The sequence below is a fragment of the Callithrix jacchus genome, chromosome 10, assembly GCF_049354715.1.
Source record: "Callithrix jacchus isolate 240 chromosome 10, calJac240_pri, whole genome shotgun sequence".
NCBI classification, from domain to species: Eukaryota; Metazoa; Chordata; class Mammalia; order Primates; family Cebidae; genus Callithrix; species Callithrix jacchus.
Window position 1 is genome coordinate 79,102,721 of NC_133511.1, and position 72,089 is coordinate 79,174,809.

At 40.7% G+C, this 72,089-nt stretch overlaps 1 pseudogene; it reads left to right on the top strand.

The window, feature by feature from the left end:
- The first annotated feature begins 27,572 nt into the window (after positions 1–27,572).
- LOC118145855 (5S ribosomal RNA) lies at positions 27,573–27,693 on the top strand (annotated as a pseudogene).
- Positions 27,694–72,089: the final 44,396 nt, after the last annotated feature.

The window sequence follows — 72,089 nt, forward strand, 5'->3', positions numbered from 1 at the left end:
CTGCTGTGGCCTGAATCAGCAAAATAAAATGCTTTGTGAAGCAAATGAAATTTTACCTCTCTCCCAGTGAAATTCAGTTCCCAACCAGTATCATGAGCATCAGATTGAGGGTATCTAAATCATACCCAGAACTCTAGCTAGAAGGAGTCTGGGAAGTGCAGTGTTTAGTGATCAACCTGTGCAGTGCAGAACGGCACTGAGGAGAGAGAAAACTCACATTTATGACACCGTGCAGGCACGCGTGGTATAGCAGGAGAGCACAGGTTCGGAGGTACACGCTTCACCTCTTTAAGCATCAATTCCTTACTCCTTAAAAATGGAGATAAAACTTACCTTGTAGAATTAAATGAAGTACATATTCAAAGTTTTCATAGTAAGTTCCATAAATGTTAGTTTCCTTTTAAACTTGAATTAGAAATCCAGGTCATGACTAATGGGAATCAGTCAAATCAATTTCTTTTACGGGAGCTTGTTTAATATTTGTTTTTGTTTTGCTTTGTTTTGAGACAGAGCCTCATTCTATTGCCCAGGCTAACGTGCTGTGGCACAATTATGACTCATAGCAGCCTTGACCTCCTGGGCTCAGGTGATCCTCCTACCTCAGCCTCCTAAGTAGCTGGGACTACAGGCACACACCCCTATGCCCAGCTAATTTTTGTATATTTTGTAGAGATGGGGTTTTGCCATGTTGCCCAGGATGGTCTCAAAGTCCTGGGCTCAAGAAATTTGCCTGCCTTGACCTCCCAAAGTGCTGGGATTACAGGCATGAGCCACAGCACCCAGCTGTAATAGTTATTTGAAGCACAGATATTCAATTCAGCCAACACTGGCTGAATTCTTATGGAGTGCAAGGTGCTGCACAAAAGTTCATTGGGTTACACAGATGAGTGAGCCGTGTCTCATCTCTGTCTCTCAGGGACTCTGACTTATAGAAGAAGGTTAGGGGATCAGAAAAGCTATCCAAAATGGAATGGTTGAGATGGGCCTTAACTAAGGTAACTATCTGGTTTATCATTCAAATCAGGTCCTCTAAGACTGATGGGGAACTGTTAATAATTACGCTAGAGCCACAGGTGTAAACCAGGGCTAAACTGAACAAGCAAGGATATGGAGTCACTGTAGCCTTCAAGGATGCAGCTATCAAGTCTATCAGTTTTACAGTAATCCCATAAGCCTAACTTTTCTTTTCTTTTTTTTTTTTTTTTTGGAGACAAGGTCATGCTCTGTCACCCAAGCTGGCACAATCTTGGCTTACTGCAACCTCTGTCTCCTGGGTTCAAGCAATTCTTGTGCCTCAGCCTCCCCAGTAGCTGAAATTACAGGCTTGCACCACCAAGCCTGGCTAACTTTTTTGTATTTTAGTAGAGATGGAGCTTCTTCTTGTTGCCCAGACTGGTCTCAAACTCCTCCTGAGCTCAGGCAATCTGCCTCCCAAAGTGCCAGGATTATAGGTGTGAGCCACTGCAGCCAGCCCCATAGGCCTAACTTAAAGACTGCTTATTTCAGGGTCATGTACTATCTTGGCCTTAGGCTGAAAATAATCAATAGAAAGAAAATGACATGTACTACACTAGACTTGGTTACAAGTGACAGAAACACAACCCAAACTAGCTTGAGCAACAAGGGGATCTTGTTGGATCACAAGGTCAAAAAAAAAAGCAACCTTTTTGGATCACATATTCATGAGGTGACCTGAGCCCTGGAATGACAGAACCAGGCCCATGAACTCCCTCAGTGCTCTATCACTCATATGCTGTTCTCTGTCTTGTCTCTGCTTCTATCAACATGCGAACCTTATCCTCTCAAACAGACGGTATTAGGCTGTTCTTGGATTGCTATCAAGGAATACTTGAGATTGGGTAATTTATAAAGAAAAGAGGTTTAATTGCCTCACAGCTTTGTAGGCTGTATCAGCATGGTGCCACTATGTTCTCAGCTTCTGGGGAGGCCTCAAGGAGCTTTTACTCATGGAATAAGGTGAAGCAGGAGCAGACACATCACATGGCCCATAGCAGGAGCAAGAGAGAGAAGGAGGAAGGTGCCACATAGTTTTAAATAATCGTATTTCACAAGGACAGCACCAAGGGATGGTGCTAAACCATTCATGAGAAATTCACCACCCCATGATCCAATTACCTTCCATTACTGAGGATTTTTTTTTTTTTTTTTTTTTAGACAGAGCCTTGCTCTGTCGCCAGATGCCAGGCTGGAGTGCAGTGGCAGGATCTCAGCTCACTGCAACCTCTTGCTCCCGGGTTCAAGCAATTCTCCTGCCTCAGCCTCCTGAGTAGCTGGGACTACAGGTGCACACCACCACACCCAGCTAATTTTTATATTTTTACTAGAGACAGGGGTTTCACCATGTTGGCCAGGATGGTCTTGATCTCTTGACTTTGTGATCCACCTGCCTCAGCCTCCCAAAGTGCTGGGATTACAGGCATGAGCCACCATGCCTGGCCAAGGATTATATTTTAACATGAGATTTAGAGGGGATATCCAAACTATATTACTAACCTTCTTTCCAAAGATGGGCCAATACTCCCAAAAACGGCAAGCTCTTATCTTCCCTGTAACACAATCTGAGAAAAACTCTTCTCAGCTCCAGTTCAAAAACTCCCAGAAATTATTCTGACTAGTCTACTTTGGGTCAGGTGCCTGGTCCCTGCACCAGCCACTATGGCCAAGGGAGAGGACATTAATTCCCCCTAAAACTACACTGGAGTGAGGAGGTCAAAATTGGAACCATTGCCCCATTTTCCTAAAAATCATCATTACCTTTTCTCTTTTGCCTCTATGTGTTCATCCCTTACCTAACTTCTTGAGAATGGAAGTGTAACCTTTACCCTCCTTTCTCTCTGTTCGCCAGACCAACTGTTTGCTTATAAGTTAAAGGGATGAATTCCTCAAAAACCAGGCACCTTCTGGAATTCTCTTCTGCCAGTAGATTGCCTCAAGACTGCAGTTAATCCATAATTTGCCCATTATGGTGCTGGCCAGACCACCGGATGCCCCATTACTACAGATAAATTGTGGAGCAAGTAAGGTAGACCCCACACCTCCACACCCTTCTACATACCCCGCATACCAAAATTTCTCTTCTTAAAACCCTGCTTTCTGCCTAGAAAGCTAAAAGTGGCCTCTTTAGTTAGGCATCTGGCTCTTTCCTATTGCTAAGCTCTGGAATAAAGTCACTTTCTTTATACCACCTTGTGCTTGTTATTTGATTTCGCAACTGGCAAGCAGCTGCAACTGGTAACAACGGGGCTATTCCTGGAAAAGGAAGGGAGGCTGGATGAACTGGAGAACACACTTATAATAGGGGCTTTGGAAAGATCTGCATTTCCTAAGCATAAACCATTTATCTGGGTATCCTCATTTCTAAAGCATACTCTTCCATTTAAGTTTCCTTGTCTGATTGTCTACACTGACCAAGGACTCCGATGATTACCAAAGATCCACTGTGCTATGACCTGCATAGCAAACTTACAGCAAAGATCAGCCATTCATAAAGTCCAGAATAAGAAATAAATCCCTCAACAAGCAGATAGGCATTAAAGAGGCCAAATAAATCAATTCAACTATGACAGATAAATTTCATAATAATGTCAAAAGCATCACAGAGAGGGAGGCATTGGTAGAGAATGGTGGACATACTTAGCATCAGCAAAAAACAGAATGAATTAATTAATTAATTTTGAGACAGGGTCTTGCTCTGTTGCCCAGGCTGGAGTACAATGGCATGATCATAGCTCACTGCAGCCTCCTTCTGTCAGGCTCAAGTGATCCTCATGTCTTGGCCTCCTGAGCGGATGAGACTACAGATGCACGACCACACTTGGCTTATCTTGTTTTTTACTTTTGGTAGGACGAGATCTCGCTTTTGTCCAGACTGTTGTCAAACTCCTCAGCTCAAGCAATCTTTTTGCCTCAGCTTTCCTAGCTGCTGGGATTATAGGCATGAGCCACCAGCCAGAGCTATTTGTAGGTTGTAAGATTTTGGAAAAGTTCAAATTCTCTGGCCCTCAGTATTCCCATCTCTTAGACAGAAAGATTAATACTTTCCTCATAGGTACTGAGAAGGTAAAATAAGGTAACATTGATACAAGGATTAAAAAGTGTGCTTTCTTCTCTTCTGCTGCATGCCAGTCAGGGAGTTTGTTTGTTTGTTTATTCAGAGACGGAGTTGCCCAGGCTGGAGTGCAATCGTGTGATCACGGCTCACTGCAACCTCCACCACCTGAGTCCAAGTGATTCTCCTGCCTCAGCCTCCTGAGTAGCTGGAATGCCTGTCATCATGCCTGGCTAATTTTTGTATTTTTAGTAGAAAAAGGGTTTCACCATGTTGGCCAGGATGGTCTTGAACTCCTGACCTCAGGTGATCCACCCGTCTTGGCCTCCCAAAGTGCTGGGATTATAGGTGTGAGCCACTGCACCTGGCCCAGTCAGGGAGTTCATATTAGCACTTGAGGAAAGTTTCTGGAATATATATATGTCCAGAAAAGTGCTTTGAGAGAAGTAATGCTCTATTTTCTAACAAACTGGCATTAGGGACAACTCATGAAGATAACTGATTTTTTTCATTTATTACAGAGGTAGTTTGGAACCCCTACCTTGTCTGTTTACACCCCTGTAGCAATTACCATTTGCACCACTCCCCTGGCACAGACCACAGATGGCATTGTTCAATTAACTATTGTTTGTTGTGTGTGAATTCCACCCTAACCAGTGACCTAAGGCGCTTAATTTAACCTCTCAGCCTCATTCTCCAAGTTGAAAAACTGAGTTGAATAATACTTCAAAGAGCTGCTGTGAAGAATAAAGATCATGCGTGAAAAGCACCTGGTAGTGTGCCTGGCACATAGGAGTCCTAATGAGTGTTTCTCTGCCTGTCCTCTTGTCCTGTATCCAACCCTATCCAGAGAATAGAGTCTATGAGATATCTATGCTCCACTCACATGAAAAGTTGTGAGTTTGTTTTACTAACAAGTCCAGTATGGAGTACCTCTGTTGAGAACGAGGGAACCCCGTGTCCCTCAAGTCACAAAATTCCCTACGCCACATGTTTATATCTAGCCAGCATGAATAGGCTTTTGCCTTGGATCATGGTAACCAGCCACTAGCTGGATCCTGATCTAAACTCAGTGAACCTTGATGTGATTTCCAATGGCCTTTGACTATTTCTCTTTGAGATAAATGCAGGAGCCTGTGTTTGTCACCTGTTTGGATCCTGTTATGTAGACTGTTGATTTTCTCCTCTTGGAAGTTGGTTCCTGCATCACCATTTTCTTAGCCCATTTTGTTCCAGCTTTGTTTTTTATTTTTTCGGCCACAGACTGACCAGCCTCTGAAGCCCCAGCAGTGTCTAGTGACTCAATTCCTCCAAGTTTTAACAATGAACCCTGAGTTTAGACAGGATTGTGCATCATTTAGGTTTTTGAAAGAGATCTATTGTGTATTTTCATACTATTTGGACTGAAATTATCATCTGTCAGAATTGATCAAATCAGATCCTTCTTTATCAGTTGCCTTGGGTCAGCTTCTTTAATTTTTTTTCTCTCTTTTTTTTAAATGAGATTAGGTCTCACTCTGTCCCCAAGTCTGGAGTACAATGGCATGATCACAGCTCACTGCAGCCTCAACCTCCCAGGATCAAGTGATCCTCCCACCTCAGCATCCTGAGTAGCTGATAACATAGGACATGCCACCATACCAGGCTAAGTTTTACACTTTTTTGTAGAGATGGGGTCTCCCTATCTTGTGCAGGCTTGTCTTGAATACCTGGGATCAAGTGATTTTCCCATCTCAGCCTTCCAAACTGCTGGGATAGGTGTGAGCCACCATTCCCAGCAGATCAGCAGCTTTAGAAATAGACCACGAGTCAAGGACTTGTGTGCAAGGTATATAATAAAGAAGCACTCCCAGGATAAACCAGTAAGAGAACCAGAGAAGCAGAAAAGGGAAAGGAAAGAGGCCCGACCACGGTGAGACTTGAGACCAAGTCACAGAGTCAGTCTGATGCCATAGGGGAGCCTCAGGGGAGATAAATTACATCTTAGAGTTCATTCAAACTCAAGGCAAGGGAGCTGGGGTCCCCACAACTGCATCATTAGCCATTAGAAGCCCAAGAACACAGAAGCTGGAAGCAACAATCGAGATGGTAAAGAGGATACAGAGAGATCTGGGCAAAGCCTTGGCACTGCCCTCTACTCCAGGATTCCCTGATAGAGGATCATATATTAAATATTTCCTGCTTTCACACCTTTGCAAAAAGTGGAACTTGCTATTCTATGATTCATCACTTGTCAATGTTTAACAAGGCTAATATTAGCCCTTACTGGGGCTAAAATACATGTCTCTGTAACTTCCACTCATGGTTCTAAGCAATTAGTCAGTTATCAACTCATCAGGCATTTATTGAGCATCTATTATGTGCTGAGAATACACTAAGTGCTGGTTTATTCCATCACACACCATAGTCTCTATTCCTTCCTGCTTTAAATCATCTCTAAATTTGATAAGCACATCATCAACTTTTGCCAAAGGCATTAATAAAACCACCATATAGGACAGGATTAAGGAAGCTTATAGCATGCCACTTGATCAATACTTGGAAGGGTATCATTTTCAACCAGCTGTTTGAACCTTCCTATGTCCAGACTGATTTTCTCCATCTGGCTGAAAATATTTTGTGAAAATCAGTGTTTGACTTCACCTTTGGCCCAGATTCGATAAAGCAGCTAGATACCACAAACAAAAATTGGCACTATATCATGCCCATGCTTAGGATGGGTGGAATGATGGACCTAAGAAATTCAGAGCAGTTCTATACTCCTTTAGTTGTACAGAGAGCACAACTTCCTGGCTTCTCTTCCAGCTCTCCAGCTATGACGCCCTGTCCCCAAAGAAAGAAGGACGTAATAGGCCCGGTGCAAAGGCTCACACCTCTAATCCTAGCACTTCAAAAGGCTGAAGCAGGTGGATCACTTGAGGTCAAGAGTTTGAGACCAGCCTCACCAACATGGTGAAACCTCATCTCTACTTAAAAAAAAAAAAAAATAGCTGGTATACGCCTGTAATTTCAGCTCCTTGAGAGGCTGAGGCACAAGAATCTCTTGAACCCAAGGGGTGGAGGTTGCAGTGAGCTAAAATCACACCATTGCACTCTAGCCTGAGTAACAGAGTTTCAAAAAAAAAGAAAAAACAAGACTTAATAAAGCTGTTGGGGCATCAAAAATAAATTAATTAATTAAAAGTAAAATATGTTCTTTAAAATGTTATTAATTTTTTTAAATGTTATTTATAATGCCATTTTGCCATTTCTTAATCTACATATCTGATAATCCTGCCCCCAAGCAATTTGGTTCTTAGTTAACCCATGCTGCCTCCTAGTGACCATTGCATTTTCTGGATGTTCTAGTAAAATGTCAAATGGTCGTCATCAGGGAATTCTGCTCCCAATATCATCCGTAATACAGGAAAAAGTCAGCAACGGCAGACTTAATAGAAATCTGACTCTCTACCAGAGAACATCTTTCCACCATGCTCCCTGCTGAGAAGAAAGGATTTGTAAGCCTCTCTCCTATGGCTGCTTTCCAAATATCTGATTCCAACAGGCCCAGCCAATATGGTGGTAAGGTGATCCTGATAATCACCAATAGATGCATCAGGGCAGTAATTGAAAGTTTTAATTCACTGAACATTTTCTGAGCCATGTCCTGTGCTGAGTAATTTTACTATACTGAGGAAGCTTAGAGTCAAATCCTATTTTAGAAGAATGACCTTACATTTTTCTCATCTCCTACATCTAACAAGGAGATACTCATTTTACCCTTACAGAGTTGTTATGAAAAGTGTGTAAGTCAAACACTTAGGTGAGAGCTTTGTATCGAGTAAGAGATTGCTTTTTTCCTCTTTTTAGTTTTTTAAAATTCTTACTCTAGAACTGATTCTACCTGAAATATACCTATTATATAAGAAAAGTCAGATAATCATCTCAATGAATGCCTAAGTGGCTTTCAATAAAGTCCAACATTCTGTTTGTAAAAATAGGAGATAAAAACAAAAGAATAGAAATAGGCAGACACTGGATTGAAAAAATGCAACAATAGCAATAGCATCTTCTATGAGCAAGGCACTTAGCAGTTTGCAAGGAACTTTGCATATATTGTTTCACCGGATTCTTAAAATAACTCGATGAAGTGAGCAAGGAAGAGGTTATTATTCTTCCTATTTTACAAATGATGAACCTAAGTCATGGGGCTTTTAAGAGGCTTGAACTTGAACAGGGTGAGATTACATCTTGTGAGCAATTGGCATAATTGTCAGAGTCCTCTGAGGATCCCTGCTGGAGCTGATGTTTCTTAGATATGTTCTACAAGACTTAGAAAGCACCATGAATATTGAATCTCTAAGTCTTCAAAGGAAACTAAGGTCAATTTTTAGCCTATGTGCTGTAAATTTAATGGGTACAATTTACATGGTGATTCTCTAGTTTTGTGTGATGGGGCTATAATACAGCGAATGCATTTTTAAGGAAAACAATCTAAATATAAAATAGAATAATACGTTTGGGGCTATGGGGTGGTACAAAACACTTTGACTTGGGAGTCAGAAGATCTGGGTTCTAGTCTTGTCCCTGTCAGTAACTATATATGAGCTTGGGAAAGTTACTTAATTTTACTTTTCTTTAACTTTGATTTCAAGTTCAGGGGTACCCGAGCAGGTTTGTTATACACGTAAACTTGTGTCATGGGGACTTGTAGTACAGATTATTTCATCATCCACCTATTAAGCCTGGTACCTACTAGTTATTTTTCCTGATCCTCTCCCTCCTTCCAACCTCCAACATCCAATAGGTTCCAGTGTGTGGTGTTCCCCTCTATGTATCCATATGTTCTCATCATTTAGCTCCCACTTGTAAGTGACAACATGCAGTATTTGGTTTTCTGTTCCTGCAGTAGTTCACTATAAAGAGGAGCCCCCAGTTCTATCCATGTTCCTGCAAAGGATATGATCTTGTTTTTTACGACTGCATAGTATTCCATGGTGTATATGCACCACATTTTCTTTATACAGTCTACCATTGATGGGCATTTAGGTTGATTACATGTCTTTGCTACTGTGAACAGTGCTATAATGAAAATATGCATGCGTGTATCTTTGTGGTAGAATTATTTATATTCCTTTGGGTATATACCCAGTAATGGGATTGCTGGCTTGGATGGTATTTCTGTTTTTAGGTCCCTAAGGAATTGCCACACTGTTTTCCATATTGGTTGAACTAATTTGCACTCCACCAATAGTATGTAAGTGTTCCTTTTTCTTCACAACTTCGCCAACATCTGTTATTTTCAGACTTTTTAATAACAGTCATTCTGGGCCGGGCGCGGTGGCTCACGCCTGTAATCCCAGCACTTTGGGAGGCCGAGACGGGTGGATCACAAGGTCAAGAGATTGAGACCATCCAGGTCAACATGGTGAAACCCTGTCTCTACTAAAAATACAAAAAAATTAGCTGGGCATGGTGGTGCGTGCCTGTAATCCCAGCTACTCGGGAGGCTGAGGCAGGAGAATTGCCTGAGCCCAGGAGGCAGAGGTTGCGGTGAGCCGAGATTGTGCCATTGCACTCCAGCTTGGGTAACAAGAGCGAAACTCCGTCTCAAAAAAAAAAAAAAAATAGTCATTCTAATTGATGTGAGATGATATCTGTGATTTTTTTTTCTTTTTTTCTGAGACATAGGGTCTCACTCTGTCACCAGCTGGAGGGCAGTGGTGTGATCTTAGTTCACTGCAACCTCCACCTCCCAGGCTCAAGTGAAACTCCTGCCTCAGCCTCTTGACGAGCTGGAAGTACAGGAACACGCCACCATACCTAGCTAATCTTTGTATTTTTTTGTAGAGATCATTTCTTTTTGTAGGGATGTTGCATAAGCTGGTCTGGAACTCCTGAGCTCAAGCAATCCACCCAACTCAGCCTCTCAAAGTACTGGGAGTTACAGGCATGAGCCACTGCACTGAGCGAGCCTTCATTGTTGTTTTAATTTTCATTTCTCTAATGATGAGTGATGTTGAGCTTTTTTCATCTGATTCTTAGCCACATGTATGTCTTCTTTTGAAAAGTGTTCATGCCCTTTGGCCATTTTCTAATGGGGTAGTTTGGGTATTTTTGGAAATTTGTTTAAGTTCCTTTTAGATGCTGGATATCAGGCCCTTGTCAGATGCATAGTTTGCAAAAGCTTTCTCCCATTCTGTAGGTTGCCTGTTCACTCTGTTGATAGTTTATTTTGCTGTGTAGAAACTCTTTAGTTTAATTGGACTGCATTTGTCAATTTTTGCTTTTGTTGCCATTGTCATGAAATCTTTGCCCATTCTTATGTCCAGAATGGATTACCTAGGTTGTCTTCCAGTGTTTTTATGGTTTTGGGTTTTTAAGTCTTTAATCCATCTTGAGTTGATTTTTGCATGTGGTGTAAGGAAGGAGTCTAGTTTCAAACTTTTGCATATGGCTAGCCAGTTATCCCAGCATGACTTGTTGAATAGAATCCTTTCTCCATCGCCTGTTTTTGTAGCTTTGTCAAAGATCAGACAGTTGTAGGTGTGTGGCCTTATCTCTGGGCTCTCTATTCTTTTCCATTTGTCTATGTGTCTGTTTTTGTACTGGTACCATGCTGTTTTGGTTATGGTAGCCTTGTAACACAGTTTGAAGTCAGATAAATGTGATACCTTTGACTTTATTCTTTTTGCTTAGGATTGCCTTGGCTATTTGGACACTTTTTTGGTTCCATATGAATTTTAAAATAGTTTTTTTCTAGTTCTGTGAAGAATGTCATTGGTAGTTTAATAGGAATAGCATTGAATCTATAAATTGCTTTGGGCTGTATGGCCATTTTAATGATATTGATTCTTCCTATTCATAAGCATGAAATGATTTTCCATTTGTTTGTGTCATCTGATTATTTTGAGCAGCATTTTGTAATTGTCATTGTAGAGATTTTTCACCTCCCTGGTTGGCTGTATTCCTAGGTATTTTATTCTTTTTGTGGCAATTGAGAAAGGATTACATCCCTGATTTGGCTATCAGCTTGGCTGTCATTAGTTTATAGGAATATTGGTGATTTTTGTCCATTGATTTTGTATCCTGAAACTTTGCTAAAGTTTTTTATCAGTTGAAGGAAGGAGGTTTCAGGTTGAGACTTTGGGGTTTTCCAGATAGAGAATTGTGTCATCTGCAAACAGTAATAGTTTGACTTCCTTTCTTCCTGTTTGAATGTCCTTTATTTTTCTTGCCTGATTGCTCTGGATAGGACTTCCAATACTATGTTAAATAGGAATAATGGGAGAGGGCATCGTTGTCCCTTGCTGGTTTTCAAGAGGAATGCTTCTAGCTTTTGCCCCTTCAGTATGTTGGCTGTGGGTTTGTCACAAATGGCTCTTATTATTTAATGGTATGTTCCTTAAAAGCCTAGTTTATTGAGAGTTTTTAATATGAAGGGGTGTTTTATCAAAAGCCTTTCCTACATCTACTGAGATAATCATGTGGTTTTTGTCTTCCTTTCTGTTTATGTGATGAATCACATGAATTGATTTGTGTATGTTGAACCAACTTTGCATCCCAGGGTTGAAGCCTACTTGATCTACTTAATCCTTCATTTTAGTTTCCTCATTCATGAAGTGGTGAGTAACACACAGTGTTTGTTGTGTTAAAGAAGAAAATATATGTAAAGGCTCCTGCCTAGTGCCTGATACCTAGTAGGTATTCAATAATTATTGGTATACTTCCTGCTCACCATTTTTCTCCATCTTTGAGAGACTCGATTTCATCTATAAAATCAGAATATGGGGTGGATCAGTGGTTCTCAAAGTGTGTGTACTAGATGAGTAATATCAGCATCACCTGGAAACTCATTAAAAAGTCTCAGGCCCCACCTCAAATCAGAAACTCTGCAAACAGGGCCCAGAAATTTGTGTTTCAACAAGCTGTGATAGCCAGACTCTAAGACAATCCCTAATGATGTCCACCTCCTGGAATGTACACACGTGTGTAATCCTGTTCTACCTTGTACCTAAATTGATCTGTCTGGTGACTAAAATGCATCAGAAGTTATGGCTATCTCTTCTAAGATTAGATTACATAATATGCTGTGACTTGGTCATTCTCTTGATCTGTTTCCTGGATTGCTGGTTTTGGAAAAACCAGCTGCCAGGTCTTCAGGTCATTCTAGCAACCTTACAGAAAGGCCCACGTGGTGAGGAACAGAGGTCTCACCTCGAGCCATGTGTGTGAGCCAATTTGAAAATGGCTTATTCAGCCCCAGTCAAGCCTTCAGATGGATACAGGGCCAACAAACACCCTGACTGCAGTTTCAGAGAGACCCTGAGCCAGAATCATTCTGCTAAGCCGTTTCTGGATTCCTGACCCACAGAAATTATGTGAGACAATGAATGTGTGTTATCTTAAGCTGCTAATTTTTGGAGTAATTTTTTATACAGCAATAGATAGCTAATAGATAACAAGCCCTCCAAATGAATCTGTTGTATACTTAAGTTTGAGTACCATTGGGATAGATACCAAGCTTTTTTCCAGCTCAAAAATTTTGGAATGTTGTGGCCAATGTTGGGAATTAAAATACAAGCAAGAAGCTGGGTGTGGTGGTTCATACCTATAATCTCAGCACTTTGGGAGACCCTTGGCAGGTGGATTGCCTGAGGTCAGGAGTTTGAGACCAGTCTGAGCAACATGGTAAAACCCCATCTCTACTAAAAATACAAAAATTGGCTGGGAGCGGTGGCTCACACCTGTAATCCCAGCAATTTGGGAGGCCAAGGCAGGCGGATCATAAGGTCAAGAGATCAAGACCATTCTGCCAACATGGTGAAACCTTGTCTCTATGAAAAATACAAAAATTAGCTGTGTGGTGGCATGTGCCTGTAGACCCAGCTACTTGGGAAGCTGAGGCAGGAGAATTGCTTGAACCCAGGAGGCAGAGGTTGCAGTGAGCCAAGATCATGCCACTGCACTCTAGCCTGGCGCCTGGTGACACAGCAAGACTGTCTCAAAACAAACAAACAAACAAACAAAACAAAAATGTATCCAGTGTGGTGTGGGCACCTGTAATCTCATTTATTTAGGAGGCTGAAACAGGAGAATCACTTGAACATGGGAGGCAGAGGTTGCAGTGAGCTGAGACCAGGCCATTGCACTCCAGCCTGGGCAATGAGAGCAAAACTTTATCTCAAAAAAAAAGAAAAGAAAAAAATACAAGCAAAATATGGCTCCTATCCTTGCACCAAAAGGTGGGTGGGCATTAGCCCCTGGAGAACTTTTTGCAGACCTGGCCATCAAAATTCAAGAAAAAGTTGACAGAGCTGGAGAAATTCCAGAGAAGGGCAATCAAGAGAAGTTGCAGCTGAGCCCCTACCTGCCCAACGATTCTAAGACAAACAGGACTCTATTGTTGGAAATGCTTAGAGAGGTTGTTGCCAAAGTCTACGAAATCACAAGGCACATGGTAAGAACTGCAGACTTATTACTGAAGTTCAGGGAAAGAAGAGTTAATGGCACCAAATGTAGTGGATGTAGTGGAAAGGACCCAGGCTTCAGAGTCCGATGAACTGCCCTCTGCTTCATAGAAGCCACTCACTTGGGGAAACATTCTGTCATCTTTCTGATTTAATCATCATCTTCACCTGAAGAAATGGAGATAAGAATATTTTCGTAGTAGCCCTGAAATGAGAATTCACTTTGCTCTGCTTGAGGAGCATGCCCCAAACACATATTCAAGTAGTGATTACTGTCATGAGAAGCGAACGCACTAAAGCGTGGCCTTTTTGCGAGTGTCCCTTCGTATATGTCATCTGTGCTTTCATGTCTTCAGAGATAACCTGAGCTGAACCTTCAACTAGAGTCTTATGGGTTTAAATGAAGTTGGGAGTTAGTTTATAATGAGCTACAAGATAAATGACAGGTGTTTGAGTAGTGCCATATGTTTTTGATATTGATTTTGCAGAAATTAAACATCCCATCCTCAGCACACTGTCCTTGGTACCTTGGTACAAGGATTCATGGGACAGAATCCTGAACCAATGGATCACCAGAATCCCCAAGGCAGCATCAGGATTTTCAATGATCCTTCAGGCAGCTGACAGTGCAGTGGGGAGGATGGGGTGATAGCACATCAAAGCCAAGGGATGAATTTGCCACTTCAGGCCAGTGTTTGCCCTCCAGACAGAGTTTCTGGGCAGCAACTTTTCCTTCCATTCAAAATTTGGGTTGCAACTGGAGGGTAGCTCCTCTAATAATCTACACCCACTGGCAGTTATTTGTCCTTGAATATAAACTCCTTGCATGTTACAAATATTCCAAAAAATCTGCCCATAGTTGCAAACAACTCCCTTTCCTTAGAAACTATTACAGATGTAAATAAGTAATCACTCCAGAAAGTAGATAATTCATCCCACTTTCCATTTGTGACCCGCCTTGCAGCTGTCCCCTTGACATGCCTTAGCTGTTTTCTGCCACAACGCTATTGTTTGGGAAAATATTCTCATCTGGTTACGTGACTGTTGAAACTTGCCTGTAATATGATGAGCCATTTGTGGCAATGCCACTGCCTAGGGAATTAGTCGCTATTAAAATCGTGTTCAAACCAGGGCGTTGCCAAGGTGCCGATGTCTTGGGAAGCTGCCTGGAGGGCTTTGGCTCTCTAACAAAGACTTGAAGATGGCAGAATCTCAGTGGGGTTTCTAAATCATGGACAGACAGACAATGTGAGGCCACAGTCACCTGGAGACCACTCTAAAAGCTTTAGTGAGTGAAACGTCCTGGGTTTTAAAAGCTTTTAATTCACAAGAGCCAGATGTGGCCCAATGTGGGCAGGTAAAATAGGAAAGTTTTGAGTTGAGAACCAAAGACAGAGAAAGAAAGGTGAAGAAAAGCATGTCATTGACCCATTTTTCACTTTCTCCATCATATGCAGCTATTCATAAACCCGTAACACTAATCCGAATAGCAATTAATACACAGACTAGCCTGTTCCTGCTTGTACCTGAAAGTTGTAAATGGCTGCAAAGTCAGCCGTGTGTAAATGGTGGAGTGACGTGTGTGAGGCAAACCAGCGCAAAACATGCCCACACTTTTCATTTTTTGTCAAGTCTGGATTAGCCTGAGAGAGGGGACTGTAGGCATGAATAATACAAACAGCAAGGACCTGGAGTCTCTCTTTTTCTGTTAGTGTGGGATGTATCAGAATAATGGTCCTTGCTGCTGGCTGGTGCTGCCAGTGGCATTTTTCTCAGGCTAATGTTAAAGTTAATTTGCATTCTCTGATCCCTCCCAGACTCTTCTCTCCAGGAGCAGCAGGGCGGAAGAAGGAGGGGGTTGAAGTTGTCAAGAAGCTCCTTAGACTTGTCCTTGTATAAATGGTCTTCACATTTTTCTTTTATTGTCATACTTTCTAAAAGAATTTTGAAAAACTATATACATTTGCACATTTTTAAGTTGACATCTAAAATATTTCATCCTTAAGTAGCTGCAAATCATGTCATTTATGGTACTTTGTCAATATTAATTTTAAAAATTAAACGGACATATGATCATTGTAAACATATCTGTGGAATGTAAATATTCTACACCTCAATTCCCACTATAGGCCGCTTAATGAAGTACTGTATGTACGCAAATCTAAGTTAGCTGACCAGCATTTAACGCTGTTGCTTGCTTGTCTTAAATTTTGACTTTCATTTCATTCCACATACTGTATTTTAACCTAATATATCAGTTCAATCTACTTTTTAAAAAACTTATTACTTAATGCTTTTTCTACAGCAAAACTAAGACTATACATTGAAGGTTTTATTTTTATTTCCAGTGGAATACGTGTTAAATTTATCTGATAATCTTTTGGTAAAAGCAAAGAAAAAGGAGTCTAGATAAGTGTTCACAATAATGTAAAACACCTCTCACCTCTTACGTGTTATTTTTACTTTTAAAAAGGAGAACAGTGTCTTGTTTTTTAAGTGAAACATGAAACTAATCACCTCCTTTTCCTTGAAATACAGAACATGCAAATGAGACATAGACCAAGACCAAATGAATGGGAGTTATCTCCAAGCTCTTTTCCTTTGCTGAAAATGAAGAAAATGCAGAAAAGAGCACACTTCCTAGGAGATGAGTATTTCCCAGCATGGTGTTTATGAATGTTGAGTATTCAAAATCTACAGGAGGGAGACAGAGAGAGAGAGATGTTGGAGCTCTGCCCTGTGTGTACTGGTAAGAGAGGAGACAGGCCCAGCTGTTTCTGTCACTTCTCACCTGCAGTCTCTGTTGTATTCTCACAGGCTCTGCTGTCAGAAATAAGGCATTCCTTGAAAATGTTTGCTCCAGAGAGGGGGTTAAGTGAAGAGTATCACTCCTCCCTCCTATAACACTCCATAATACATCTGAGTTTATAATATCCCTGTGTGTAAAGCCACACCTCCCTAAAAGCCACACTTCTCTCTTAATGAAAATATCTACGCAGGAGAAAATATAAAGCCCAGTAACAAATCAATGGTACCTCGATTAAAGGAGGCTTCTTAAATACTAATATTTGAAATTGCCCCCTTCTTTGGAACCTGGGAGGATTTTTCACTCTAGAGCAAAACCCTATAATAAAATTGGGGTGGATGACAGGTGCCCTCTTTACTTTGTGAAGAGAAGGACAGTGTAACCTCTGTTCAAATGCAAAAAAAAGAAAAAAGAAACAAACAAGCGAAGTCAAACCCCATAGGCCTGTATGAGCATGCTTGCCACCTGAAACAGACAAAGTACGGCTTCCATCTCACCATGTTTCACTTCTGCCTTTTGCATCTCATGTGGATATGTCTGATTGGCAGAGCCTAAATCTCATGCAGAGCTCTAGCTGTATTGGGTCTGGCAAATACAGAAGTTCCCTTCCAGCCTCTGCATTATCAGAAAGCATTGAGAAGATTGGCATGGATATTGAACAATCTGATCCTTGCTCTCCATGCAGCTGGAAAAGCCTATAAAGTGATGGTGAGAACCTGAAAGATGGAAAGGCTTAAATGGCCATCTCTAACTCAGCAAGAGATGGATTGAACTTATTATCTCCACACCTGCTTTCCAAACAGCTAATCATGTACCAACCCTGTTCTTCACCTATGCTTCACATTTCAGTGATGACACCAGCATTTACTCAAGAAATCTGAATATCTGCTTTTGTTCTTTCTCTTTCTTCCCACTCCACTGTATCAATTCTATTTGCTCAGGTCTCTTATATCTTGTTCCTCCCCTCTCTCCTCATTGCCAATGTCTTATTTAAAGCCTTCATCCTCTCTCATCTGAACATTTGTATGTAATCTCTCACTTGCCTCTATGCCACCAGTCTCTGACCTCCATATTATTGCCAAAGTAATATTATAAAAACAAATTGATTACATTATTCAATGATTTTTTTTCATCTCCTTTAGCAATGGTTCTCAGCCCTGACTACACATTAGAGTCACCTGGAGAGCTTTTAAGGTCCCAATATCTAAGCCACTTGCCAGATCAATTCAGTCAGAATCTCTGGGTGGGACCCAAATATAAATATTTTTAAAACTCCCTCACCAATGCTCAGCCAAGGTTAAGAACTGCCGTTGCATGCAGGCCATTCTCAATCCAGTTTCAAAATCACAGGCTGTCATTTTCTACATGGAAGCTCCAACCACACCAAACATCTTTCGGTTCCCAGACATGATCTGCCCCTCACCTCTCTGGCTTTGCATGGCATGCTTCCTGCCACTGCCTGGAACTTCCTTTCTCCTCCCTTGACCTGGAAAACTCCTCTGTATTCATGAATACCCTTACCCATGGAGGGTGTGCACTCTATACTTTGAAAGCTTACAATCGCAGCACTTCCCACACTATCAGAGTTAGCTTATTTGCATGGTTGTTCCTCCATTAGATCCTTGACTCATTGAAAACAATGGATTCATCTCTATGTCTCCAATGCTAGCACATTTCAGTGGATTCTCAGCACACATGGGCCAAATGAGTGAATGAATTCGTGAATTGACGAGGCATAGATGAAGCAGTTGATTCTATGCGCTTCACCTGTTCCTCCAACCTACTATGCTGTACTAAGAATGTTAATTACAGGAATGGCCCACACCCAGTTTTTTTCTCCATCAAACATTCTCATTTATCTTTCTTGGGCTTCAGTGGAACAAGAAAACAAATGCTAAAAACAATCTATGTGGATGCTCATCTAATTTGGTACTATAATCCTGATTACCAATATTATTATTAGGTAATCCTAATCTGGGTTCATTACATCAGAACACACACCTTTAGATATCAGGGCTTTTGTACTCCTATGGGGAACTCTCAGTCTCATCACCTGCCATTATTCAAGCATCTTTTACCTGTAATTCAATAACACTGAATATCTTGTTGCAAATTCCCTATGGACACCTCTGCAAGCCTAGAAGTACACTACTTTTCTCCTCCATGATCTGCTGCCTGTATGCTCTTTCTTGTGCTTTTCTCCTCTTGCTCTTTTTCTTCACCTACCTCAACCCACCCCATGACAACTTTCACCTGAGCACTCTCTTCTCTCCCCGCACCCTCCTTTTCACAGAGGAGGTCAGAGGTTAGGTGAAAGTGAGCACTACTTGCAAAAGTCTCTCCAATTTGCAGAAATCATACTTGGATTATTCCCTTTATGACATGCTCAGACGCTTGACCAGCAATGACGACCTGGAAGCTTTCTGATTAAGCATTTAGTGATCAGAGAAGGGCTACATTTAGAGACTGGGTAGAAATCATCTCTTGAATATATTGCAGGAAGTGCTCTGAGAACCCCATGATAGCCTCAACCTGGGCATAACACTTCAAAATAAAGCGCTTTTTTGTGATCTTTTTTTAACTATAAAAAAATGGAACATTTTTCAAAACTGGAAAATACAGGAATGTATAAAGAAGAAAATAAAAATCCTACATAATCCTATAAGTTAGGAAAAAAACAGTTAATTGTTAAATTGGGTGTATTTCTTCTATTTTTCCTATAAATAGGAATTTCTTACAGACTAAGTAGGGCTTTATACAGTTCTGTTTCCTGATATCTCACTGACATTATAATCTAAATGCTTCTTCATGCCATTAGAATGTCTTTATAAACACAAACATAAAGGACACATAATATTGTATTTTGTGCAGGTACCATAATTTCCTGCTACTCTGATATTGATAAAAATGTATTTTCTTTCAATGACTGTCATAAATGTCCATGTACATTATTCTTTACACACATTTCTCACACATTTCTCATTGTTTCCTTAAGCTAGATTTCTAGAAGTAGAATGACTAGCACAATGAGTATGAATATTTTAAGACAATTGATAAATATTGCCATATTCCTTTCCAAAACCTTCCAGCGTTTTATAATGTAAGCAATAGTGAAAGTCTTCATCTCTTCCAAGCATGATCATGGCCTAGCTTAACTGCATTATTGACAAAATGAGAACTGTGTGAACAAATAAGTGCTGGAGAGTTTTTAATGGGCAGTATACAAATAAATCATTCAACCTCGGGGTTCTGAAAATATTAGCCCTTTCTGGCCATTGTAGAACAGGCTGTAATAGCCTGTGAGACTGTGACCTCAAAGACTCAGCAGTACTGCACCTGAAGTTAGTTTCTCATCAGAGTTTTATACGGGTTGGGCGACTCTGCCAAGCAGCTCTCCTCAAAGAGGCTGGCTCAGGAACCCAGAAGGCTTCTGCCTTGTAACTTGGCCTTCCAAAGCCCTTTACTTCCAGCCCTATGACTGGGGAAAAAAAGAGCATGGGGAAGGCACACCCACTTTTAGCTGCCCTTCAAACTATAATTATATACCACTCTTCTCTTTCCTATTCCAAAAAGCAGTAATTCAAGCATTCTTCTGGTGTGATACAAAGTTTATTCTATGTGGTTTCCCTTTCCCAACTTCTTCTGAAAATCTGCCAAGAAACATTCACATATTCATAAGTCCACCTTAGCTGCCATTCGTTTACTCAGCTCACCACCTTACCCTGTGTGGCTCTGCTCTCTTAATGCGACTGCTCCTGAGTGAAGTTTCAAGCCTCTCCAGGACACACAGATAACACCATTTGTGAGCATATATCCATGCCTCTCCCATGATGAGAGCTTCTGGCGTTTCTGGCTCCAGGCCTGGATGGTCACTCCTGCTCAGCCTCTGCATCTCTTAATTCTATCTTCCTCTCTGTTCATTGCCTGGCACGTTCTCTCCAAGTGGATGCCCTCATCAGCTAACACACTGCTGGCTTAGCAGTCTCCATGTTGAAAGAATGCCTCTTTCCAATAGTTCCCAGGCAAGCAGCAACTACAGAGACCTACCACTGTGTCCAGACTCATGGGAGCAGTTTAAAGATAAGAAGATGGTCTGAGGAGAGCCAGGATCAAGCGAGGGTGGAATATAGGAGGTGGGAGTCACTGGATCAGAGATGGCAAATGTGTGACAAACATGCTGCCAGCACTCCCCTCACCCACAGCAAACCTGGCTATCAATCCTGGCCCTCTTAATCCTATCAACACAGACTCTACCCATGAGTAGTTGAAATCTATGTACTGTTTCTACATTAAACTCTATATTCAGCCAGTAGAGTTTTTACTTAGCACATGATAGGTACTTAATAAATACTGAATTAACCAAAACTGAACCAGAGCTTCATTTAATCCAGGAAGTAAGCTTAGTAACAGGGTGGGTCCTAGTTTAGGAACCTGAAGGTCAAAGCTTTTCATAGAGTTAGGAGCAGGTACAGTGCCAAAAGCCAGGAAATCAAAATCAAAGCCCCCCGAATGTCAAGTCACTTGGACCACTGCAATAACCCCTAATGGGTCCCCCACCTCTCAGCTTAGCCCTTCCCACCCTCAACAATGCCTTCTCCACATCAAAGTCACCCCTCACTAGCTTCTTTAAAACCTTTGCTGATTTCTCTTTGCTTTGGGGATAAAAACAAGATACTTTCTACAGTTTCCAAGGCAGCTAGCTCCAGCCCATGTCTCTTCCTCCAGCCTCACCTCCACACATCCCCCACTGAGCTAAGGGACTTTACACAGCTACCTCATCTAATCTTACCACCCAACCATGAACCAGGCTTGATAGTCTAATTTTATAGGTGACAAATTCTCACCTGGTCTTCAGGGAGATTATATGAATTAGCCAAAGTCATGAAGCTGCCAAGCATAATTTGAATCTATTTCTGTGTGGTTCTGAAGACTGCATTCAGGAATAGATAGACATTTCCTATTAATTCAGCTTTGTTTATCAGGGACTTTCTTTTCTTTTTACTAAAATATAATCAAAACAAAAGAGAACTGCCTATTCCATTAGAACCCATATACACATATGCAAAGGGAGGGGGATGGAGACACAGAGAGATAGAGAGAGAGATGCAGAGAAACAGAGAGAGTGTGTGAGAGATAGAGAAACAGAGAGAGATGCAGAGAAACAGAGAGAGTGTGTAAGAGACAGAGAGACACACACAGAGATCTAGTTGCTTGATTCACTTTCAGCCCATTGTGTCTGAACAATGTAAACAGAGATTTCTAGTTAGTATGTGTGACTAGATCCAACTTCCCAAAGAGGACAATGGCTAAAAGTACTGTTTTCCTTTATGTTACATTTTTTCTTTTCCTTCCTTTTTTTCCCATAGTCTTCAAACCTTCAAGTCTGAAAAGAAGGAATTCCAGGAAAGTGTCCCCCTCAATGAGTGAGCCATTTCTGAACGGGGTCAGAATACACACAACTGGGATTTTCCTTTCTCTCACCCGTTTCCACTCCCTGCCTCCCAGTAGATTTGATTGAGTGAGACTTTGCTCCTACTGCACGGGGAGGTCCTCTCCTATCCAGCTGGGCCCTCACTCAGAATGCCAATGCCCCAGGGCTGAAAGCCCTTTCACCAGAAATGTCCTAGCTGGAGTCTTTTTAACCTTGACTGACAAGAGCATCCACACAATATAGGGCAGTGCCTTCTCCCTGGCACTGCCATTTGGCTCAGCTCCAAAGACTAAAGAAATGAAGCCTCAAAGGATGTACAGTGTTGCCCTACTGGACAGAAGCCCAAGCTGACCACATGAAAAGTACGATTTCTCCTGTCCAGCAGCCCACTGTGGCTCTGCAGGCTGGAACCTGACAGCAAGAGGCTGCATGTTAGACGAAAGCAATGCAAAAAGGGTGTGGAGCTTGCAGCCTTAGCATTCACCACCATGCTGGCGGGCTCCAAAGATAAACAGCGCACCCTTTCCCAGAAAGGGTTCAGGGTTGTTGCAACATCTCCCACTATTTATCTCAGGTAAAAGGTGTAGCAGGTCTTCCAGTTTCCTTCTTCCAGAGTAGGTATGCTTGCTTTTATAGGCTCGGTATGACTAACATGTAAACTTTACACATCTGATCAGGGCTATCACTTTAGGTGACTTTTCCTGGTATTCCTTGGAGGAGCTGAGTTTTCGTCTGTGCTAGGAAGGGTCTGATTGAAAGGCAAGAGCTTCAGTTGCCACTGCAGAAGGAAGTCCTCCTTAGAGAGTCTTTTTTAAAGATCAATCAAAGGGAGAAGTAGGCAGATCAGAGAAAGAGTGCAGGGCCCCAGACCTCAGCGCTAAGGAATTACAGGAGGTTTTGGGATCAACCACAGCTCACCATGCCCTGTGGTTGACCAAACACCAGCTGTAGGCATCTTAGGGTTACCAGAGCAAGAGAGCCACAAAGGAGGCCAGTGATCACCATGGGCTTGAGTCTTAAGAAGCTTCCAGGAGATATTTATGCAAATATGTCAGTTATGCGGGATGAGTAAGTTCTGGAGATCTATTGTGTGGTGTTGCGACTACAGTTAATAAGAGGCTACTGTATACTTGAAAATTGCTAACAAAGTAGATTTTAAATGTTCTCACAAAAAAAATGATAAGCATGTGAGGCAAGGGCATGCTAATTCACTTGATCTAATCATCTCACAACATACATATACCAGAACATCGAGTTGTACGCCATAAATATATGTAATTTTAATTTGTTGATTATGCCTTAATAAAGCTGGGCAGCGGAGAAGAAAAAGAAGCTTCTGTAAGGAATGAATGATCTGAGCAACCACTATGTTATATTCTGAAATGGGCACATCTTGGCCTTCCAATTCTTGTCATAAGCATAAGGAATCCAAATTCCACCTGGGTCCATCTTGGGTCTGTCTATAATAATACTCTAATTTTAAATGGGCTATAACGAAGATTAGTTAATAATGAACAAACTCACCTCATTTAGAAAGAACATAGGGACTACCATTTACATGTATACATCAAGTTTCAGTCCTCAGGGGGGAAAAAATCTGTAAAGCAGGTTTTGCACAAAGCTAAGATCAGTCAAGTCATGTATTTTAGGAGGTACCATCTATACACAATGTGATCTGTAAAAGCAGTAAAATATTCTTGATTTACATAATTAGAAACCAAGGCTCAGAGAATAATTTGAACAAGAACACAAGGATAAAGTAAGGGCTAGAACCTTGCTCAGTCTGCCCACTGATATTTCTACCTGACCTCATATTCTCTTGGTGCCTGACAGAAGCATTCCATAAATATAAAATGAAACTGAGGCCTTTTCAAGTATCTAGGACTGTCCGAAGGCCATGACTCAGCCATTGGGACAAAGAAAGTGCAAGCAGATCTTCAGAAGAACTGAAGTTTTTGAAATAAAGCCCAAACCAGCAAGTAAGAGTCTCCAAGCTACCCGGTTGCCTGGCTTTTCTCATGCTAGGTAGAAGTGCAGCCTCTCTTTGAGTGCTGACTTCTCTGAGTTCCTGAATCACCAACAAACTCTTCAAAACATTTTCTGCTGTCTTGGTAGAAGACACTTGAGTCCAGGACTTCAAGATCTGCCTAGCCCAACTAGGCTTTCTTTGGTTAGTTCTCCAAAGCCAAAATCTCGTGGATGGCTGTCTCTTCTCTCAATCTTTTCCTGGGATTTGTGGCTATAATTTCTATGGTCACCATAAGAAAACTTTTTATTTTTTAACGTTACACATTTTTGCTGCATCCTTCCTATGTGCTAGGACTAGGTTGTTTGTGCCTAAAATATATGTCGCTCTTCCCGTGTTCATTTCCCAGAAGATGGTTGGGGACAGGAAAGGGAAGTGCTACAAATTTAAGCTATTATGAGTATTTCTACAATTTTCTTCTCTTTTTGACAATGAATGTGAAACTTAAGAAAAATAAAATAGTTAATTACAATAACATTGGCTGGGAGTGGTGGCTCATGCCTGTAATTCCAGCATTTTGGGAGGCTGAGGCAGGCAGACCACTTGAGACCAAGAGTTCGAGACCAGCCTAGCCCAAACATGGAGAAAACCCATCTCTGTTCAAAATACAAAAATTAGCTGGGCATGGTGGCAGGCACCTGTAGTCCCAGCTATTCAGGAGGCTAAGGCACGAGAATCGTTTGAACCCAGGAGGCCAAAGTTGAAATGAGCTGAGATCACACCACTGCATTCCAGCCTGGGAGACAGAGTAAGACTCCATCTCAAAAACAAAAACAAACAAACTTAAAAAAAAAGGAACAGAAAAACAAGAGGAGGCCAACATGGCCAAAGAGCAGTGGGAAATGCAATACCAGCTAAGGCTGAAGAGGTGGGCAGTGGCCACCTGTGCAAGGACTACTTTAAGTTACCATAAAATGAGTGGGTTTCATTAGATTTCAATTCTACACCTAAAAGTAAGATCTCAAAAACTGAAATTAAAAACAGAGCTAAATCCTTATCTTCCATAGTGGAAAGTGAACATATAACATCTAAACTGAAAAAATGTGAAGTAGCATTATAAACATTATTTAGAGATATGTAAATTTCTAAAGAATTAAACAAGTTGAAAGCGGTTCCTCTAGGGAACGGAAATTGGGTTGTTCCTTCTACCCCAGACATTCTCTTACCTTACCCTCTTTTTTTCCTCTCAGAGCACCTAACTCTATCTGAAATCACCTTGTCAACCTCACTCCTTTGTGCCTGAAGTGAGAACAAGCTTAGGAAGAAGAAACGTTTATTTTCTCCCCTTTCAATTTCCTTCCAGCCTAGCTCCTCCTACACTTGGAGTTTCTATCTGTCTCCCTCACAGGAGCTATGTGCTGTGTTACAGTCATTTCTGTATCCATTGTGCCTGGCTCAATGTCCCCCAAATAGCAAACCTCAGTTTCTTGAATCTGGTTAAATTGCATTGAATTGAATTCCTTTCTGAGTCCCAGGATACAAGAATCAGTAGCTCTGCTAATATGTAGCCTTTTAGCCTCACTGCAATGTGCTTTATTTCAACTGCTAACTCCTACTTAGCAGGCAATTGTATAAACACACCTCAACAAGAGAAAGGTCAATTGTTTCCCTTTTAACTATGTGGCACATGTAACGTTTGGAAAACCACAGAGGTATCATTTAGTAGAACAAAGGCCTACACAAATAATCTGATTTTTAACTACTCATTATATAAATAACAATCTCCTTTTCTCCCTGGTTATAACTGGGCATTGGGTTTTTAGTGCCTATGTAAGTTCTTGCTGTAGAGGCTGAGAACTTTGTAGGAATAGAACCCAGGAATGAATGAATGAGAGTTCTTACATCCTAATAACGTTGACAATAACCAACAGTTACAAAGTGCTCTCTGATTTGCAAAGCACTTTTCATACACATCTTCTTTAATTTCTACACTTATCCTGTGAGGGTGGAGCATCATTCCCATTTTATATACAAGGACACTATAGGTCCAGAGGTGAAATTAAATGGGCAGAGGCAGGGGTTAGGCCACATCATCTAACTCCAGAAGAAATTCTGCTTCCCCCACCTCACTGCTCTCTGGGGAGGAGGGAAACAGAGATGCCCAAAGATTCATGGATGCTCATGGTCAAAACAAACCTGGTAAACTTATTTAGGATGCTGTTGAAGTGACCTACCTAAGTAATGAGCAAATGCATCAACCATGGCCCCTGTTAGCCTTTGAGCATATCCTCCAAATAACCTACACCAAGCCTCAGGCATCTCATGTGTATGGCACAGAGGGCTAGACAGGGAACAGTTAAGGACTAACCTCGTGTAGAGCTTAATATCTGCCAGGACTTGTTCTGAGCATGTTACAAATATTGCCTAATATAATTATTATAACAACCATACATTACATAGTAAAACATAAAGAGGAAAGAAAAATAATAGCTAGAGGCCAGGTGCAGTGGCTCATGCCTGTAATCCCAGCACTTTGGGAGACCAAGGCAGGCAAATCATGAGGTCAGGAGTTCGAGACCAGCCTGGCCAACATGGCAAAACCCTGTCTTTACTAAAAATACGAAAAATTAGCTAGGCATAGTGGCAGGCACCTGTAATCCCAGCTTCTCGGGAGGCTGAGGCAGGAGAATCACTTGAACCCAAGAGGTGAACCCAAGAGGTGGAGGTTGCAGTGAGTCAAGATTGTGCCATTCCACTACAGCCCAGGCGACAGAGTGAGACTCCATCTCAAAAACAAAGAATTAAAAATAGGCCAGGCAGAGTGGCTGGCACACGCTTATAATTCCAGCACTTTGAGAGGCCAAGACAGGTGGATCACAAGGTCAAGAGATCAAACCTTGTGATCCTGGCCGACATGGTGAAACCCCATCTCTATAAAAAAATATATATACAAAAATTAGCCAGGCGTGGTGGCACAAACCTGTAGTCCCAGCTACTCAGGAGGCCAAGGCAGGAGAATCGCTTGAACCCGGGAGGCAGAGGTTGTAGTGAGCCTAGATTGCATCACTGCACTCCAGCCTGGTGACAAAGCAAAGCCCCGTCTTCAAAATTTAAATAAATAAATAAATAAAAATAATAGCTAGAACAGGGTCAACAAACTGCAGCCAGTGGACCAAATGGGCCCACTGCCTGTTTTTGAAAATAAAGTTTTTCTGGAACACAGCCACAAACATTTACTTACGTATTGTCTATGGCTGTTTTCACAATACAGTGGCAGAGTTATCCAACTCTGGATAACTTATAACAGAGATCATTTGGCCCACAAAGCCTAAACTATTGACTATGTGACACATTATAGAAAAAGGTTTGCCAACCCCTGGTTTAGATGAATACTCCTATTTTGGCATATACATTATAAGAACACTGTTTAAATGTATCCAACCCTCCTGTGAAACTATAAGCTCTTTATATGTAGTGAATATGCCTTATTCGTCTTCACAACTCAGCAGCTAGTACAGGGGCTGCCATAGAGTGGACCTAGAAAAAAATGTGTAATGTTTCAGGAAAAATTGTGAGTAGTAACATTACACTGTTATAAATTTTGTGGATATAATGTAATACCTAGACCAAACACTAAAGAGCTATCAAAGAAGCACATTAAAGAACAATACGGTAAATCAAAATGGGGTGCTAAGAAATGACCAACTAACTCACAGGAAGGCAAGAATAAAAGCCCAGAAAAACAGAAAAGAGTGAACTAACAGAAAACAAAATACAAAATGGTAGACGTAAGTCTGAACATATCAATGACACTAAATGTAATAGTCTAAATACACCAACTGAAAAACAGAATCTATGGCCATACCACCCTGAATAAGGCACCTGATCTTGTCTGATCTTCAAAGTTAAGCAGGGTCAGGCCTGTTAGTACTTGGATGGGAAACCGCCTGGGAATACCAGGTGCTGTAGGCATTTTTTTTTTTTTTTTTTTTTGAGACAGGGTCTTGCTCTGTCAAGTAGGCCGGAGTGCAGTGGCTCACTGCAACCCCTGTCTCCCAGGCTCAAGCAGTTCTCCCACCTCAGCCTCCCAAGTAGCTGGGACTACAGGCACTCACCACCACACCTGACTAATTTTTTTTGTAGACATGAGGTCTCACTAAGCTGGTCTTGAATTCCTGGGTTGAAGCTATCCACCTGCCTCGACCTCTCAAAGTGCTAGAATCACAGGTGTGAGCCATCATGCCCAGCTGGTAGGCTTTTTCAAGACAGCAATTGTGTACTGAAAAAATTTTTTTACTAAAAATAGTAGATTAATAAAACATAACTATGTGCTACCTATAAGAAACTCACTCCAAAGACAACAATATAGGTAGGTTGAAAGTAAAAGGATGGAAAAGGTTGTATTCATTTCCTATTGCTACCATAGTACAAATTAGTTCAAATTGCTACCATAGACAAATTACTACAAACTTAGTGGCTTGAAAGAGTACAAATATATTATCCTACAGTTTTGTAGGTCAGAAATCTGATACAGGTCTTATAAGGCTAAAGTCAAGGTATTGGCAGGGCTGCACTTACTTCAGGAAACTCTGGAGATAATTTGTTTTCTTGTCTTCCCCAGCTTTCTAGCTTCTAGAGGTCATCCACATTCTTTGGTTCATGGCTCCCTTTCTCCATCTTCAGAGCTAGCAATGACAGGTGAGTCCTTTTTATATCACATCACTCTGACCTCCTCTTCTGCCTCCTTTTTCCACTTTCAAGAATCTTGTAATTACATTGAGTCCACCTGGATAACCCAGGATACCCTCCTCATCTCAAAGTTCTTAATTTAATCACATCTGAAACGTCTCTTTTGCTATATAAGGTCATACTTCACAGGTTCTGAAAATCAGGACATGAACATTTTTAGGGTCATTATTCTGCCTGCAACAAAGATATATCATGTAAACTTTAATTTTAAAAAGGCAGATGTGGTTACGTTAATATGAGATAAAGTAAACTTCATAGCAAGGATTATTACCAGAGGTAGAGAGGGATATTACACAGTGGTAAAAGGGCCAATCTACCAAAAAAAAGAAAAGGCTGGGTATGGTGGTTCACACCTATTATCCCAATGCTTTGGGAGGCCGAGGCCAAAGGATCACTTGAGCCCAGGAGTTCAAGATTAGCCTGAGCACGTAGCAAGCCCCTGTCTCTGTAAAATTTGTTAAAAATTAGCCAGGCATGGTGGTACATGCCCATAGTTCTAGCTACTTAGGAGGCTGGCATGGGAAGATTGCTTGAACCTGGGAGTTCACAGTTGCAGTAAGCAATGATCATGCCATTGTGTTCTCTCCTGGGTGACAGAGCATGAGCCTGTCTCTAAAAAAGAAAAAACAAAGCAACAACAACAAAAACAATTGGGAACAATCTTAATCTTGTTGAGAACTATCAATATCAACATATCAACAAGCATGGCTAATGGCTATCCTTCTCATTACTCATATTCATCATAGTTCTGGAACTTCTAGCCAAGACAATAAGGCAAGAAAAGAAAAAACATAGAGATTGGAAAGAAATCAAATGGTTTTTATTTAATTGCATATGTAGAAAACCTCAAAAATATATTTAAAAAATTGTTTTAAATCTAGAAGAAGTGATTTCAGTAGAGATGCAGGATATGGAAAAAAATAAATAAATAAATTATATTTTTATATACTTGCAATGAACACATGACCACAAAAATACAATACCATTCATATTTGCTATAAAAGCAGGTATAAATCTAACAAACACGTACAAGACTGGTATGCAGGAAACTACACAACAGTGATGAAATCAAAGAAGACCTAAATAATGGAGAGAGAGATATGCTCCATTCATGGATAGAAGGTTCAACATATAAAGTTATCTATTCTACCCAAATTGATATATTGGTTTAATGCAATTCCTATCAAAATCCCAGCAAGATATTTTGTCAATTGTATTATTCTAAAATTTATAAGGAAAGACAAAGAAACTATAATAGCCAAAGCAATTTGGAAAAGAAAAATTAAGTAGGAGGTAACTCATTTTACCAGATTTCGAGACTTATTATATAGCCACAGTAATAAAAGCTGTAATATTGACAAAACGATAGACACATAGATCAATGCAACAGAATAGAGAATCCAAAAATAGACTTATACAAATATGCCCAACTGAGTTTTACAAAGGTTCAAAAGCAATTCAATGGAGAAGAGAAAGGCTTTTCAATAAATGATGCTATGGAGAAATTGAACACCCAGACACACAAAAAAACTAAAACTAAAACTAAAATCTCACATCTTACACAAAAAGTAACTCCAAATGGATCATGTACTTAAATGTAAAATGTTTAATTACCAAACAATTAGAAAAAAATTGAGGAAAATCTACAGGATCTAAGGCTAAACAAAGGGTTCTCAAACTTGACACTAAAAGCACAAGCCATAAAGAAAAAACTGATAAATTCATTAAAAGTATGATCTTTTGTTCTGGGAAAGGTCCTGTGAAGAGGATGAAAAGACAGGCTATAGACTAGGAAAAAATATTTGCTAACTACTTATCTGACAAAGGACTAGTATCTAGAACATATTTTTTTAAACTTTCAAAACTAAACAATAAAAACAAATTCCAGTTGGAAAATGAGCAAAAGACACAGACATTTCACTGAAGAGGACATAGAGATGGTAAATAAGCATATAAAAGGATGTTCAATATCATTGACCACTAAGAGCATGCGAATTAAAACCATAAAGAGATATCACTACATACCTATCAAAATGACTAAGGTAAAAAATAGTGACAACACTAAACACTGGCAAGGATGCGGAGAAGCCAGATCATTCACACATGCTTTTGGGAATGTAACTGGTATAGCACTCTGGAAAACAGGCACTTCCATTAAAAAACATCTAAATATCCAACTACCATATGACCCAGCAACTGCATTCCTGGACATTTGTCCCAGAGAAAGAACGCTTATATTCACTCAAAAGTCTGCGTATAAATATTTATAGCAGCTTTATTTGTAATTGCCAAAAAGTGAATGTCCAGATGTTCTTCAGTGGGCAAAAGGTTAAACTAACTGTGGCATATCCACACCACAGTTAGTTTATAATGGCAATAACAAGAAACAATTAAAACACACAACCTGAATGTATCTCCAGAGAATTGTGCTGGGGGGAAAAAGCCAATCACTAAAGGCTATACACATTGTACAATTCCATTTATGTAAAATTCTGGAAGTGACAGAATTGTAGACGTGAGAGGTCATATCAGTGATTGCCAAGGAGGGCATGGGAGCAGATGGGAAGTGGGTGTGGCTATAAAAAGGCAACACGAGAGATCCTTGTGGTGATGGAAATGTTTTGTATCTTTGATGTGAATATTAATATCCTGGCTGTGACATTATGCTATAGTTTTCAAAATGTCACCACTGGTGGGAACTGGGTAGAGGGTATGTGGAATCCTTCTGCATTGTTTCTTACAACTGCATGTGAATCTATAATAATCTCAAAATTAAAAGTTTAATAAAATTTTTGACATCTTTCATTTAGGACTTCATAGGCAAATTAAGAATAAGCCCTTGGAGGCCGAAGCAGGTGGATCACAAAGTCAAGAGATCGAGACCATCCTGGTCAACATGGTGAAACCCTGTCTCTGCTAAAAATACAAAAAAAATTCGCTGGGCATGGTGGTGCATGTCTGTAGTCCCAGCTACTTGGGAAGCTGAGGCAGGAGAATTGGTTGAACCCAGGAGGCGGAGGTTGCAGTGAGCCAAGATCATGCCATTGCACTCCAGCCTGGGTAACAAGAGCGAAACTGTCTCAAAAAAAAGAATAAGCCTTTATAGTTGTATGACCTTTACGGTCTTAAAGGAGGTTTCACATTCATCGTTTCGCAGAACCACGGACTCATTCATTCATTCATGAGTCATTTAAACATTTTCAGGTAATCATTAAAAAATTATCTATCAAGCATAGCGCTTAGGCTCAGATTACAGTTATAAACCCTCTAATTCTTCCTCTCAAGCTGCTCACAGTCTTTTCATCGTCACTAACTACCTGAGGTAAGTAGAGTGGGTATTATCATTTTGTTTTGTAACTGAAGAACCAAAAGGTGTGTGACTCATCCAAAGTCACATAGTTACTTCACCATGAGGCTAGCAGTAGAATTTGAGTCTTCTCCTTGTCTATGTTCTCTCCACTTCACCCATGTTAAAGCAAAATAGTAAAGAATACAGGCTCTGGAGTGCAGATAGGCTCTGTTCCACCATTTATTAGCTGTTTGCCTTTGGGTAAGTCAATCAATGGCTCCAGGCCTCAGTTTCTTCTTCTATAGAATAGAAATAACAATAGTTCCCATCTTACAGAATTCTGTAAGATTTCAATATGTTAATACATGCATTGTGCTTAAAATTGTACCCAACACATTATAACAGCTAAAAAAAGTTGTACCTGACATTAGATATTGCCCATACACCAAATGAGTAACATAATGGAAACTATAATCATATAGAAGTAATAGCTCATACAAACATGGCATGTCTTCTGTAAGTGTTTCAACTGTCATTAAACATCAATAAATATCCATTCATTGCTATGAGGAAAATGAGTAGAAATATTTACAATTTCTGTTTGAGAGAACAGAGAAGTAGCATGCTTGGTAGGGCATTAAAATATCTCAAAGACAGAACTGAGACTGAAGTTAAAAGACCCTTTTCTTCATGATTATTTGTCAGAAAAGTTAAACATAAGACCCATTTCAAACTGTCTCATATTGGCCACAAAGGGAAGCTGTGGTGTCCATTCCTCGTTTGTACCTTGTAATTATCTTCTCCCTACTGTAACTGGTGACCATATGTCAGGATGTGCATGTGTTTTACACAGACAGATGGGTGAGGCATAAAGGCCATAATCAGTTCCCTCCCATAACAATACCCTATTTTTCACCTGCCCAACAATCATGGATTAATTATGAGACTCGTCTCCCCAGCAGGTGGTGCCCGTGATCCCATGGCCATATCAGATCCACCTTCAAAATCAAGCAGATAAACAGTCTATCCAGAATTTCTAGTATAAATGTTCATCAGCTGTATATGCAAGCATGTAGGGCAGGTGTGGTCATTCATTTACCAGACTGTTCTTTGACTTAGTATTTCAATGTCTGGTGTCTGTTGGCAGAGTTGACAAGGCAGTTCTAAGCAGCCCCATTATGGATGTCAACTTAAGTCAGGCCATGCTAGATCTAACATTCAAAGATTTGCCTAACCATTTCCAAGTGGGACACTGACATGATCCCAACTCTCCTCACTACCTTCTTGGAGGCACCTGGCACTCACAAGTTTTCCTGGTGGCTTATGTCAGGGATGCCTAAGATAGTCCCAATTTCAAATGTTCTCTTGGTCAATCACACAAACTATCAGAGCCATTGAAGCATGTACCTTTCAGCGTGTCTCTTGTATCTCTAAATAGCACAAAAAGTCTTTTTTGAACTATGTGTTCTAAGATTCAGAAAATAAAGTCACCATAGTTTAAGGCCCAAAGACTAGAAATAGTTGAGATTAGATGTAAAAGGAAAGCAAGTTATTTTCCAGCCATGACCTTGACAAAAAGGCATGTAGGATGCTGCACAACCAAGGAAAAGCTCATAGGTAGTGGCTTGACCTATAAGCTAAACTAGCTGCTTTATTCATGGAAAATGACTCTTACATGAAGGACTGACAGTCATTCGGATTTGGGTATTTGAAAGACATTTTCTTGAAAATGAATTAAGTGAGTTTCTCACTTCAAGAAAAACAAATGACTTATTTGTCAGTATCAAAAGTTGAGCTGTCAAATATGAATTAGAATTTTGGAAAACTTGTATCAACAGCTCTGTGACTTTTACAAATGTGAGAGATGAACATTGGGACCCATGAGTTTGAGTGAGATCTCCAAGGGGATAGAAAGGAGAGGGTTGCGAAACCCTCCTAGAGGATGGAGAGAGGGGAAAACGCAGAAAGAGAGGAGATTAAAGAAGAGCAGTCAGGGAAGTGAAAGAAGAACCAAAAGAGAGTCACGGAAGACAAGAGAAGGAAGAAATCAGTAACCCCAAAGGCAGCAGAGAGCACCCAGCATTTGTCTACACAGAGAACTTGGCCAACAAAGCGTGGAAGGCAGTGCATGCTGGATTCTGTTTTTGAAAAGTGCTGAGACATCTGGCTGGCCAGAAGGGATGTGGGAAGGTGGCCTGTTGATGAAGCCAGAACACGAGAGACCCAGCTTGTCTTCACGTACAATAGCTCAGGCAAAATCCAGAGCTGAGATTAGACTTCAGGTCTTCTTGTTTCCGGCCCAGAACTAGATTCTTATTGCCTTTCAGAGCTGTGTTTCGTGCTTCTAACATTTGAAACAGATGTTGTGAAATCTGGGATTTCCAGCTTTGAAGTGAATTAATATGTTAGCCTCCCATATCTCAGATGCATTCTGAAGAAACAGTACTAAATGTGATAAAAGATTAGAACATCAAACTGTATAATCCAACTAACCTGGACCTGCTTCTGCTCTAAGGTTCCTTCAGCAAGGGGTCACAAATATTAATAAAATGTAACTCTGCCTCCCCAAAGCCTTGGTCACTAAGTACTTAGGTTCTCACTGCAAACCTCTACTGAGCTCTCTTGAAAGAGTCCTGAGAAAAGGTTTCGTAGGTGCTTCGCAAACCATCAGTGCTGAAGGAGCAGGATTTTAAAATCTCCAGCCCATCACAAACCGATGCTTTTGTAAAATGCAATCAAAGTGGTAATTTGAAAACAACTGAATGAATATATAATACAAGTCCAATATTTATGGCTAGATTCAACAAACAAAATTAAATTTCAATAAATATTATAAGAACTAGAGTAACATAGGAGATTTTAAAATTGCAGAAACAATACACATTGAAATCATGAGTAATAAAGAAAATCGTTATGACATTTTTAACTTTTGTTGTTCTATAATTATAATTAACACTTATGAGTAAAATAGCATTACCCATAATAAACTCCTATACTCACACTTTGAATAGATAATGTAACAGTTTAAATATTTGACATTTTTAACACACAAAAAATGAGTTTGTTGCTCCCTTACTAACTAACGTATTTAATCTAGGTTAGAGTGGTGAAATATACTCACAGAGGATAATGTATATCTAAATCATTTCTACGTTTGACTCAATATTATTCAAAATAGAGAAATCGGTCTCCAGAGGCCTGTTGACAGGATGGAAGAAGAGATTTAAAGCAATTTTAGAGAGGACAAGATATTTTTAACCTTTACACAAAATGAAGCAAATGATGCTGTATTTCAAAATTCATCTTCAATCCTTTAACAGTTGCCAGTTTCAACATGTCCTATAGAGTTTATTAAACTTAAATTATCTTTTCTATTTTAGAGACAGGTTCTAGCACTGTAGCCCGGGATGGAGTGCAGCGGCACCAGGATAGCTCATTCCAGCCTCAAACTCCTGGCCTGAAGGGATCCTCCTGCCTCAGCCTCACAAGTATCTGGTATTATGAGCCACCATGCTTGCCTCTAAATTATCTTTTGATAAAAGAAATGTATTCTTTATACTGGGTCTTCACTTGGTGGAAAATAAAATTTCAAAACATACTTTCAAGTTTGATAAGTATTCAGAGATAACTTTTCACAGACATGCAGTAACAAAATAATCACTTCATTCATAATTGTTGTTACATTATGGAACATGTCCTAATAATCTATAGAAACTCAGTTCTTCCAAGTTTCTACCTGTTTTATTCCCTTAGGTTTTATCTGCCATTGGAAAAAATGCTGCGTTCCCACTTTGCATAGAGTATTATGATCATTGACATTATCAAAATATCAGACAAATAAGCAAGTGTGGTTATCCAGTTTGCGTCTTTTAACAGTTTACCAAAATGGCTTCTTATCTTGCAGAAGCACAGTGTCCATCCCATAGTCAAATATGCTTGGCGGAAATCATTGACCTCAGCATGCAGCAGCAGTCATTTATAATCAGCTTCCATATTATTACGTAATAAAAAGAACAATAAATTTAAAATATTAGCTTTTACATGATTCACAATTTTCACTCCATAACTAAACAGAATGTTTAATTCAGCTTGTTTTTTTAACAGCAAAACTTTTTCAATTAAGGAAGCCAGGTATTGATTTACATTCTGGCACAAGCTTCTGACTCTGAGTAGCTATGCCATAATGTCATTGCGAGGAACATACTCCTACCCAACACTTAAACTCTAAATCACATTTGATTATAATGGGATTCTTCATAATTATATAAAGTTCTGGGCTAATTGAGTCTGTTGAAAGAAAAAAAATTACTTCGTCATATGACCGTCATGTTCTTCATAACACATCAGTATAGGCCAGGCATGGTGGCTCACACCTGTAACCCCAGCACTTTGGGAGGCCAAGGCAAGTGGAGGCATGAGACAACATGGTAAACAACATGGTGACAGCCTGGACAACATGGTGAAACCCTGCCTCTACTAAAAATACAAAAGTTAGCTGGGCATGGTGGCGGGTGCTTGTAATCCCAGCTACTTAGGAGGCTGAGGCAGAGAATTGCTTGAACAAAAGAGGCAGAGATTGTAGTGAACTGAGACAGTGCCATTGCAGTCCAGCCTGGGCAACAGAGAAAGACTCTGTAAATTAATTAATTAAATACAATAAATAAAACACTAGTATAAATACTAAAAAAAAAAAAATTCACCATGTTAGCAATATCTGCATTTGTCAAACTTCGGTGAAGTACACATCGCAAGCTTTTTGTGCTCTGTGAGTTGGTTTTTCTTATCATTAGTTAGTTTTTTAGTACACTGAGCTATGGTATTATTATTATTATTGTTATTATTATTTTGAGACAGAATCTCTCTCTGATGCTGAGGCTGGAGTGCAGTGGCATGATCTTGGCTCACTGCACCCTCCACCTCCTTGGTTCAAGTGATTCTCATGCCTCAGTCTCCCAAGTAGCTGGGATTACGGGTGTGCATCACCACACCTGGCTAATTTTTGTATTTTTTAAGTAGAGATGTGGTCTTGCCATGTTGACCAGGCTGATCTTGAACACCTGACCTCAAGTGATCTGCCTGCCTTGGCCTCTGAAAGTGCTGGGGTTACAGGCATGAGCTGCCACGTCTGGCCAATGGCATCATTTTAAAGCAGCATTTGAAGCATATTTTTGCCACAGATTCGCCAAACATTTATAAGCCAATATCTTTGGTGGAGTCTCCCAGCAAGGTCTCAGCAACTGTAAGGGTCTCTTAGACTTAGCAACCTGAAATGCTACTTTATAAGATACCTGTAAAGTACTAATTATTATGTGAAATATTGAACATCTGCTTCTGTTAGCTTTTTAATAATTACATTTTAATTTCAATATTTTTCAAATAAATCTTTTCTTGTTTTATATGTAAGTCTCGCTTAAGTTTTGATGGGTTAATTGCTTCATTGCGTGGTACATTTCTATAAATGAAAACACCATGTTTTTAAGCACTTGATCATCAATTTAGGCTACAAACCTGTACTCAGCATATGATATATCATATTTCCAAGTAAAATTAGTATGAATGTGTTTGATCTTCAGTTTTTCAGAATCACTCCCACTATTACCATTTGGTTTATTACTGCTACATTCAGAAAAGTTGTATAATTTCACGATGAAACCATCCAGGGGAGCTTGTTTTGCCGTCTGTGAAATAAAGTTAACAATAAATAGTACAGCTTTTACTTCCGTAATTTAAGTAAAAATTTAAGTTTTAAAACAGCCTTGATTAAAATTTAAATGATCATAAAACTATTTTTAAAATCTTACATTTTCTCAGATTTTTATAAACCTTTGGGTTACAGTTGATAGACCTTAAAATAGCATGTTATTAATGTGGTCCTATTGCATTAGTCATGTGATTTCTCACATTCCCTGTTCTACAAGACAAGTCCACAGATTATGCCTTTGGGTATTGCAGCAATGTCAAAGTGCTATAAAAGTTTCTAAATGCTGGCTGACAATTTTTTTTTTTTTTTTTTTTTTTTTGAGATGAAGTCTTGCTCTCTTGCCCAGGCTGGAGTGCAGTGGTGTAATCTCGGCTGACTGCAACCTCCACCTCCCGTGTTCAAGTAATTCTTCTGCCTCAGCCTCCCAAGTAGCTGGGACTACAGGCGCCCACCACCACGCCCAGCTAACTTTTTGTATTTTTAGTAGAGACAGGGTTTCACCATATTGGTTGGGCTGGTCTCGAACTTCTGACCTCGTGATCCACCCGCCTTGACCTCCTAACGTACTGGGATTACAGATAAGAGCCACTGCTCCTGGCCAACAATTTTTTCACTTAGCATATCACAGACAGATAAATAATTCATTAACCCACATGTGTAGCAGTGGTTTATATATCAAAACTTCATTAAAATCCTCTTTAATCATCTCCAGCTCTCTCCTAAAAGTACAACTCTCTCATCTTCTCTATCCCGCAACCTATTCCTCTGATACGTGTTCCCTACAGGCAAATCCAGCTACCTTCTTAGTAAACAAACTATTCCTTTTACCTTCAGCCATTCGTAACGTCTTCTACTCTCCCCGGCTCAGCAGAGCAAAAATCTCTTCCTCTGGACTTGCTGTGGTAGAGAGTATATATACATGTATATATGTGTGTGTGTGTGTGTGTGTGTGTGTGTGCGCGTGTGTGTGCATGCACATGTGCGCGTACGCTGTAGGAGGAAGGTGGTTGATCACATGGTTTAGAGACTGCAATACAATTGTAAATATAAATATTTATAATTTAGCGATTTGTTCTTGTAACAACATTATATCATAGAGCAAAATTGAAAACTAACTGAGAAAGCACTAGAAAATCAGTAAATGAGAATATAATTTGCAGGAACAGTATTCAGGTATTAAAATAAATTAAAAGTCCCTGGTAAAAACTACAGTTATTGCCTTTGTTTGAGTGAGGATTTTTCTACTTTGCCTACATATTTATTTTTTCAAAAATAGAACATACTTGTTTTATATTTTTAAAACTTTTTAAATATAAGATGATTTAAAAGAACATATATTTTTGAATGTTTGCCATGTTCTATGATCTCTGCCAACAAAATCATAGACTAACAAAACTGTATCACTTATGATTTGTAAAGGATGATACCTGTGATTTTCAAAAGCCCATTATAGAAGTTAAGAAAAACATTATCAGGATTCAAATAGAAAAATGAGCCAAATATATAATCAGAAACTTATTTTTTAAACAATGTTGAAATCCACAAGGAGGAAATCTTCAGTAGACAAAAAATTCGGCCGGGCTCGGTGGCTCACGCCTATAATCCCAGCACTTTGGGAGGCCGAGGTGGGTGGATCACGAGGTCAGGAGATCGAGACCATCCCAGTCAACATGGTGAAACCCCATCTCTACTAAAAACACAAAAATTAGCTGGGCATGGTGGTGCGCGCCTGTAGTCCCAGCTATTCGGGAGGCTGAGGCAGGAGAATTGCCTGAACCCAGAAGGCGGAGGTTGCGGTGAGCAGAGATCGTGCCATTGCACTCCAGTCTGGGTAACAACAGCGAAACTCCATCTCAAAAAAAAAAAAAAAAAAAAAAAAAGACAAAAAAATCTAGCTACAACAACTTAGACATACCGTTTTTTAATCTCTAAATTACGGAAAATGTCAAGCAGTGATAAATAACAATGCTGTGGAGATTGAGAGAGGCTGGTTCCCCCGGACACTGCAGGTGGCAGTGTAAACTATAACAAATGTCTACATTTCAGAAGCTCTTCAGAGTTCCACAAACATTTTCTAAATGTCCATTCATTCTTTCCTGGTGGAATGGAATTCACATTTAGCCCAATCCACCATTAACTTAGATGTAACCTGATTGCCAGTCTGCTGCAAGTTGATTTTCTGTATTCCGTAATGCTTCTAGTCACACACTTCATACTGTTTTGAAATGATGCAATTTGAAATGATGTCAGGAAAATTCCGCATCTTTCATTTCCTCTACTTGTCAGCGAATCTGTAACAGGTATAGAGGTGGTCAGAAACCTGTCAAAAATGCTCCACCATTATCTGGAAAACCAGACATGTACATGGTGATTTAAATTGTCAATTAAACATTGCCCAATATCCTTCTCTGGAATTCTTGCCCAACAGGACACCCCCAGTTTCTGCAAAGAAATTAAGTAGTGATAGAGGCTTCTTTCAGCCTAAGCATTTAAGAAAGTCATTTCTGGAATTCTCACTACTCTCTTGGAAGTCAAAGCGAAAGACAATGTATTTCATACATAACTTTGTAAAGTCTGCCCTCTACCGTTTCTCATAGTAAATGCAGCTAATATCCACAGATGTATTCTATGTTTCAGATGAGATCCTAAACAGTTTTGTCTACAATTTACTGGGCACCTTCAATATGCCAAGCAACTAGTAGATGTATAAATGCTTGATCCCTGTTTAATACTTACTATAGCTCCATGAGGCAAGTAAAGTTCCTTTATTCGTATTTCACATCTAAGGACACATGCTCAGCGAGGCTAAGTAACTGTGTTGAGGACACACAGCTGGTAAGTCAAAGCTCCTGGATTGTAACCTGGTCTGTCCAGTGATAAAGCTTACATAGTCTTTACTCTGTGTCACATTGTCTCCAATTTGCTTCTATTCTGACACTTTAAAATGTAGATATAGTCATATATTTACTGACATTCATTATTGTTTCAGAAAGCCACACAGACACAGAGTCAAGCACAAAATTGGTCAGAACACATATGAAAGAAAAGACAACCATTCAAATACTTACTCAAGGAAGCCTTCAGACTTTGTGAATGTGCTTTCTTGTTGCATATAATTCTTCCTGGTTAGATGGGCATTCAGGCCACAGCATCTCAGTGATCCCAATAAGATGCATCTCAAAGCTGTGCCATTTTTGGGTATCGTCTGGCTCCACGGGGTATGAATATTTAAACACTGGCTACTGGTATTGCCATAGGAATTCAGCAGAGCTCTGTTGAAATCCTCAGCTGAACCACTTAAACCAGGCAAACAACTCACCTCCAGGCAGTGTGTCCCCAGCACCTATCAGATTGTCAGAGAACCGGAAGAGTCTGATGGGACAGTTTCTAGGGTCACTGATCTACATGTGAGGCAGGGGGCAAATCGTTTAAATGATGTGCTCATGCTACTGGAAAACCAGTGGGTTCCTATATGAGTCACTTCCACACACCCTCAGCTGCCAAAGGAGAGAAGATTTGTTCTCCTCAAAACGGAGGAAGTGAAAGAAGGGCAAGGGCAGCTTCTATAAGGTTCAGGAATGCCAAGGTTCCCATGTGGCATCATTTCAAATGGCAGGGGCATGGGTGATATGTGTCTGTCTTCATCTAGTAAGTCAAGACATTTTCTTATCTTAGGGACTTGGTTGCTATGTATTTGAAACATTTCACCATAGAAACAATGTTAGGTCCAGCCAATCCATAAAATTTATTCATCGTTGAATGTCATTCTTCACTCATATATTCAAACAATCACGTGATGATGGAAGTAAATGCAAAAATATTTCTGGGGAAAACCCACTCCAGATTCCAACCTAGACCTTAGGAGCACACAGTCCTTCTTGTGGTGAAACCAGGAGATTCTTTTGTGTCATAGGCTTCCCCACAACCCCCTTTGCTCACACACATCTGCTGGGCAGGGACAGCAGGAATTCTCCAGCTCCAAGTCACTGCTGGAGCACCCTTGGCCTGGGGTGGGGGCAGCAGCCTGGGAGAAGGAGAGTGAAGAGTAGGGAACAGGACGGGGAATTGAGAACAAGCACTGAGGACACATGGGCCGGGCCTTTTGACAGTATGACCCTCAATCGAGCAAATTCTATGGCTAGACCACTATCTAATCCCTCTCTTTTCTACTTCTGGTTTTAAATCTGGCCTAGTCTCCAGGCCCAGCCACACCTAGAAAGCAAGGAGGCTATAGGTTGGGTTGTTTAGGGTCTGCGATGGTTTATACTGAGTGTTAACTTGATTGGATTGTTGGATACGAAGTACTGATCCTGGATGTGTCTGTGAGGGTATTGCCGAAAAAGATTAACATTCAAGTCAGTGGGTTGGGAAAGGCAGACCCACCCTTAATCTAGGTCGGCACCATCTAATCAGCTGCCAGAGTGGCTAGAATATAAGCAGGCAAAAAAATGTGAAAAGAGAGACTGACCTAGCCTCCCAGCTACATCTTTCTCCTGGCTTTCCTTGCTCCTCAGCCTGTAGACGTCCTATTGTGGGACCTTGTGATTATGTGAGTTAATACTTTATAAATTCATATATATATATATATATATATTTTTTTTTTTTTTTCCTGAAACTCCTTCACCGGGTAATGGATGGGCTGTCTCCTCTGACTGATGGCCACAGCTCCATTCCAATGTCCCTCTCCTGCAGCTATTCTCTTTGGGTTCTAGTAACCTCTCCCTTCTTTTGTTCCTTCAGGTCTAAGGGTAGTAATGGCTCCTTTCTCTTGTTAGCTCCAGGTGTGTCACCTTGCCTTCTGGTTTCCATTAACCCTTATAAATAATTCCGTTCCTAATTTTTGTTTATTTAACCTGTTGGATGGCGCATAACATCTGTTCTTTCCCATACTAGTCAGGGTTCTCTAGAGGGACAGAACTAATAGAATATATATATATATATATATAGAGAGAGAGAGAGAGAGAGAGAGAGAGAGAGTGTCTTTCTGTCACAGAATCATCATTTAATTTTTTAAAATAGATTCCAGTTTTCTGGTAAAATTCCCCACATTGTCTTTTATTTCATTGAACTTGTTAATCATGGTCATTTAAATCTGTGTCTAAAATGTTATATGTCCATATCGCTTGTGGGCGTGGGTCTGTTTCTGTTGTCTATATTTTTCTCTTGATTTGAAGTACTTTGGTGTTCTTTTCTAACATGGCTGACATTTTTTGATGGAATGATAGATATTATGTATTAAAAGCTTTAGAGATAATTTGAGGCTCCCAATTACTCTCACTTTCTTTAGAGAGAATTAAAGTTTTACTTTTGGCGGCTAGTTTGAGTAGGGGTAGGGCTTGTCAGTTTTCTATTAGCCATAACTCTTGAGTTATGGTAACTTCTGGCATCTCAGCTAAATGATTGATGTGTTTGCAGGCTTATTTTCATTCACTCATTCTTTCTTCTTTTGGTTGGTTTCTTTTGAACTCTAATATGTATCTCTCCAGAATCCTCAGATATCTGAGAGCTCTGCTCAGCTTCTCAGACCCTCACCCATCTTGATCATTCACTGTTTATAGACGAGCAAATTATTCAAGTGAGAAATATCAAGCTCACTTTACGGCACTTTACTTAGACATTTTAGTCTCCGAATCTTGCCTGCCTTTTTAGCTTATCTCTCTGATGTCTTCAAATAGGTAATTTTTTTAAAAATCAGTTCCTAAGTTGTTTGGGGAAATAAGTTCTGATACAAGTGGTGAGTCATACTCAGAAGCAGAAGTAACCTGGGGAGATTAAATAAAATATTTGGGCTGCATGCCCATATATTCTGACTTAATTGGTCTGGAGTGGAGCCCAAGCATTGGTATTTTTAATAGGCTCCCAGTTATTCTAATGTGCAAACAAGATTGAGAACCACTGGTCCAAAAAAATTGACCAAATATCTTCTTGAACATAGGAATATTAAACCTACAGAGAATTAAAAAAATTTAAACTATTTTCCAACATTCAAAAGCTGGAAGATTTTACATAAAATCTAGATGGCAGGTTTCTCTCACATACCATAACTAGAAGCTCTGGGGGCTCCAGTTTCTCATAAAGAGCTGTGCTGAATAGCAGCTCTTTCCCTTAGGGCATGCAGTTTCCAGTTTACCACATCCTCACAAATCACTTTTGTGTTATTCCTTGTTCACTTCACTCATTTACATTACTGGCCTGGTCTTGTAGTGAAGGGCTAGAACTTAATTGTTGTTCTGTATCCTTTACCCTGATTTATTTTTCTTTGTAGCATTCATAACTAGCAACATTATATTATAAAGGTGTCTGTTTATGATCTCTATAGAATGTTCTACGAAGGCAGGGACTTTGTTTTGTTCACTGCTGAATCCCCAGCATTTAGAACATCACCTGGCACATAAAGGACTTGGAAGTAATATTTGTTAAATAAAGAATCACACAAATGTTAGGTTTTGGTCCTTGGTCTAGGGATAGAAGCTTACACACTAGGATGGGAAACTGGCTTTCTTGAAGTGGGTGTGTTAGTCTATTTGTGTTCCTGTAAAAGAATACCTGAGACTGAGTAATTTACAAAGAAAAGAGGTTTAATTGGCTCACTGTGCTGCAAGCTGTGAAGGAAGCATGGCACCAGCATCCGTTCAACTTCTGGTGAGGCCTCAGGGAGCTTACAGTCATGGTGGAAGACAAAACAGGAGTGGGCATGTCACACGGCAAGAGAGGGAGCAAGAGAGGGAGAGGAGAAGGTGCCATACTTTTTAAACAACCAGACCACATGTGAACTCAGAGTGAGAGCCCACTTGCTACTGTGAGGGGGGCACCAAGACATTCATGAGGGATGCACTCCCCATGACAAAATGACTCCCACCAGGCCCCCACCTCCAACATCAGAAATTACATTTCAACTTGAGATTTGGAGGGGACAAACATCCAAACCATATCATTCTACCCCTACTCCCTAAATATCATGTCCTGATATTGCAAAATACACTCATTCCTTCCCAATAGTTACTGAAAGTCTCAACTCATTTCAGCATCAGCTCGAATATCTCAAAGTCCCATTTGAAACTCAAGGTATATTCCTTCCATCTAATAGCCTACAAGGTCAAAAACAAGTTGTTTACTTCCCATATACAATGGTGGTATAGGCATTGGGTAAACATTCCCATTCAAAAAGGGAAAAGTAGGCCAAAAGTAAGCGGCAAAAGGGCCCCTGCAAGTCTGAAACCCAGTGGGGCAATCATTAAATCTTAAAGCTCCAAAATAATGTCCTTTGACTCAATGTCCCATATCATAGGCATACTGTTGCAAGAGGTAGGCTCCCAAGACCTTGGGAAGCTTTGCCTCTGTGGATTTACTGAGCGAAGGCCATGTGGCTGCTTTCAGAGGTTGGAGTTGTGCCTGTAATTTTTCCATGCTGAGGTTGTAAGACCATCTGAGGTGGTCCTACCATTCTCAGATCTGAAGGGCAGCAGCCCCCTTCCCAGAGCTCCACTAGGCAGTGCTCTGGAACTCTGTGTGGGGGCTCCAATCCTACCTTTCTTCTCAGCACTGCCATAGTGGAGTATATCTGTGGGGGCTCCACCCCTGCAGCAGTTTTTCCCATATATCCTCTGAAATCTAGATGGAAGCTGCCAAGCCTCCTTAACTCTTACATTCTGCACACCTGCAGGCTTAACACCATGTGTAAGCCACCAAGACTTTTGGCTTGCACTTTACGGAGCAGCAGACCAAGCTATACCTTGGCACTTTTGATCAATGGCTGGAGCTGAAACAGCAAGGATGTAGAGAGCAGTGTCCCGAGGCTGCACAGGGCAGTAAGGCCCTGGGCTTAGATCCCCAAAACCATTCTTTCCTCCTAGGCCTCTGGGCCTGTGATGGGATAGGCTCTGTCAAAGATCGCTGAAATGCATTTGAGACCTTTTTTCCATTGGATCTTAACACTTGGCTTTCTTTTAGCCATGGTAAGCTGTCTAGCAAGTGGTTGCTCCATATCCTGCTTAGATTCTTTCTCTACCACAGGGCCATGCTGCAAATTTTCAAACTTTTATGCTCTGCTTCTCTTTTAAATAAATTTTTAAAAATCTCAAATAGTTACAAGAATGGCAAATTAAACTCAGTGATGCTTGGGCCATAAGCAGTATCTCATACCTATAATCCTAGCGCTTTGGGAAATTAAGGTGGGAGGATCACTTGAGGCCAGGAGTTCAAGACCAGCCTGAGCAACCTAGCAAGACCCTGTCTCTACAGAAAATTTAAAAATTAACCATGGTGGCATGCACCTCTGGTCTCAGCTACTAGAGAGGCTGAGGCTAGAGAACTGCTTGAGACCAGGAGTTGGAGGCTATTGTGAGCTATGATCAAACCATTGTGCTCCAGTCTGAATGACACAGTGAGACTCTGTCTATAAAAAAGAAAAAGAAATAATAAACTCAGTGAAGTGCAATGAACTCAAATTTAAGATCATTAAAGAATGGAAGAAATAAGATAAAACCAGAAATTGATAAGATAGAAAAATGAATATTTCACAGAGAAAACCCACAAAGGCAGAAATCTGTTCTTTGAAAGAATAACTAAATTGATATACCTCTAGCAAGAGTGATTTTAAAAAAAAAGAAAAGACACTACTTGCCAATACCATAAATTTTAAAACCAGTAGATTCTTTTAGATTCTAGAAGCATTATAAAAATAAATACATTCAATAAACAACTTTGTCACTAAATTTGAAAATTTTAGATAAAACAAATAAAGTCCTAGAGAATTTTACTTGTGTGTACTCAGAGTGCACACAGTGGCTTCTGTCTTCCTATCAAATCCTGACTTCTCTATTGATCTTGTATCTAGCCTTTCAAAAGTAACAACAAAAGAGAAAATGAAAATAATCCTCTATCTTTTTACAAATTAAGTCAGTAATTAAAAACCTCCCTGTAAACAGAACTCCAGCACAGATAGTTTCACCTGTGTGGAAAAAATGGTCAATCTTTATACAAACTTTTCAGAAAACAGAAGCAGAGGAAGCATTTTCCAGCTTCCTTCATGAGATTGGCATAAGCTTGATACTAAAACAAAAGTAGAAAATGACAAGAAAGAAAATTTACGTGCCAATATTTTTCATAAACATAAATGTAAAATTCCTAAAGAAAAAATTAGCAAGTTGAATTCAGAAGATAGTACATCAAAATCAAGTTGTGTTTACAAGGTTGCTTAACACTTGAAATCAATCAATATTTAGCCAACCAACAATAAAAGAGTAAAATAATATCTCGAAATATGCATAACTACGTTCAGAAAAAGCATTTCATAAAATTCAACATTCATTTTTAGCAAACTAAGAGTAGAAGATATCTTCCTTGATCTGAAAAAAAGGATATCTAGAAAGCAACATATAGGAGTTGTACTCCATACTTAGGAGTACAATGTTTAAATCTTCTCCCTGGAAATTTAGAACAAGTCCACAAGCAACTTCTATTGAAAATCGTACTGGAAGTACGAGACAGTTCAATAAAGTGAAAAAAGAGAAATAAAACATATAAGGATAGGAAAGGAAGAAATAAACCTGTCACAAAAAAATAAACTTATGCACGTAAAACTACAAAACAGTATTGCAAGAAATTTAAGAAACCTAAATAAATGGAGGAATAAACCAAGTCCATGGAATAAAAGATGCAATATTATAATATTATAATATTCGATGCAGACAACACGACTGTGTAGGAAAAATAGTATCTCCCTACAGGTAAACTATTAGAACTCATAGTGAATTTGGCAACATTACTGGATCAGTAGAGAAGTCAGAGTTCAGTAATGAAAGCAGAAGCCATTATGTTCACTCTGAGTACAAAGAGGTAATGTATATTCAGGAGCTTGCTCACTCTTTGAAGAGCTGGAGGAGTGACAGAGAATTTGTTGCCATAGGTCAGAAGGGCTGTAACAAAAGACCAGAATGGTGGCACCAAGATCACAGCCTAAGGCATCAAAGCAGGCAGATGCTTATCGAAAGACCTTATGGAAAGCTGCTAAATCTCTGAGAAGTCTACACCAACTGCTTTAGTCTGCATTAATGAAATGAGTTGTCAAAAAATTTCCTGAAGCCACTTTAAACTGTGGGCCAATATGTTTGGCTGCAAGTGCCTCTAAAAGATAATGTCTTACTCTTTATTTCTACCTTCCAAAGCAAGTGCAAGTTCCTTCCATTGGCATCCAGAACTATACAGGTGAGGGGAAATGGAACATGGAGTGGTGCCAATTTATCAATAGACAAACATAGCCAATGTTTTAAAAATTCCATTGTAGTTATCCATATGAGCAGCAAATGGAAAATTAAGTTTTTTGGTGCTATAATAAAAAAACTAAGCAACCAGAAATAAACTTCATAAAGATGTGCGATACTTATGCACATAAAACTGTAAAACAGTATTGCAAGAAATTAAAGAAGCCTAAATAAGTGGAGGAAAAAAACAAGTCCATGGAATAAAAGATACAATATTATAATGTGTTAATTCCCTCAAATTGCTCTATACAAACAGTGCAATACTAGTCAAAATCTAAGCAACGTAAAATTTGAAATTTACTAATTAAAAAATTTATCTAAAATGCAAAGAACCAAGAAGAGTCAAGGATACCTTTTTAAAAAATGAAATTGACCTACTCACCCAGATTTCAAGACTGCTTTATAAAGCCACACATTCAATGTGGTATTGGCACAAGAATATGGAAAAAGACCAATAGAGCAAAACAGAGATTTCAGAAACAGACCTGCAAACGTGAACAGTTGAGTTATGACAAACTCAATTGTTTGTGAGTTCATGAGTATAGTGGAAAAAGGGACTCTTTTCTAACTCATTCTATGAAGCCAGCATCACCCTGATGCCAAAAACTGACCCAAAAAATACAATGAAAAAAAAAAACTGCAGCCAATATCTCCAATGAATATGGATGCAAAAATATTCAAGAAAATCCTCAACCAAACTCAGCAGCACCTCAGAAAGTTAATTCACCCTGCTTAAGTAGGCTTCATTTCTGGGATGCAAGGTTGGTTCAACATATGCAAATCAATAAATGTGATTCACCACATAAACAAAATTAAAAACAAAAACCATATGATCATTTTAAAAGATGTGGAAAAAGCTTTTGATATAATCCAACATCCCTTCACAATAAAAAAACTCATCAAACTAGGCATTGAAGGAACATAGCTCTAAATAATAAGAGCCTTTTATGATAAACCCACAGCCAGAATCATACTGATGGGCAAATGAAAGCATTTCATTGGAAAACTGGAAGAAAACAAGGACGTCCATTCTCGCCACTCCTATTCAACATGGTACTGAAGGTCCTAGCCAGAGCAATTAGGCAGATTTATTAGTCTGTTCTCACATTGCTATAAAGAAATACCTGAGACTGTGTAATAAATAAAGAAAAGAGGTTTAATTGGCTCACAGTTCCACAAGCTGTATAGGAAGCATGGTAGCATCTGCTTCTGGGGAGGCCTGAGAGCTTCTACTCAGAGCTGAAGGCAAAATGGGAGCAAGTGTCTTACATGACAGGAGCAGGACCAAGAGAGAGATGGGAGGTGCTACACACTTTTAAACAACCAGATCTTGTGAGACCTCTATCACTAGAACAGCACCAAAGGGATGGTGCTAAACCATTCTTGAAGGATCCACCCCATGATCCAATCCCCTCCCACCAGGCCCCACCTCCAACACTGAGGATTGCAATTGCACATGAGATTTGCTGGGGACAGAGATCCAAACCAAATCAGCAGAAGAAAGAAACAGGTGGGGCATGGGGGCTCACGCCTGTAATCCCAACATTTTGGGAGGCCAAGGTGGGCAGTTCACCTGAGGTCAGGAGTTTGAGACCAGCCTGGCCAACATGGTGAAACCCCAGTCTTCTAAAAATACAAAAATTAGCCAGGTGTGGTGGCACATGCCTGTAGTTCCACCTACTTGGGAGGCTGAGGCAGGAGAATTGCTTGAACCCCAGAGGCAAAGATTGCAATGAGCTGAGATCATGCCACTGCACTCTGGCCTGGGTGGCAGAGTGAGACTGTCTTAAAATAAAATAAAATAAAATAAAACAATAAATAAATAGCATTCAAATAGGAAAAGAAAAAGTCAAACTATTTCTCTTCACTGATGATAAGATTCCATACCTAGAAAGCCTTAAAACTCCACCAAAAGCCTCTTGGAACTGATAAATGACTTCAGTAAATTTCCAGGATACAAAATTAATGTACAAAAATAAGTAACATTATATACACCAATAATGCTCATGCTGAGAGCCAAATCAATGATAAAATTCCACTTATAATAGCCACAAAAAAACAATAAAATACTAAGGATCACATCGAACAAGGGAGATGAATGATCTCTGCAAGGAGAACTACAAAACACTGCTGAAAGAAATCATAGATGACACAAACAGAAAAACATTCTATGCTCATGGATTAGAAGACTCAATATGATTTAAATGACCATACTGCCCAAAGCAATCTACAGATTCAGTGCTATTCCTGTAAACTACTAACATTATTTTTCACAAGACTATTAATAGAAAAAACTATTCTAAAATTCATATGGAAAGAAAAAAATGCCCAAATAACCAAAGGACCTAAGCGAAAAGAACAAAGCCAAAGGCAGCACATTACCTGACTATACTATAAAGTTATAGTATACTATAGCCTTCAAACTATACTATAAGGCCACAGTAACCAAAACAGCATGGTATTGGTACAAAAACAGATGCATAGACCAATGGAACGGAATAGAGAACCAGAAATAAAGCTGCACACCTACAGCCATTTGATATTTGACAAAGTCAACAAAAATAAGCAATAGGGAAAGATTTTCTATTCAACAAATGGTGCTGGGATAACTTGCTAGCCACATGCAGAAGATTGAAACTGCATCCTTACCTTCCACCATATAAAAAAATTAACTCAGGATGGATTAGATTTACATGTAAGACTTCAAAATATAGGAATTGTATAAGACAACCCAGGAACCACCTTTCTGGACATTGGCCTTGAGAAAGACTTTATGACTAAGCCCTCGATAGCAATCATAACAAAAACAGAAACTGACAAGTGAACTAAAGTAAACTAAAGAGCTTTTGCACAGCAAAAGAACTATCCTTAGAGCAAACAGACAATATACAGACTAGGATAAAATATTTACATAATATGCATCTGACAAAGGTCTAATATCCAGAATCTGTAAGAAACTTAAATAACCGAAAAAGCAAAAACTTTTTAATGGGCAAAAGATATAAACAGACACTTTTCAAAAGAAGACATATAAATGGCTAACAAACATATGGAAAAATGTTCAACATTACTAGTTATCAGAAAAATGCAAATCCAAACTACTATGATAAACTATCTCACATGTGTCAGGATGACTATTATTAAAAAGTTAAAAGAACAACGACAGATAATGGCAAGAGAATGCTTATACACTGCTGGTGGGAATGTTAATTAGTTCAGCCACTGTGGAAAGAAGTCTGGAGATTTCTCAAAGAACTTCAAATAGAACTACCATTTGACCCAGCAATCCCACTACTGGATATATACCCAAAGGAAAATAAATTGTTCTACCAAAGAGACACCTGCATCTGCATGTTCATCATAGCATTATTCACAATAGCAAAGACATGGAATCATGTCTACATTCCCATCAATGGTGGACTGGATAAAAAAATGTGGTACATATACACCATGAAATACTATGCACCCAATAAAAAAGAATGAAATCATGTCCTTTGCAGCAATATGGATGCAGCTGGAGGCCATCATTTTAAGCAAATTAATGCAGGAACAGAAAACCAAATACTGCATGTTCTCATTTATAAGTGGGAGCTAAATTTTGGATACTCATGCCCATAAAGATGGCAACAATAGATACTGGGGACTACTGGCGGAGGCAGGAGGGAAGGGGCAAGGGTTGAAAAACTAACTATTGGGTAGTATGCTCAATACCTGGGTGATGGATCAACTGCACCCCCAAACCTCAGCATTACACAACACACTCAGGTAACAAACCTGCACATATGCCCCCAAATCTAAAATAAAAGTTGAAATTATTTTTAAAAAGATTAGCAGAAAAACTATGTAAAATTTATAAGTAAATAAATAAACTGGTGCTTCAAATGATAATATCAAGAAAATGAAATGATAATTCACAAAATGGGAGAAGATATTGGCAAATCATATATCTGATAAGTAATTAATATCTAAAATATTTTTTTAAACCATATCACTCAATTTCAAAAATGGGCAAAGGATTTTAATAGACATTTCTCCAAAGAAGATATACAAATGACCAATAAGCATATGAAAACATGCTCAACATCATTAGCCATCAAAGAAATGCAGATAAAACCACTATGAGACGTTACTTTACACCTATGATGATGGCTAAAAACAACACATACAATTATTATTTGTCAATTTAAAATTTTTTTTTAAAAAGACAGCAATAATCAATGTTAGCAAGGGTGTAAAGAAATTGGAACCTTCATACACCACTGATGAGATCATAAAATGATGAAGCCACTTTGGAAAACAGTCTGGCAATTTCTGAAAAGTAAACAAAGTTACTCTGTGATCCAGCACTTTTACTGCTACGAGTATAGCTCCAAGAAAAATGAAAATAGGCGAAGTGTGATGGCTCATGTGTGTAATCCCAGCACTTTGTGAGGCCAAGGCAGAAGGATCACTTGAGGCCAGGAGTTTGAGATCAGCCTAGGAAACATAGTAAGACCCTGTCTCTACAAAAGAAAAAAAAATTAGCCAAGTATGGTGGTGTGTGTCTGTAGTCCCAGCTACTTGGGAGGCTGAGGCGAGAGGATTTTATGAGCCCAGGTATTAGAGGCTTCAGTGAGCTAAGATCACACCACTGTACTCCAGCCCAGGCCATAGAGTAAGACCCTGTGTCTAACAAAAAAAAGAGAGAAATGAAAACATACATTCACAAAAACATTTGCACATAAATCTTTATAGCAGCATTATTTATAATAGCCAAAGTTTGGAAACTACTCAGATGTCTATCAAAGGATGAATGGATAAATAAAATGTAGTATATCCATCCATATAATGGACTATGATTCAGTGATAAAAAGGCATGAAGTACTGATACATGCTACCGCATGAATGAACCCTGAAAATGTTATGCTAAGTGAAAGAAGCCAGTCACAAAAGACCTAATAATGAATGATTCTATTTACACGAAATGTTCAGAATAGGCAAATATATAGAAACAAAGTAGTTTAGTAGTTGCCTAGGGCTGGGAGGGACTGGTAGCTGGAAATGAAGAGTGGCTGCTAATGAATATAGGGTTTCTATACTATTTGGGTTGATAAAAACGTTCCAAGGTTGATTGTGCTGATGACTGTACAACTCTGTAATTCTAAAAGTCATTCAATTTTAGACTTTAAATAAATGAATTATATAATGGTGAATCCAATTTCAATAAAGTTGTTGTTCTGGAAGCTGATAGTAGATACTATAACTAATGGCATTAAATTATATACTCAACATGGTTAAAATAGGAAATATTATGTTATATATATTTTACCACAGTAAAAATAATTTTAAAGAATGTTTATAACAGCAATGTTAAAAATAGCCAAATGCTGGAAATAACATAAATGTCCATCGATGATGGACAAATAAACTGAGGAATACCCATACTATACGTTCTTCCTTCATTCATGCTATACAGAAATGAAAGTGACCAAATTCCTGCTGCCTGTATCAACATGGTTGAATCTCACAACAATGCAATGAAAGAGAAGTCCAACAAAAAGAGCAATACTTTACTATTCCATTTACATAGGACTCAAACCCAGTATCAATAGAAATCAGGGTCATGGTTGCCTTGAAGCAGTAGGACAGCACCTGGGAGGGGACACCTGGGTCCTGGTGATTTGTATAATTCTAGATTTCTGTTTTCAAAATTTATTTTTTCTTAAGCTTAAAAATCAAAGTCCCTCAAGTAAACTTTAATGCACAACCAGGTTCAAAACATTACCTTCTTTTCTACATCACCAGTACCTTCTCAAGGACCCAGGAGAAGACAACTCCAACTCCAAAATTATTTTCTTTTTACTCTGTCATACACAGCAATTCATCGTCTCCCTTTCTTTCTGCGTTTTATCCATCTATTTATTTATTTATGATAATCTCCTTCTTGTTAGATTATCTTCAGGAAAACCTGAGCCAAACAAATCCCTTAAGATGTGTCTTTAACAAAAGGACAACTTTTTTTTTTTTTTTCGAGACAGGGTCTGGCTCTGTCACCCAGGCTGGAGTGCTGTGGCGCATTCTTAGCTCACCGCGCCCTCCTCTTACCGGGCTCAAGCAATCCTCCCACCTCAGCCTCGTGAGTATTTGGCACTACAGGTGCATGCCACCATGTCCAGCTAATTTTTTGTAGCGATGAGGTGTCACCATTTTGCCCAGGCTGGTCTCGAACTCTTGAGCTCAAGTAATCAGCTTTGTTCAGCCTCCCAAAGTGCTGGGATTACAGGCATGAGACACGGCACCCAGCCATACCCCTTAGTGAATTTCTGCCACCATACTAGGGTAACAACCACAAAGTGCAGCAATATTTTCTTTCCTCCCATTATGTAAAGTTCTCAGCAAAACATCTAGTGCATAATAAACATCCAAAAAATAAAGAAGATCTGAGGTCAGGAAACTGGAAAATTAAGACTAAAAATCTGGAGCTAGAAGTAGCTGCTCAAATTTAAGAACTGAAGGAACCAAGCTGCAGAGAGGGAGGGGAAGCAGTGAAGATTAGCAAGCAGCATTGCCACTGTCTGGCCTGCCCTGAAATCCAGGCAAAAGTAAAAAGTGACCCTTTTTGCTTCTCTTCTTGTGCAGATGGTGGGGGAGGTGAGGAGAAATCCCAAGAACTGTGCAACACTGCAACTATTGCTTGAAACTATCAAAATTTGGAAAGGCACATTCTATTTGCATTACTTTGCATGCAAAGTATGTATGAGCAGCAAAGCTCCATTTCTCTTTATTGCTTTACTGCCCAGAACCTCCTGTTTTCAGGCTTGATTGAGTAAATTTTGAAGAAGACTCCAGCAAAGACTGCTTGTATGTATGCACCAGTATCTGTGTTCTCCTCTTCCACCTTGGACATACACCTAAATTACACAATTATACTTTCCAGCCTTCTCTGCATTTAAGTGAGGACTGACTGGGATTATACGCATAAGGAATGTAGACCACTTAACAGGCCTGACCTGTGAACTCTCCCCAATGTGATACTTGCTCTTTCCCCATCTGCATGGAGAAGATGCCTCTGACCCAGAGCAGGGCAAAGTCTCAATATGAAAAAGCCTGAATGAAGGTTTCTCGCCCCACCTATAACTAAGCAAGAAATAAACTTATTCCTTGAATTTAAAAGTTAGGGCTGTTTGCTGCCATCATTAGCCTCTTCTGACTAATTCAGAGACTGTGGTTTTCTCTGTGTCACTCTGATGTGGCTCTTAGTACCATGTCTCCTCACACAGCTATCTGGAGGTCCCAAGTCTCCCATATCTAAATGAGCCTGACTCCAGAATCTCTGCTTACTTCCTTTTTCCTTCTCTCCCATTAGAGTAACTAATCAAGCATAAAACCAGAGCGGTTAGGTGAGATGAGAACGGAAGTGCATTCCAGAAGTGTCAGTTGGGCTTCCTGGACTAGAAATTCTACTCATGGGAATTTATCCTGAGGAGATTAATCAACAGAAACAAAAAGATGTTCATCGAAGTATTAAACACACTAACAAAATAATTAGAACCTGCCTAAGTATTCAGCTGTGGGCAAACGCTTAGTAAATTATGATCAATTCACTCACCTAAATATCATGAAGTAATTAAATATGACAATTAGAACGTCTACAGAATGGGAAATTTATTAACATATTGTCAAGTGTGAAAAGCCAGAATATAAAAATGTGTTTTCACAATAGTAAGCAATATGTAAAATGACGCATGCAGCCTGGGCCTGCTAGAGTCAATTTATTCAGAGAGGCATCCAAATGGTCAGACCAGCAGCCACTCACAAGCATCTGGGCATGTCAGTCTTCAGGGACAGTTCACTGTGAATTGGTTTATAATTATTCCTGGAATTGCACCTACCTTGCAGACAATTTCATTCCAAAGAAGTGTCCTGAGCCAGCAAGAAGAACTCTGTGGAGTAGTAGCTGTTTGATTCTTTGTCCCAGGAAAAACAATGAAAAGCATGTTGGCACACTCACACTAATCAGAGGTGGGGAAACAAAATCACATCCCCACCTCAGGCACAGCTGGAACCCCATCATCCTTGGATGGCCTAGGTCTTTACCTCCCAGGCCACGTGGCAGGCTGGAAATGGCACTGCTCTGCCTCACCTGAAAATGACCAGGCCTCTCTGCCATCAAAAGTCTACTCAGGAGGCTGAGGTAGGAGGATGGTTTGAGCCCAGGAGGCAAAGGCTGTAGCATTCTGTGATCGCCCCATCCTGAGTGACAGAGAGAGAGCCTATCTCTAAAGGATAAATTAAAAAAAAAAAGCCAAAAAAAAAAAAAAAAAAGTCTAGTAGCTGAGCCATGTCCTCAGGACACACCTTGGAGAAGAAATAAAGGAATCAGTGTGGTTGCAATGGAAACAGATTCTCCTGGCTGCCTTGGGGTGAGATTCATATTCTCATCTGTGCAAATCTAGAATTGGAACCAGGCCAAGTGAAATATTTACCCCTCTAGCATCCAGGGGCAGTGGAACATCTTTGCAAGGGATGTTTTAAAAGGTAAGGGTTTGGAGTTTCAGGTATGACAGGAAGAAAGAAGATGAAGCCTGGGGTAAGAATGCAGGGGAGAGGGGCCGACTAGGAGCAGAGACAGCGAACCTGAGGTGCAGGAGAAAAGCTGTGAGCACTGCAAGAATAGGAGGGAGCAGGGGCTGCTTTTAGAAGGGGTGAGTTATGCAGCACAGGGCCAGGCTTGTGAGTGCAGGCGCTTGCTGCTTCAGCCTCGTCCTCCACCCAGATCTGAAGGCTCCATGGTCTCCAGCTTCCCCACCATTTTCTCTGCCCAAGTGCCTCCTGCCTGCTGATTGCCCTCATCTTTTTAGACTTAGCTCAGCTGATCCCAGTTCTGTGAAATGTTTCCTGATATTCCTCTTTCCCTTACTTCCTCTCTCTCCCTGTTACAGACTTCCTGCTCTGTGTCCCCACAATGCCATCCACAGACCTCACCACAGCAGCTATTGCATTGCTGTAATTATTTCAAATGCCTCTTCCCCTGTGAATCTGTGAGCTTCCTGGGAAGGCACCATGTTCTAGTCATCTTTTCACCTCTTGCATGGGGCCTGACATATAAGAGGTGTTCAAAAGTCAAGTGAATGAATTTAAAAAAACGAGAGAGAAAAAAACATTTCCTTGGATTCAGCTGAAAAGGCAATTGCAGTAATTTGAATTGTGCAATTTCCATTGTGTCGCCTTTGAAAAACAGTTTCACTTTTCCTCCTACTACAGATGAATCATTCTTGGGGAAGATAACACACATTTCTAAGGTGCAGAACTTCACTACATCAAATCTTTTGAAAATCTGTTTTTGAGTGTTCTCATCTAAAAAGAAAAACATGATGAGCTTTCGTAATCTCTCAACTCAGCACTGAGTGATGGAATACTAACGATGTTTTGGAAACCCTTTGATTACTGCAAAGCATACAAAGAAGAACGGGTGGGCGAATGATAAAAATAAAATGCTAGCATTGGCTACATGTACTGATCGCTTCACAAATGGTAGTGTAGGGCATTTGGCTAAGTGATTAGCCCCATTTTCTCACTCAATACAGAACACCTTACGAGGTCGCTCTTATTGTCTCCACTCAGGGAAACTGAGAATCAGAACATGTTGGTAAATTGCTATAAGTGGCAAAGCCAGCATTTGAACCCTGGCCTGTCTGATTCCAGAATGGTGCTGTTAACAGTGAGGCCCCTATTTCTTCCAGACTAGTAGAGAAGGCACACACTGAAGTTGGATGCTGATTTTTGACAAGCTAGTGTGTAAGCAGGGACCCCACACAGCACCCCCCATCCCAGCATTGCTGGGCAAACATGGTTTCAAATGGGCAAAGTGAAGATGAACATCTGACCCCACACAAAACCCACATGACAACCAGCTGGCTTCTTCCAACTGCCCCTCTCTGCACCACATGTGCAGCCCTGGTGGCCTTATCTCCTGTCCACCCACGCGTAAGGGCAAAACAAAACCTTTTCTGCTAGGAGCAAAGAATCTAGCTCACTGCTTAATTACAACTTATTGCTCCTTGTCCCAGCAGTACCATGGCAACAAGTAGCATTGGCACAAGAATCAAAAGGGAGAAGGGTTGCCTAGCAACATAGTAGAAAGAGCTCTAGGATTCTGAAGGCCTGAGTTCTAGTTCTGGTTCTGACTCCCTGGGGCCCTGTGTATAAGACCCAACTCCTCTGAGCCTCCATTTTTTGTCATCTGTAAAATGGGGGCAACTCATTCCATACATGTAGGATTGCCGTCAGGATCATTATTTTTGGGAGAGAAAAATTATGCACATAGATTAAGGCAGAAAGGGGAAAATGTGAAAGACTTACTAGCCCATGACATGCTTTAGTCACTTCATGAGGACTATACATGGGTAAAGCCTTTGTGGAGGTCATTAAGTAATGTGTGTGTGTGTGTGTGTGTGTGTGTGTGTGTGTGTGTGTGTGTGTGTGTGTGTGTATTTGTTTTGTTTTGTTTTTGAGACGGAGTCTCTCTCTGTTTCCCAGGCTGGAGTGCAGTGACATGATCTCAGGTTACTGCAACTTCCAACTCCCTGGTTCAAGTGATTCTCCTGCCTCAGCCTCCCGAGTAGCTGGGATTATAGGTATCCACCACCATGCCCAGCTAATTTTTGTATTTTTAGTAGAGACAGGGTTTCACCATGTTGACCAGGATGGTCCTGATCTCCTGACCTTGTGATCTGCCCACCTCAGCCTCCCAAAGTGCTGGGATTACAGGCATGAGTCACCACGCCCCGCCAGCAGTCAAGCCAGCAGTCAGTATTTAAATGTAGGTACCCTTTAACTCAGCAACTCCTCTCTAGACATTGGTTCACAAAGATACACACAGGAGGTGAAAAACTGGAAACCACCTAAACAGTCTATTAAAGAAGGACTACAATCCAACAACACAATAGAACACTGTGTAGAAGGTTTATAAAAAATCAAAGGAGCTTTTCTTTACCAACACGGAGAGATTTCTAAAATACAATGTTTAGTGAAATGAAGGCGAGTCACAGGCACACACACACACACACACACACACACAATCATTCACAAATATACACAGGAAAATGCATGTCAGAAAGCCTGGAAGGACCTATGAAAAATGTTAACAGTGGTTACCAAGTTATTTCTCACTACTCCCTAAAAAGGCTGTTTTGCTCCCCTACTTTTGCATATGCTATTCCACCTGCCTAAAACACCAGTTCTCCTTTCCACCTTGTGAATCCCAGCCCATCCCTTAGAGTGCAGGGAAGCAGCATCTCCTCTCCGAAGCCCTCTGGTTCCCATCAGTGGACTTTACATCTTCCTCCAAGTCTGCACTGTCTATCATAACACTGAATTTTAATTATTTATTTATGTATCTAACACTCCCCTTCCCAGTAAACTATGAGCTTCTTGGGGAGCAGAATCACATCTCATTCATCTTTGTTCCAGCAGGGCCTACCCAGGGCCATTAGTGCACTGAATTGAAACAAGAGGTTGAAACATGGTCGGAATGAGAACAGTAGGTGGAAGCTGTGAGCCCCAGTTTTTCCAAAGCACCCTCCCAGGCCATGCCTTCATGTGTATTCATAGCTCAGAAGGTGTGCTCCAACGACAAGAGGAGGAGAAAGTCAGTTTACCTTGATTAGCTCTGTAAAGAACAACAACAACAAAAAAGAAAACAAGAAAGTCAGAAAGCCATGGATAGGGAGTGAGCTGGGTAGAAATTGCTTCAAACAAACAAAAATCCCAAGAGGTATGTATGGATGTCAGCAAGTCATCCACAATCTGGGCAGCAGGTGGCACAAGTAACCTAGATTTCTTAGGCCATCACAGAAGGAAGCTGCAGAGGTGAGGATTTGGAGAAATTAGGAAGCTGGGAGCCTCATCGAGAGCCACTCTTTTGCCTTCCTGATTGCAGTACAAAACATAAAGGCAGGGATGGTGTTCTCTCCCACGAGGATTTCAAGTCCTAGGCATCTGCCTTTCTCCATCCCTCACCCTCTTCAGTCCATCCTCACTATGGCCAATTTTGTTATTTGAAAACCTGCCTTCCTTTTTGAGGAAAAGGAGCATTCCCATTCTTACCAGTGGCAGTGAATATCCGTTAAGACCTCTTTGAAGGGAAAAGCAGCAGTGCTGTTTAAAAGAAGAACATTTATCCTGGGAGAGACAGATAATAATTCCTTAAAAGATCTAACTGCAATCACAGACTGGATGTTTATGATTATTTGATTTTCCTCTTCTGGGGCAATGGATTCATAAATTATTTTAAGGGTAGATGAGCAGATAAACAAGTTACCTTGACTACTGACTATAGTAAAGATTCAATTTTATACATTAAGATAGTTATTTTGATAAATTTGGTAGTTATTATTATAACTTTACATAACAAATTTATGGCAAATATAGGCATACAACTCCATAGAGCTAGATGGGCTAATCAAATACCTTCCTATTGCTGGTGAAGGTGGCTGTTATTATTGTTACACAAAATATATTTATTCTTTAAACAAATATTTATTAAACACTATGTATCCAAAAACTACTTATGAAATGATCATTGGGTGCCAGGTACTGTTTTTGGTGCTGGGAAAAACATACATCAGTAACAAATTCTCTGCCCTCATGGAGCTTTCAATATAACAAGGGAGAGAAATACATATATGTTATTGCCAAATGTACACACACATAGATGGCAAGTGATTATAACTGCTATAAAAAAAAAGAAAAAATAAAACTATAAAAAATAAAGAATGATGGAGGCTGTTATTTTTCATTGGGTGCTTAAGTACTAATTGTGCTAGAGACTCAATGTTAATCAGAATTATACATGACTCCCACCTCCCTGGGACTCTGTATCAGTGAGAGAAAGAACTACTACTCACATAATGACACTATAATTGTCTATTGCTATTGGTGCCATAGAGAAGTACATGTATGGTATTATGAAACTTCATAAAAGATAGATTTGCCTTTTTTAGGGAAATCAAGAAAGATTTCCCTGATAAAGTGATGCTTGCAATGATATGTGAGGTGTAAATAGAAGTTGACCAAACCATGGGTATGAGGAATACTCCAGGCAGAAGGAAGTGCTCTGCGAAGGCCCTGTGGCAAGGGGAAAATAGGGGTGTATGGAGAAGGGAAAGAAGGCTGGAGTGACTAGAGAGGAGAGAATGACATGGGAGCGTGGGGTGGGGGAAGGTAAGAGGAAACCTGTAAGCAATACTAAAGGTTTTGTTATTGTCCTAAAAGAAATAAAAAGTCATCATGGGTTATAAGCAGAGGATGACATAGCTACTTCACAAAGATGACCGCAGGTGCTCTCTGGAGACTGGACTGAAGGGACTCCGATTAGATACAGGATGGCCAGTTGAGAAGTGACAGCAATAGTTCTTGCAAATAATAATGTTGACTTGGACTGCTTGTTGGAGATCAAGAGAAATAGTGAACTTGAGAAACTTTTAGGAGGGAAAAGAAACAGTCCTTGGTGATAAACTGAAGACATGACATACAACAAAGAAGATACCAACACTGGCTCCTGGATTTCTGGCTTGTGTACCTGTATGCACAGTGGTACCACCCTCTAAGACAGAGAACTCTGAAAGAGGAGCAGGTATGTGGTAAAAGATTGTGGGTTTGGTTTGGGGTCTGTTGAGTTTGAGCAGCCTTTGAAATTTCCAAATGAAAATATAAAATCAAAAATTTGATCTGCACACCTGGAACTCAGAGAAGAGGTTGGGTCTGGAAATAGAATCATCTAAGTTTTCCACAGACATCTGAAGTTGTGGGTGAGGATGTGATTACCTAGGAATAGATTACAGAGTAAGAAGAGGGGGCAGGGACACCAGTATTTGATGGTGAGAATGAGAAGGGTAAGCCTGTAAAGGATACAGGAAAACTGGGGAAGACACCAGGACAACATTTCATTTTTAAAGCCAAGGGAAGAATGTTTCCAGAAGAAGTAAATGATCAACACTGGCCGCCTCTGCTGAGAAGGCAAGGATGCAAGGCCAGAAAAAATGTCCTTTGAATTTGACTACATGGAGGTCATCAGAGACCTAACCTGGAACTGTTTTGGTGATGGTGGGGCCAGCAGCCTGCACAAAGTGGCTGAAGTGAGAAGGAGAGAGGAAGAAAAATAGAGACAGTAAGGAGAGACAGCTCTTTGGAGGAGCTTCACAGGGAAGAAAATGGAAGAAACAGATGCAAAGGAAGATCATAAGTGAAGTGCCCAGTCTTCAGTGGCAGAAAGATGATAGCAACATGGAGAACAAGAGAGCAAAACAGCATGATCCTCGAAGGGTACAGAAACAATGTTGTGCATGCAGCATTTGGGAGCCAGGGGAACAGTTGACAATACCTTCTGACTCTATGGCTGTAGAGGGCAGAGGGGTGCCTGGGGTCCTTAGGACAAGCCAGCCTGTTGTACCAGGAAGGAGCAGAGAAAAAGTTGAAAATCTAGGGTGGTTTGGTGGTTATGGAACAAGCAATTCCAGAGGACTCAGTTGTAAGAGCTTGGCAGGTCAGGGGCTAGGGCAAAGGCAAGGGGCTGTGGACGAGGGCATGACAGAAAGAATACGTCAGTAGGGAAGGGATAGCTAAAAGGATTGATGCGTGGGTTATTGGTAGATTAAAACAGGGATGGCCAGTACAGAAGATTTTGTATCAACTGTCTCTTTGAGGAGGGTGTGTGCACCAGTCTATTGGCTGCAGATGGAATGGTCTCTTACTCCAGGAAGCTCAGGGAACATCAAGCTAGACAGATTGAAAACAGCCTTAGGACTGCTGACCACACACATACTGCACAGCCCAGGTGACGGTAGACACAAGAAACTGAGTCTATAATAACGTGGAGATAATGCTCAAACCACGAAATTTAAAAAAACCACAACCCTACCATCTTACAAATCAGAGCTTCATTGTTTCTTAGCGTGCCTTCCTTCCAGATTTGAATTGACTTTTTTATGTACAGTACTTATAATGTATACATAGTTTGAGATTTGCCTTTTTTCCCCTCTTAACATTACATCAAGTTTTTTTCCACATTGTTCCATCTTAATCATAGTTAATGTTCAGTATGGTGTAAATAACTGCTGCTCCCGCCTGGTGATTTCTTTTGTCACATATGAACATTTAAACACTCCTGTCCCCAATACATGCATGTGCACACACATACACACATGGATAAACACATTCTCCACGCAGAGAATAGAGCACCTCTAATGCATCATGTATTATCCACAGCCCACTAATGTATCTCAGAGATCTGTTAATTCTTTCTTAATCTTTTCTCTTTAACATTTGGAACAATTAGCAAGCAAGCTGCAGCCCCACCCCTTCCTCGCCCACTCAAGAAAACATGCAAGTGAGTGAAAATGATGTTATTATAAGAATAACCTTGAATCCACTCCAGTTTATAACAAAAGCAGCTCATTTGAAAACTTTGGTGCTTTTACTATTAATAGTGTGAACTACTTGCTACACAGTTCAGGCCTGAGTGCAACACGCCAGCAAATCCTGTCACTGTCGTTGAGGGCTGCTGGCCTCCTGGGGAGGATAGACACTAATTCAGCATGATGGGAGCACAGCTGGCACCCCCACCGTAGGTCATGGAGAACGCATATCTTCTCAGAAGAGGTGACATTTGAGCTGGCTCTTAAGGGAGGCTGGCGTTCAGACCTGGAGAGAAGGCCATTCCAGGTAGAAAGAAGATTACCTACAGGGCTAAGAGGACTGAAAAAGTACTGCCCAGGTGGAGATGGGATCTTATTCTGCCGTGGCTTAGAGGGCAGAGGGGTGCATGGAATCCTCAGGGCCAGCCAGCCTGCTGTACCTGGTGCACGAGGGAAACATCTGAAGATCGTGCTGGCCAAGAGGCCAAGTGAGAAGGGCCTTGTAGGACCCACTGAAGGGTTTTGACATTTTCCCATAGGTTCGGGAGCCATGGAGATTTTTAAGCGGAAGATGATGTTACATGAATACACTTTGGTTTGGAAAATTCCAGCAAGTAGGGTATGAGCAAAAGAGCACAGGGGAGAAAAACCAGAGGCCAGGGGAGGAGAACTCAACAAGAAGGTCAGGGCAGTGGAGGTGGAGGGGCAGGTAGATGGGATAAACTTGGGAAGTGACTATTCTCTGAACTTAAAAGATTGAAAGTAAAGGTAATGGGCCTGATCGTCAGCTTTCTGTAGGATCTCGGCATTATCCCCGCTGGTATGATGCTTGGTCAAGCGCGTGACCGCACCCTGCTGCAGTTTGTAACACTGCGTCATGACATTGCCAAACATCACTCCATCACTCCATGACTGAAAATTGAGTCATGGAGTCAATTAGAAGGTTTTCTAAAGTAAAGGGCTTTGGGAAGAAATTTTTAATTTTTTGCAAAAGAAAAAATTATAATCAAAAACACTGTGACAAAGAGATTTTCCCCTACCAATTCAATTGCCAATTTGCTGGTTAATATAATTAGCAGGGGTGAAAAAGTCATATGAACTAGAATCTGAATCTCTGATCCACTTTTCAGCTTTGTGACTTTGAACGAGTTCCACAGTTTGTCTGATCCTCAGTTTCTTCATCTAGAAAATGGGATAAAAATTCCCACCTGATGGCCAACTCGGTGGCTCACACCTATAATCGCAGCACTTTGGGAGGTGAAGGCAGGCGGATCACTTGAGGACAGGAGTTCAAGACCAGCATGAATAACATGGTGAAACCCATTTCTACTAAAAATACAAAAATTAGCCAGGTGTTGGGGGGGGCACATGTAAACCCAGCTACTTGGGAGGCTGAGGCAGGAGAATCCCTTGAACCGGAGGCAGAGGTTGCAGTGAGCCGAGATCACATCATTGCACTCCAGCTTGGGCAACAGCAAAACTCCATCTAAAAAAAAATTCCCACCTGAGGTCGATGGTGAAGATTCAGTGGGATAAAACGTGTACATGCTCCCACCACACGCAGTGCCGTTGTAAACCTCAATGCACATTCCCCAGCCCGTGCCTCAGCATTCAGCGTGGTCCTGTGAGAGTTAACTCAGACCTAGGAGCCACCTAGAGCTGAAAAACAAAGGGTTTGGAGGGAGAAGCTAGTGGGTGTACTCCCAGGCAGAAAGGGAAGTAGGATGAGATGCTACCCATTAAAGCTGACTAATTTCACTGGAATCCTGTGAAGGACAAAGGAGGTTAATTCAGCGAAATCTCTGGAGTGTTTCAAAGAAAACACTGTGTGCCGCGAGTTCCCTTCAAAGCTCGGCAACCTCCTCTGGCGGGGGCGGGATTGCTGTGGGTGTGACAAGGGGGCTTCTTAACAATGTCCTGAATTCTGATCATCATGTGCTGCTTCCCTGCCTGCCAGGCACCAGAACAAGGGGAAGCTGGGGCGACAGTGGGGCTGGGCAGGGCAGGCTTCCTTGTGGTGCTCAGCTCCAGGCTACAGTGCTGGGTTTGGGGAGGCTCCTGAAGGCTCAGAGGTTTGGCAGAATGGAGTGACAGCCCATGGCTGACTCACTGCCCGAGAGGCTGGCAGCCTGAAGAAGACCAGCCGGCGGCCCGAGGGTGAGCTCATAACCACAGGGATCCTGAGCAATGTTGTGTCACCAAAGCCAGCTCTGTCTGTGGGGCAGAGAGGCCCCCTGTCCAGGACTGGACTATCCTAAAGATCACTGGCTATATCCTTAAAGATCCACAAAGATCACTGGCTCCAGAGAGAGGGGCCCAAGGGCCGCTAGCTGCTGTGTCCTTGGGTGTGCCTAAAGTCCTGCCATTTTACCTTCTATAAAGGCAATTCATAAAATGGCTAATGACGGATGATGTCATTTCTGTGCCTTGCTGAGACGTTCACATGACTACATTCATAAGCAGAACTCAGTCCTTGGTCAGACGCCATGCCCCTATTTGGGGTTTGGAAAATATGGTTACTGTCAATATGCTAAACTGAGGCCTTCCTGTTTGTGGTAGAAAAATCCACAAGGCATGGCTTGATTAACCTAAGAAAAGTACCACCAGCAGGGCTGCCTACCTTGCAGAAATTGTCTCTTCCTGCAAGGCAGCAACAGAGATATACAGAAAATACTCATGCACACACACAGACACACACAGTGTCTAAAGGACCAAAAAAAAATCCCTGTGAAAAAATTTGAGTTTTCATTCATCTTGATGATCCATTTGGGTCACAGAATAATAGAGGAGCTTAATGGTGTAGCTTAATGACAACCAAACACCAAGAAATGCTTTAAAAGAAGGTACCTCTTAGGTGTGGGTGATTTTGAAGCAACTAACAGTTCATGTAATTTGCTATTCCGGGCAATTGTATCAGACTTGCAGGAGTAAATCCATTACTGGCTTTTATACCTGGGCTCTGGGAAGTCCTTGCTATCCTCAAGCACTTCCCATTCGCTTGTGATGTTCTGATGTTTCACATTAATGAGGCTTCTTTTGATGTAAAGGTTTCGCTCCTAGAATCTTCTTTCAAAATATTCACACAGTACACTGTGTGAATTATAATATTTGCATTACCAGCCAGTACTGATTGAGAATAAGAGATAACTGAGTGCAGTATTCTATCAGATTTCTGTTCCTTTGCTCCTTTTTTTTCCTTCCTCTTTCTTCTTCTTTTACCCACTCTCTCCTTCCTTTATTTTATTCATATATTTATTCTATAAATATCTAATGAGCACATATGCTGGGAGTAGAGAACATATCTAAGAGTCTGAGGACATGGATCCAGACCCTTTTCCTTTCTTGGGCATGACTTAAGGCTTGTTTTGTTTTTTGAGACGGAGTTTCGCTCTTGTTACCCAGGCTGGAGTGCAATGGCGCGATCTCGGCTCACCGCAACCTCCGCCTCCTGGGCTCAGGCAATTCTCTTGCCTCCGCTTGTTTTTATTGGCAAAAAGGAGACAAAAATGAGACCAACCTCCCAAGGTGGTTTGCCTAGTTCTTGGTTTCCCCTAAATAGCCCCCAAATGTTATCATTCTTACCAGAACAATGTGGCTGGAAGATCAGAGTGTAAGCTCTGTAGTTAGACTGCTCAGATACCAATCCTGAGCCAACCTACCAACAATGTCACCCTGGACAATTAGTTTCTCTATGCCCTAGTTTCCTCATCTGTAAAATGGGGCTAACAATAGGTATCTAGGCCAGGTACAGTGGTTCATATAATTCTAGCACTTTGGGAGGCTGAGATAGGTGGATTGCTTGAACTCAGGAGTTTGAGACCAGTCTGGGCAACATAGTGAAACCCCATCTCTAAAAAATTCAAAAATTAACCCAGTATGGTAATGTGTGCTGGTTACAGCTATTCCAGAGGTTGAGGTGGGAGGGTCACTTGAGCCCAGGAGGTTAAGGATGCAGTGAACTGTGATTGGGACACTGCACTCCAGCCTGAGTGACAGAGTGCGACCCTGTCTCCAAAACAAAAACAAAAACAAAAACAAAACCCAAACTATAGGTATCTACTTCATCGGGTAGTTGAAAAGATTTAATGAGATAATTTCATGTTACATAAAACAGTACCTGGCACATAAATAACATCTGTTATGGTTGCTACTATTATTGTTGGTGCCAGAAATGTGAAATGAGAAGTGAGAAAGACACTCTAGGAGGGAAGCCCAGCATGTAAATGGACAATAATAGCATGGTAAACTAAGTTGTAAAATGAAAGTACGTCAAAGCACAGGAGTAAGGTTTAACTTTTGAAGAGAAGAATAAAGAAAATTTCACCAAGGAGGTGCCCAAAGAGGAATTTAATGGGAGTTCACCTGATAAACACAGGTAAAACCTCTTGTGTTAGAAACAATCCCATTACTGGGTATATACCCAAAGGAAGGACTAGAAATCATTCTACTATAAAGACACATGCACACATATGTTTACTGTGGCACTATTTACAATAGTGAAGACTTGGAACCAACCCAGATGCCCATCAATGATAGACTGGATAAAGAAAATGTGGCACATATACACCATGGAATACTAAGCAGCCATGAAAAAGAATGAGTTCATGTCCTTTGCAGGGGCATGGATGAAGCTGGAGACCATCATTCTCAGCAAACTAACACAGGAACAGAAAAACAAGCACCGCATGTTCTTACTCATAAGTGGGAGTTGAACAATGAGAACACATGGACACATGAAGGGGAACATCACACACCAAAGCCTATTGGGAGGTGGAAGACAAGGCGGGGGAGAGCATTAAGACAAATACCTAATGCATGAGAGGCTTAAAACCTAGATGATGGGTTGATGGGTGCAGCAAACCACCATGGCAAACATATACCTATGTAACAAACCTGCACGTTCTGCACATGTGTCCCGGAACTTAAAGTAAAATAAAAAATAATAATAATAAAAGAAAAAAATAGAGAAAATCATTTGAAATAAAGATTTTTTTTAATTAAAAAAAAAAGAAACAGGCTCATCACTTTCCTCCCATCACAGACTCTCCACTCGAGAGGCCTCCATTTCTGATATTTTACACCTCCCGATCCCTGCCCATTCCTCCTCCACAGTGACACAGTCATGCTGGTTTCCTCTGTTCTTTCCACAACACCCTCCTGGGCTCTTCTGCCAGTGCTTGAGCTGAGTGCCTGACTCCTATCTCCTCTTCCCAATCTCCCACACATACTGTTGCCTCCAAAGAGATTAATCAGGGCTCAGGAGAGGGGAAAAAAGACTTCACTGTCTACCCTTGGGATCTTTCCAATTTTTTTATCATGCATATGGATTACCCATTCATTAAATATGAAGGAAATATAAAAGTAAATGAAAAATGGAGATAAAGCCTGTATTCCTTATCTATTTTGTCTCATCTAAGTGGGCAACTCAGGAATCTTCCCGACCTAGAGGCCGGAATCTCCCGGCTCTGCCATATAAGGTTTTCTTCCTTGTAGGGAACAGACATAATGGTTCCTCAGCCACCTCAAGCAGGCCTACTGCTTTTCCCAGAAAGCATTGTGGATACGCTCTGGGAGAAGAAAACCGGTAATGACAGCTAGTCTGCTGTTTGAAGTCCCTCTTTGTTTAGAAATCCTGTTTGCTTGGCTTTTAAGTTTTTGAGAAATAGAAAGAAAATGTTTCATCCCTACCCAGATAAGGGTAAAGTAATTTGTGTCACCGTGAGCTGGGGATTTCAGCTCCTTACCTAGGAAGGCTTGCCAGGTCTGGGGTTTAAGGCAAGGGCAGGAAGCAGCAGGGGTAAGACTGAGAGTGAGACCCTTTCACTCGTCTGCTCTGTGGTATTCACAATTCCTGTTTCTTTCTGTTCAAAAGACTCTGAAGAGTATAGAGGCTGCTACAGTTTTCACAGACTGTCCCACAGTGGACTGAAGAAATCACAAAATTGCCAGACCTTTATAAACCCCTCACAATATTAAGCACAAAGTGATTAAACAAAAGTGACTCTCAGCACCGCTGAGCGCCAAGATCTTTAATGGCATACCCCAGGCCATGCCCCAGTGCTTGCCCTCGTGCTGATAAGGGGCCCTTTTTCTACTCCTCAGCAAGGCCTGGCTCCCAGGCCTCTTTCCCCACCCACAACCACGGCAAAGCTCCAGGGCCCACGTCTGCCCCTGGAGCAGCGCTCAGAAAACCACGGTATGTGACAGCCATGCCAAGGGGCAAGAGAGGGTGCAGGATCAGGTAAGTGAAGACAAGAGAACAGTCCAGAGGTAGGATGTGGGTCTAGGAAAAAATGCTGTGGTCTGTAAGAGGGAAATCTGAGTTGCAATCAGCAAGAAAATGTGCTTCTAGCAATGGTCCTTCCTCTGTTCACCAATCTTTTATAGTTGCCAGTTTTTCTCCCTTCTCCTCCTCCCCAAGTCACAGTCTGACATTTGTCATCATCTTTTTTTTTTTTTTTTTAATTAAGACAAGGTCTTGCTCTGTCACCCAGGCTGGGGTACAGTGGTACAATCACAACTCACTGCAGCCAGAAACTCCTGAGCTCAAGTGATCCATTTCAGCCTCCTGAGTAGCTGGGACTGCACGTAGCTAATTATTTTTTACTTTTGGTAAAGATAAGGTCTCACTATGTCCCCCAGTCTGTTCTTGAACTCCTGGGCTCAAGCAATCCCTTTGTCTCAGCCTCCCAAACTGCTGGGATTACTGGCGTGAGCCACCGCCATCAGCCTCATTGACTGACATTTGTCAATCCAATTTCAGGTTACAAACTTAAGCCAGTTACAAGCATTTATTTCACTTGGACTCATTAATAGGTCTTTTAAAAGGTCTCTTTGGCTTCTAAACAAGATTTTCTTTTCCCATTGTTGGGTGTTTAAAAAATTTTTTTAACAAGTGAAAGTAGTCATCACCCATGCAAATGCCAGTTGACTTGAAGCTGGTGGAGAGAGGGATGCCTTCTGTCTTGAGACTTCAGTGCACGCTGCACATCAGGGAACTGAGGGTTCAAAGGCAGGAGCAGGGCTCCTTCAAGGCTTCTACCCACATCTTCTTTCCTAAGGCAAAACAAATTCAAATTAGTGTTTGTTTTCTTTCACTGTCAAGGACTTTGCATTTTCAAGCGAAGTGCCTTGTACCAAGAGAATGTTATAATCCAATTCAAGGGGATTTCAGCTCACGAAAGAGGATTAGGAGCCATTGGGTAGATGACAAGTGGCAGCATATTTCCTATCAAGAGCCTCTTAAGATTTTTTTTTCCCCTGACTGGGAGTTCTGCTCTCTCTACCATAAGAAGCTCAGAAAAGACACATTAGACACACAGGCTGCCTTCTCTCCCAAGTGTTCCTGCCACCTTGTCTTGCTGTTTACTGTAGATCGTAAAAGAGTCCATGGCCTTTCACACTTAGAGGCAAAACAAAAATGCCTGAAAATAAAGACCAAAATGATAACCAGCCCCCAGGCTTCTGGGAACAAGTAGGAAAATGAACAAGATCTGAACCTAATCTGTCCTGACTGCTATGTGTCTCCACCTGGCCGGCCACCTTTCTTACCCAGAGAAGGGTAAAGGCAGGAAACATTTTTTTTTTCCTGAAACTTCAGCTTGGAACACATTCCAAGCTGGCTTCTCAGGCAGGAGCTGTCAAACAAGATGCAAAGAGATAGCAGCAGCAGAACCCAGGTGGACAGAACCCCGTTCCCTGGCAGCTGCCTGCCCAGGCCTGGCTCTCCCCCAGGGCTGGGGCTTCCATAGGATTCTTTCGTTCAACGTGTAACCTGGAAGGAAGGGTGAGCAGACAGCCTTTTCCAACTTCCCCTCTGACTCACAGGACAAAAGAGGGCTAATTGTTTTTCTCTTGGAGGAGCATGTAGGCAGTGAAAAAGGCTGCCTAGTGAATGACAGAGTGGGGACTTAGAGTCAGCCCTGTTTGGGCATGGTTCTCACTATTGCTTTCTAGCAGTGTATACTTCTCCAAGCACTGGATCCTTTGCCTGAAAAGGTAAGAGGAATAACACCAACTTAGCAGATCACTCTCAGAGTTAAAGCAAATATGGCACAGGGCAGGGCCAGGTTTAATAAATATCTGCTAAATTTGAATCATCAGCTGTATTAGATGGGCAGAGTCAATTACAACCAACTGAATTCGTGCAATTCAGGGTTGCTTTTAGTTTATTTTTACGGTTTCTAACTCTATTGTTAAAAGTAGTTAAAAGGAGATGGAGACTTCCTCCTGGATTTCTTCAACTTCTAAATAAGTCTCCTGTTACATTCATAAGGAGGAAGGCCATCTTCTAGACAATATCCTCTTGGCACCCTCTAGAAAGCCACTTGTTTGTATGATCAATTTGTCCTGACCACCAAGTTCATTTTCAGGCTCCCAGGAGCCAGCGTGATCATTTCAAACTGTACTGCCTCGAGGTTTAGGTGACATGCTCGTGCTTTGGTCCTCAGTTCTATCAGGCCTCTCCACTAGGCCTTTCTCTAATACTCCCACCCGCATCCCAGGAAGGCTCTGAGCTGATGATACTTCTCTGAGTTTAGGATGCTTAGAATGAGGCTCTTACTCCCACTCCCTCTGAGTGCCTGCCCTAGGGCTTGGCTGCAAACCAGGACCCTGGAACCTAGAAACAAGCCACTCCCTCAGCCTGCAGCTGAAGTGGAAAATGTCCCAATGTTATCAGTAAAATGACTACATTTTTACTCACGTTTTTTCTCCCCTGTGTATTTCCGCCAATGCATTTTGAACTGAACAATTAAAAAAAATGCTTTTCTGCCTTAATTCTCTTGCCTCATTTTTCCTGCCCTCCCTTCTTCAGCTTTTGTTTATTGGTTTGGTTTACTTATTACTGCATCGTAATTGTAGCCTCAGTTACTAGTGGGGGTGTAAATGGGATATGCTTGTTGCCAGAACAAATAAAGAGCTAAAATAAAGAGCAGCTATTTTTTTCACTCCTTCATTCCAGTGCATTTATT